Source organism: Petromyzon marinus, chromosome 17, assembly GCF_048934315.1.
Source record: "Petromyzon marinus isolate PM22_M1 ecotype Great Lakes invasive population chromosome 17, UKy_Petmar_22M1.pri1.0, whole genome shotgun sequence".
NCBI lineage: Eukaryota > Metazoa > Chordata > Hyperoartia > Petromyzontiformes > Petromyzontidae > Petromyzon > Petromyzon marinus.
This window is the reverse complement of record NC_133683.1, coordinates 14,333,736-14,395,267: the sequence shown is the minus strand read 5'-3', so window position 1 is coordinate 14,395,267 and position 61,532 is coordinate 14,333,736. Positions and strand designations below refer to the sequence as shown.

General features: G+C 49.5%; 2 protein-coding genes across 3 annotated transcripts; one reads left to right on the top strand and one right to left on the bottom strand.

Annotated features, from left to right (window-relative positions):
- Positions 1 to 24,443: 24,443 nt before the first annotated feature.
- Positions 24,444 to 43,164, bottom strand: AIDA (axin interactor, dorsalization associated). 2 transcript variants are annotated; one of them, XR_012941913.1, is made up of 11 exons: positions 41,684 to 43,164; positions 39,923 to 39,992; positions 38,181 to 38,234; positions 36,760 to 36,814; positions 36,256 to 36,319; positions 34,125 to 34,243; positions 33,514 to 33,636; positions 31,003 to 31,125; positions 29,847 to 29,964; positions 29,407 to 29,553; positions 24,444 to 27,018 (listed from the first exon to the last, which is right to left on the bottom strand). XR_012941913.1 is itself a non-coding variant. In XM_032956054.2 (10 exons), exons 1-10 carry the CDS (start codon positions 41,788 to 41,790, stop codon positions 29,457 to 29,459), a joined length of 930 nt encoding a protein of 309 aa, XP_032811945.1. In that variant the 5' UTR covers positions 41,791 to 43,164; the 3' UTR covers positions 24,444 to 29,456. The 2 variants fall into 2 exon arrangements, 1 of the variants encoding a protein (XP_032811945.1); XM_032956054.2 differs by having other exon boundaries at positions 24,444 to 29,553.
- A 1,970-nt stretch (positions 43,165 to 45,134) lies between these two features.
- FBXO33 (F-box protein 33) lies at positions 45,135 to 55,696 on the top strand. Its single transcript, XM_032956053.2, has 4 exons — positions 45,135 to 46,399; positions 47,725 to 48,127; positions 49,019 to 49,364; positions 51,742 to 55,696. Exons 1-4 carry the CDS (start codon positions 45,648 to 45,650, stop codon positions 52,065 to 52,067), a joined length of 1,827 nt encoding a protein of 608 aa, XP_032811944.1. The 5' UTR covers positions 45,135 to 45,647; the 3' UTR covers positions 52,068 to 55,696.
- Positions 55,697 to 61,532: the final 5,836 nt, after the last annotated feature.

Sequence of the window (61,532 nt, the reverse complement as noted above, 5' to 3'; positions counted from 1 at the left end):
TACAGCTCAAAGACAATGCACTATCAAAGTAATGAGGGCTCGGGGTGAGCATCTACATCATTAGACCTCCTTTGCCAGTACCAACATGTAATAATAGGGTTTTTCCCCTTTTTTCTGGCAACAAAACTGAAACCTTTTTATTATAACTGTCATCTCGTCGCAAGGGCACCCCAGTGGCAGCTGTCCCTGTGGGGACAAGGCGACTCAGCACCTAAACTGCAAACAGGCATGAAGCTAGATTTAAAGCTTTCGTGACTGCTAGGATCCATACTCTTTGGTTCTTTTGGGTAAAGTCACGTAGGTGAAAATAAAATAACAAAAAATCACGACGTTTCGGCCACAACACAAGCGGCCTTCATCAGGTGAAGGGACGAGACTGTCTGGAGGACAGCGCTGGAGTGGGAGAAGCCACGCTTAGATCACGACCTTTAAGCTCTGTGAGAAGAAAAACACCAAGCGCCTTGACAAAGGAATTAGCATATAATTTAGCATTGAAATGGCTCATTGAAATAGCTAAGTTAAAGTATACACATCCGCAGAGGTACCTCTTGACAAAGGAATTAGCATAGAATTTAGCATTGATATAGCTGAGTGATTAGCTTGTAACTGGTCACAGAAATAGCTATGTTAAAGTCAGAGCATATACATTCACCGAGGCACCTAGTACTCATCAAACAGGATAATTTAGTACTAGGTGCCTCGGTGAATGTATATGCTCTGACTTTAACATAGCTATTTCTGTGACCAGTTACAAGCTGATCACTCAGCTATTTCAATGCTAAATTCTATGCTAATTCCTTTGTCAAGGGGTACCTCTGCGGATGTGTATACTTTAACTTAGCTGTTTCAATGAGCCATTTCAATGCTAAATTATATGCTAATTCCTTTGTCAAGGCACTTGGCCTTTTTCTTCTCACAGAGCTTAAAGGTCGTGATCTAAGCGTGGCTTCTCCCACTCCAGCGCTGTCCTCCAGACAGTCTCGTCCCTTCACCTGATGAAGGCCGCTTGTGTTGTGGCCGAAACGTCGTGATTTTTTGTTATTTTATTTTCACCTACGTGACTTTACCCAATAGAACCAAAGAGTATAGGCATGAAGCTGCCAGTAGGGGGCGATTATTGTGCTGTATATTTCCAATTAATTATTTTTCGGTAATAGTGCAATTTGGCACAATTGGACCATGACGCCAGCTCACAATGGGCTGCTCGTTTCGAACGACGGCAGGGGGTCTTTAACGCGCACGGTGAAACAAACGGCAGGAGGCATGTGATGTGTACCACAACCGCAGCAATGACCAGGGGGCCCGCTGGATGCGCACCGCGAAGCTGTTCTCTGCAACTGGTGGCGATCGCGCTCCCTCCGGGGCCACGTCACGCTCGTGGCCCACTCTGACCCCCGCTGCCCCGCGTTCGACTTCACCGTAGCGGGACACGCGGCGAGAGGCAGCGCCCAAACACAACGCTCGGCACCCAGCAACCGTCAAGCGCTCACTTGCTCTGCCACGTACCGATCGTCATGATCCACGCGCGTTCGCGCGTGGCTTTCTTTCCGTAACGTCGACGGTTAAGCCGTTCTCGCGCGGCGAGGTAACAGCCGTGCGTGGATTGAACGTCATTCGGATGTCCTTGGCCGCCGTCTGCGCGCGATGTTGTTTATGGAGCCGTGTTGGGAGGGAGGGCGGGCGGACTGCGCACGCGGCCTGGCCCGCTCACTTGCAGGCAGCGCACGTCTGCGCGATTGTTCCGACTTCTAAGCACGTAGCGGGCACGCTGGTGGGACAGGAGGGAGGCTGCCTTGGAGGAGGATGATGATGATGATGATTTGAATTAGCAAGAGTAGGCTGCTCCGTTTTGGCAGCCTTAATTTCACAAATGTACGGACGAATTCAATCACTGTGCACTATTATGCTCACGATAATTGAAACAATCGTGCAATTAAATCAACAGCATGCGGGGCATTTGTTATTGTATTCAATCGCCAGACGTAGGGATGTGGACCGTACACCCTTCTACTCAGTTTCGCAAACACTCCCCTCTGAGTGCCAGGAACGCCTTCGTGAAATCCGCCACGTGTATCACGCCAATGGATGTCTCTCTCTGGCTCCAGATGAGAGAGACGGAGGACAGAGACAGACCGAGAGATGGGTACAGAGAGACATACTCTCATACTACAGAGAGACAGACTGATAGAGAGAGAGAGAGCCACGCGTCCCGTGTCCCCAGGCCTCTGCTGCGTGGACGCCCCGTGAGCTCGCACTGCTCATGCTGCTCGTGGAGGTTGTGACGACGTTCACGTGACGTGTTTGGGAGGTTGTGACGACGTTCACGTGACGTGTTTGGGAGGTTGTGACGACGTTCACGTGACGTGTTTTGGAAGTTGTGACGACGTTCACGTGACGTGTTTTGGAGGTTGTGACGACGTTCACGTGACGTGTTTTGGAGGTTGTGACGACGTTCACGTGACGTGTTTTGGAGGTTGTGACGACGTTCACGTGACGTGTTATGGAGGTTGTGACGACGTTCTCTTGACGTGTTATGGAGGTTGTGACGACGTTCACGTGACGTGTTTTGGAGGTTGTGACGACGTTCACGTGACGTGTTTTGGAGGTTGTGACGACGTTCACGTGACGTGTTTGGGAGGTTGTGACGACGTTCACGTGACGTGTTTTGGAGGTTGTGACGACGTTCACGTGACGTGTTTTGGAGGTTGTGACGACGTTCACGTGACGTGTTTTGGAGGTTGTGACGACGTTCACGTGACGTGTTTTGGAGGTTGTGACGACGTTCACGTGACGTGTTTTGGAGGTTGTGACGACGTTCACGTGACGTGTTTTGGAGGTTGTGACGACGTTCACGTGACGTGTTTGTGAACATAGCCGCAATGTCTTCGAAACCTCGTCAACGGGGGCACTGTTCAGTGCGTGCTAGAGAATAGTTTCTTATTTTTTCAGATTGTTGGATTGTGTTGTCAACATTTTAGCACGTTAATAATGTTACCACTGGGCATGACGTCATGTTTTCGGATCCTCTCAAATTTCACACCTGTCTTGATTTGAAGCTTTCGTGACTGCAGGAATCCACACTCTTTGGCTCTTTCGCTAAAGTCACGTGAGTAGAAAAAATAACAGACCGCGACGTTTCGATCGCCACGTAAGCAAAATCATCGTGTGGCGATCGAAAAGTCGTGATCTATTATTGTTCCTACCTACGCGACTTTACCGAAAGAAACAAAAAAGAGTATTTCACACCTGGGCCAGAGTTTTGGACTTTCGATCGAATTTGAAAATTGGAACCACGATCCTCGTGGTTGAGCTCGCCGTTGGGGTTCGCAGCAACACGAACACCATCAGAACGGAACAGTCACGAACGGAACTGACCAAACATCTCAACCTCGCAGGTCCCTCCTGATAACGCGTCTTGAGAGTCGGCAAGGCTTTCCTGGGTAACTAATTACCATCATTGTTATGGTTACAATAATATTCATTGTTATGATTATTGTAATGCATGATTAATTAAGACAATGATAATAATTCGTAAAATCATAATTACCATTTTTGCCATTTTGTATAATCAAGGTAATTATGACGTACTTATTACATCACCACCATCATCGTTATTATAACGAACATCACTATTCACAATACAAGCGGGAAGTTTAAGAAACGAGCGTAATTGAGCAGTGGAACAGACTCTTTGTGCCTGACAGGGCCCAGCCGTCGCCGTTCAGAGCCGTCCCCGTCTCAAGACGGCGGCGCTCATCGCGACGGTGGTACAGGGATTTTTATTTTATTCCACCCGTGCTACTTCGCCAGCGGGCAATTCCGACCCGGCATTCTGATTTCGTTGCCACGGAGCCGCCAGCCATCAATCTGCGCGGTGTTTTATTTGCAAGACTCGCGATGGGAGCCAAGGGCCATGGTGTCTCGGTGGCACGGCACAGCTCTCTGGACATATTTACTCTCGATTTTAAGTGTTCCATAAACACGCGAGCACGGTTTAATAAAATATGAGAGAGACGTGTTCCTGCATTGCAAATTTTTTAATTTACAAAATGCGGTGACATGGTTTCTGTGAACGCGAAGAACTGCAGCACGGTGGGTGGTGATGCGGATTCATGATTTTGTGAGAATTTTACAATAGTGATTAATACAAATACTATTAATCATGAATAATAATAATGTTAGCCGTGACCAGGAATGACACTCTGACGGTTTGGTGCATCGCGCAGCGTGTCAATCAGCGCACCACAACAATGGCAACATTCAACGTCATTAATGTTTTTCATGTTCACATTATTTCTGCTGACACGAAAATCTGCAGTGCTGCGGATGTGACGGCCGAAGGCCTCCGGCGCACAGAGGTCGCGTCCCTACGTGACGCGAGCAGATGGGAGCGCGGTGCTCATTAACCGCGGCGCCGTTATGCAACGAAAGCGCGCGTGCCGTGTTGTTTATCCTCCAGACGTGAGTAGACGTTAGGACAATTAGTGTAAAGTTGCCCGTTGAATTAATATGCTTTGATGAAGCGATGCTGGTTTTTTCCCCATCTGTAACCCTCGCGACGCCGCTCGCTGCCGATGGGAAGTTACATTTTTGTGGTGCCCGCCGGCGGTGCCCAGCCCGGCTCTCGATCCCCTCCCTGCGTTGGCAATAGCCGACTCGTTCTGTATGTATGTTGAACTTCTTTGGCACCGTACGTAGCCAACCGTGCTAATCGGAGGGGGTCACCTCCTCTTCCTCCTGCTCTTGTCCCGAGCCCATTCCCCAGTGCCGCCCTCCCTGTCGCTCTGCTAGCTCACGTGACCTCTGACTGTTTCGTCTCCTCCACACCGTATTGAACCACCACACCGCAGATCGCAACAACACAATCACTCACTCACTCACCTACTCATTCACTCACTCACCCACTCACTCACCCACTGACTCACCTACTCATTGTCTCACTCACGCACTCATTCACTTACTCACTAACCTACTTACTCACTCACCCACCCACTCACCCACTGACTCACCCACTCATTGCACTCACGCACTCATTCACTCACCCACTCATTCACCCACCCACTTACTCGCTCAGTCACCCACTCACTCACCCACTCACACGCACACTCACTCACTCATCCATTCACTTACTCACCCACTCACCCGCTCACTCACCATCTCACTCACTTACTCACCTACCCACCCACACAGCCACTCACTCACGCACCCATACACTTACTCACCCACCCACTCACGCAACGTCTCACCCACCAACGTACCCACCACACTGCAGATCACAACAACACAACAACAACCATCATTCGGCATCAAGTATCGATGTCGTGACCACGGTGCTTCTGAGCCTGTGCTCAGCAACCGGCATAAAAAATCCCGTAAATGGTGACCCGGAGATGCGGGGCGCAGGGACTGGTGTCGTCTTCGCGTCTCCCCATCTGAGTCCACTGGACCATCTCTGCCACACACGTTCTGAAGCACAATCAAATATAAATTTTCATCCCTATGAAGACGATGGTTGGGGAGCGAATGCTGGTGAATCTTTGGTGTATGCATTCTCTTTCAAGGTAACATCAATGCCGCGGTAGCTAAGTGGGCCGCTGACCCGCGCGGAGTGCCGAAGTGATTTGATATTTGATCTCCTGGGTCGGCCTCTCCGACAGAGTCAAGCGCCATCTAATTTGGTTTCCGTGCCCTTGGATTCATCGAGCAGCGTAATGGTCTCGCGTTACTCCCGATCCGGCATCATCAAATATTTATTTGGATTGGAGATGGTAACATCGGAGAGAAGGGGTTTCTTTTTTTTTCTTTTAAAGTTTAAGGAGCGTCACAGGAAAGTCCCGCAGTACGGCAGTTCTTCAGCGTGAATAGCAGCGTGTGTGACAACTAACGGTGGACATTCGTGTTTGCTCCCAACGTCTAAGCGAACTTAGTTTTGCAACTTGTGTTTTTGTAGCTGCTGTGGCAGCTTTGCCGGCCACGTTTTCTCTTTGACAAGCGCGGGTGTGGTTTTTCGTAGGCAAGTGACTGTTACATCGATAAGTATACGCCAACATAATGAGCCATGGTCAGTCCACTGTTGGATGAAGGCCTTCCCAAGTCGCTGCCACCTCCCACGGTTCAGCAACTGCAGATTTCATCATCGCTCTGGTTGCTTTAGCGGATGCTCCGGTTCGCGAGCAGAATCGCAATGATACCATAGCGCAGGGGGGGGGGGGGGGCTTCGGTGAGGTTAATGTGGCCTAAAGATTTCAAATTAGCAGCACCACACAAACGCGAATTAAAGGTTCAACGGCATTTGTCCTCCGCTGTCTGCTGAGCACCAACGTGCTCAGAAATGACGTTGGGGGGTGGGTGAGCAAAGGGGCGAGTCGCCCTGGGACCCACAGGGCCCCATAACGGGCCTGTAATATTTCGCGAACGAATAAGGGGGCCTCACGTGGCATTCTGCCCGGTGCCTCCTGAAGCATCTGAGCGTCCCTGAAGCGGGAGTATTTTCCACAGGCACTGCTCCTGGGCCGAGATGATCAAAACCATCGGCGTTACCCATCAGACCCTGCGCCGTCAGAGAGAGAAAGGTCAGCACCGCTGACGGGTGTGGAATAATTGTGTTTTGGTGGCTTTTGTCGAGGTTGGGATCAGACCCGCGGTGCGGTCCCCTTGACTACAAGGCTAAGAGTTGGCAGTAAAATCCTGGATTAAGTGAATATCTAAAGTCGTGCCATGAACCCTCTATAATACAACCCGTGTTGCGTGTGTGATGCACGTAGAACTGTACCGATGACCACGTAAACCGGAATGCGCTCTTATCTCGTCAACTCAGGGGCTGAGCTAAGCAGGTTTAAGCCTGTATAGGTTACAGATAATTGATCATTAACACGAAAAAACCGGTTCGCGTGTGACGGTTCGCCTGAGCGGAGGACAGCAGAGAAACATCGCCGGGTGAGTCACTGGGGCCAACGAGGCTGTGCCTCCTAGATGTGAGAGAGAGACCTAGAAATGATTCAGGTGACCTTCCAGCCTCTGCCACGACGACCCCTCCCTTCCGCCCGCCCACGCCGTCCTCTCATCGCAAAGTCCCGGCAGTGACCAGCCGAGCTCGCGCGTGACAGGCGCGAGCGTGCGATCCGTTCACACCCGCGACACCTACCTGACGATCATTTAAATCGCGTCTTCTATTTCACGGGAGCGCGCGTGTGTGTGTGTGTGTGATGAAGCCGTGTGAGCCTGGTGGCCTGCATTAAACTTTCAGGAAGCCTGGCTGCTATTGCTGCTGCTGCTGCTGCGTGTGTGTCTGTGCGCGCTCACAGATAAGGGCACAGGAGAGAGTTCCGCTCCAAGTGCATGCGCCGTGTGCCATGAAACGGGGGTTATGGAGGCAGCCGTCCTTGGAATGGCACCCAACTAAAAATCAAATCAACCGTGGCCTGGCCTCTCAGAGGCCTGAGGAGACGAAGAGGGCCACGGAGCTGCAGAGCGGTGATATTGTTCAGAGCAATGGATGGGCCATGGCGAAATAAATTAAACCCTCCTCCCCTCCCAGTCCAATGTCGCCAACTCCACGAATCCCAGCGCCTTGGTGCAGCTGTTTTAGAGGAGGGGGAGGGGAGTTACAAATCGGAACCAGCATAAATAGAGAAACCATGCAAAAAGTAATTGCATATGTGTAGTGGACACATAATTTCCTGCATGCGTCAGCGGACCCTCTCAGAAGGTTACGCAGATTCAGCTCGAGCCCTCTCGGCTTACAAATTGCATTGAAGCGCGTGGTAATGGAGCTGTTACCCCACGTGCAGATTCTTCACGATGATTTCGGCATGCACCTCGGGATAATCGCAGCCACTTAAGCCGCGTGACGCTCTCGGCTGTATCTCGTGTAAATTGCGGGAGTTATTTTTTGTTTTTAGCAAATGCGAAGATTTGCGTAAACCATCAGGAGGTCAACGCATACAAATGCAGCAATAAACAAACAAATCCGAGGCCAAGCGGATGGGGCCGTAGTCCAGTAGTCCGAGGTCCGATCATCGGCGACCAAACATCTGTGGGCGAGGAGGCACTGAGCGAGTGGCCGTGAGAACCGAAGCTCAGGGGACACAGAGGGGAACAAATAAGAGGTCGGAAAGGAACACTCCTGGACCTCCTAAGCCCCCAAAAAGGGTTAGAAGGAGGACGGAGGGGTGGGGGGTGGAATCCCACATGGATTTGACAATGGGAGCTGCCACTGTGTAAGGGTCAAGCTCACTGGTCTTAGAGTCCACAGTGCACCGGTTCGATCCCATTTTCTGGCGCGGCAGTTGAATCAACGCGGCAGGTTTATTAAATCTGCCGCGCCACGGCCCTCTGCCCAACCCGGCAGTGTGAATAGCGCAGTTTACTCCATCGGCAGATCGCGTGTCGTCAGGTACAGTGTGGGTTCTCCAACCTCCCACCAAGATGGTTTTGCAATCTTTAACACAATATCGTCTCGCCGGAGCTCCCGATACCAGGGGGTCGGCCACCTACGGCTCTGGAGCCGCGTGCGGCTCTTTGAGGACAGCTTCGTGACGTCGTTTATTAAGGACCGTATTCACCACGTGCATTGCGGCTCTTGAAATGTTGAAGGCGCTTTAGTGAATCATAACAAAAAAAATGCCTCGTCTTGTTATTTTGGTTGCTGAGCCCTGCCCGAAACCATCGGAAGGTTAAGGGAGCAGTGGCGATGAGTAAACAGCTGCAGGGCCGCACCTTTGTTTGTAACTTTATGCAGCCGAAAGTGGTAACGGATTTTTCGTGAAAAATAATTGGCAGACTGAGGAGCTGTGGGCGGTTCTGGTCTTCACGTTAGAGTCTCCGCCATCCAGAGGCAATGAGCAGAGAGAATCGCTCCTGTCAGGCTGCCACGCATCTAATCGCTGTAGACAACTCTTTTAAACGAATTCGAAGAGAAAACGTTAAAAGGGAGTGGGGGGATTAATTCCCCAAACAAGAGGGAGGGAGGGAGGGGGAAAGTGTCGTGGGCCTGCAGGGAAGAGGGGTGTGGGCTGGCTAGGGTATCATCAACACTCGCTCCGTATCGCATCTGTGGGACAGGACTCCGTCTTCAGAGACTTGCGGCTTCCAGGATTACAGCCCAGGCTCTGCAGTTTCGCATACGTTTACTCGCAAAGCAAAAACCGAAAGAGCGCAACATGCTGCTGTTTTTAATATTGTGCCCAGTCAGACCCAAACCTCCTTCAATCGAATACCTCTGTAGGTCTCAGCCAAATAAACTACATAAAAAAAATGTGTTTGCTTGAGTAAAAAAACTCGGCAATATATTACTTTTGTGTTTTACAGAAACTCGTACGCATGGAGTGGAACGTTGGAATTGTGTTGCGATGAAATTGTTATTCGAATTGTTTCGTGCCAGGGACTTTCTATTTCATCCGTATCGTGCGTGGTGGAGCAGAATCTGACCTCCCGTCACTAACCTGCGCTGATAAACATGATGAAGTATGGTCAAACAACCACCTATGACTGACGCGATATAGTCGATCGTTCGGCAGCGGATACGCAAAGGCTGTCAATTATTCAGTTGAGACGACTTAAATATCAAATGTTGTTTTCATGCAACAACAAACGAAAATCCCCCAAATAGCCTTAATCAGTTTTTTTGGGGGGACAAGTGTTGTTATCGAGTAGCGCCTATGAAGGCCGGAACAGCACACGAGGAGGTGGATGGCCAACACCACGGCCGTCCGCCTTTGTCTTCCCCAGTGGTGCTGTTTACACACCACACCTTCGTAGCGCAGCGTAGCGCTAACCGCTCCACTACCGCTCCCCACAATACAGCATGTGATGTTCAAATCCTAAAGTGAATTTGAATTTCAAATTCGGTGTGCAAATTTATGAGGAGTCGCATCGACGTGGCAATCCATGCGGCCACTCCGTCAGTAGCGCAGCAACCGCCGCACGTGTGCGTGACGTAGGGGGTGTCTGGTGGGGGGGGTGGACGCTAAGATTCCCGAGGGGTGACCTTTATGAACTCCCCCCTCCCTGCCGAGCCGTCGGTGCGCTTCGACCATCGACAACATTCCGATGCGTGGGAGGTCGCCTGTCGCTGCATCTATAGCGGGCCTGGCCCGGCACCAGGGGCTCCGTCGCAGTCTGCGCCTGCCAATATCCACGCGCGCGTTTCTGATACAGAGATCGTTCTCCATGGCTGCAACAGAGACCCCCCGCCCTCCACATCCACCCACCCCCGCCTCACTGCGTGCCGGTTTCTGTTTGTGTAGTAGCAACTGTTATTGAGTATCATGGCATGCTAAGTGTACATTGCGTCTATACTTGTTTGGGTTTTCTCGAGTCAATAGACATCTTCTTCTTCTTCACAAAAGCCTCGGGGGCGGGGGGTTGCCACTCAAGAAGGGAATCGAGTCCATGTACGTACTCGAGTTGCGGAAATGGCCGAAAATCTGATGACCAGTCCCTCGTACAGCGTGTGAAGAGGAGCCGGCCATCATTGCACCTGGTCACCCAACCGATGGCGTCGGGAGGGAGCTTGCGGATGCGCACGGAGTCCGTGCCACCCGTGTCAGCGTGCCACGGGCAGTGGTCGGTCGTGAGACGAACGGACTCAGCGCATTCACAGCAGCGCCACTGCTCCATTCCATTTACAATAGGGTGACTACCCTAGTCGACTATTCTATTCCTTTAATGGAAAATGCTAAACGCGCCACGAGGGAGTTTTGATAGTCCAACCGATCTGGCTACAAATTGCGTAGTCAATAGTGCATGATTGATGCTCATGAATTATTTGTTTCCATATTGATTTGCCAGGTATAAAGATGCATCGTGTGATCAACGAAGATTAGCGGCTGGGTTTTGTTTTCATCATATACTGGCGTAACCCCCCCCCCCCCTCCCCCCACAAAATACTCATCAGAGGAACGAACCTGCAATATCGCGGCACTGTATGAAGTATGGCAACGCTAATTGCACAAAATTATATCGTAACGAGAATAACAATGTGGACAGTATCGGGCAAGTGCATCGACCAATGTGGTGAAGCACGGTCAAATAACGACCCGAGCGGCGCGGTTACGGCTCTCTACCGGCAGTGGATCGGCGATGCGGCGCGAGGCGGAGGGGATTCTCTGCGAAATTCCGAGGCGACGCGTTCCACTTCGCTCATCTCCCGTTGCCGTGGGGCTCCGGCAGTGGCCGCTGGAAGCGGTGGCGGGGCGCGACGGGCACGACGGGCATGGAGGCCCCGCGGACCTCGCGCGCATCCTCCCCGCCGTGGTGGACGCCCGTTTCGTGGCGCCTCGCTGCCAGTGGCGGTCCCATTCGACCGGTAACCGGTTTTCATGCAGTTACCGGTTATGAAAAGCAATTATTTTAGGATGCGTTCAATGGGTTAACGGCGCATGGCCGGAGTGCTGGACCCCCCACCGAGGAGCGTCTCGCACGGGCAGCGTCAGCGAGCGGGCGTGGGGATTGGTGGCCCACCATGGCGCTATGAACCCCCGGCCACTTGAGATTCATTCCGGGCCCTAGTTCGACTCAGACTTAAATTAGTAGGGGGTCATCGAGCAGGAGGCTGTGTAATGTAAATCCGCGACTCTTTGAGAAGTGTTGGGGCAATGGTAGAGGGCCTGCTGTAGAAAGGGACTTTGCGGTGACTTGAACGCTTCTAGCAAAGAGTCGAAAGCTTGTTCCAGATTTAAGAGATTTGTTTCTATAAAATGGTCCTTTTTTTTCAAGGATTCACACTGTAAAGTTCGATCTCCAGCTACTCTTGTATGCATGTACTGTATATTGAACTTCTTTCGCACCGATGGCGGAGCCAGGATTTTCAGGTAGGGGGGCAACCCCTCCAGCAATGAAAAATGATTGAGGAGTTGTTAGTAAGTAAGGACTTGTCCCTTGCTTTTTATTCGACGCGTGTGCGGCGATGGCGCAGCCATCGATCGAGGGTCGATTTCGAACCGCGTTGTGTGATCGGCATCGCGCTCGCTGAAGGTGAATGCCTTCAGGGAAGTCGTGGACTGTATACGCAACTGCGCACAATTCTGTGAGTCACTTATACTCGCTTTGCCGTTACTTATTGCCAATTATGGACTCAGACTGTTGTCCTATCATCCCATAGAGTCCCTGGCACGTAATAATATGCTACACAGTGGCAGTGGGGGGTCGCAAAATGCCAATGTATTACTAATAAACCCCAATGATCCGATCGAAATTTGGGATTTCAATCGGATCATTGGGGGGGGGGGCACGTGCCATCCCACCCCCCCACTGGCTCCGCCAGTGTTTCGTACGTTGTCCACCGTGCTAATCGGAGGTGCAGGGGAAGGATAAAACAAAGTCTTGTTTGAGAGGTGGCGACGGGCTTGTAGAGGCCTTCATCCAGCAGTAGCTTGACCATGGCTATTGATGATCATGAAATAACTCCGATCGCGGCTGCTTCTCCAACACGAGACCTCACGACTTCCCACTGCGCATCTGTCCCTGGTCGCTTCGTGTGCAAATCAAGCCAGTACCCCGCCGCACGTACCCGATGATTGATAGTGACAGAAATGTGCACGCGGCGGGTCCGTCGAGAAGTGGCGGCTGGGGCGTTTCGTCGGCAGCAGCTCATTTCCCCGCCGTCCATGAATGGCTTTTCCTAAAACAGCAAATCAGCAAACAAATGTTGTCTTCTTGCCCAAATAATTGCCCCTTAATGGCGTTTACCGCCCACTGCCAGGCAGCGTCGAGTATAGCGCGCTCGGAGAGCGGAGAGCGCTGTTGTGGCTGTGCCTGGCTGAGGTCATTTAATCTCCCGTCGCTCGACCGCCCCATCAATCAGCGCCAGCGGCCATGTAAATGTCTCCCGAACTGTGGATTAACGACACCCCGTCGCAGAGCGGCAGCAGGGTCAATGGAACCGCGATGAGTCTGACTCACGCACCCTGCTCTCGTCTCAACAACAACAACAACAAAACAATCGGCAGCCTCGCGGCGTCTGCCTGCACGAGAAGCATCGTGCGAGCGAATGTTTGGGACACCTAGCTTGGCACGTCGAGAGGTGAGCCGATGTTGCTTGGACAGGAGCCATTGTAATAGAGGGTTTTGTTTTGGGTTAGGTCGCCCAAATATTAACGTGTCGTTAAACCCGCCACCATGCGACACAGCCGATTAGTAAGGTTTGTCACGATAAACAGAACATGCCAATTCGTTACTAGTACAGCACACCGGTGTGTTGAAGAGCCAAATCCACAAGATTTGCAATCTTGAGTACGACGTTTTGCCAGTAATTACAACTAGCTTCATCAGGCGGACAGTCAGATTTGTGGAGAAATCCTCCTGTTTCGTTCTTAAATAGAGGGATGGATGTGATGTCGCTCACCTGTGAGCCCTTCACGAAGGGGGCTGGATTCATTAATGCATATACATTACAATGGGTATCCATTGCCGGTTGGTAATCAACGTAAATTATGCGTGCACTTTGTTTTTGTACCTCCTGTCGTTTGCGTGCACTGAAATAGCAGTAGCTGCTATTGTCTGCGTACAGATCATTCCCATTGACATACATTTAAGCAAAGTGTTATTTGTTTATTCGCTTCCAAGCAGCACTGAGCCTGGAGCTGTCCGAACGGTTAAGCATTTTTTCTCTCAACTTCGATAGATTATATAATTAGTATTGGCCAGTAGTAACTACCTTTGCACTGAACTTCAATAAACCTATATTATATATATAAAACTATATATATAAACTACATTATGGATATTGGTCGCGAAAGCCTACGTGGTTAAGCAGCCAACGTCATATAGCCTTGGCCCGATTGCATCGTTCATTCGGGACGTCCAGACCCCACGGCGAAGGTCGCTGATGGGGCTCCGTGATTCTCAGAGTAAACGCTGTAAAGCGCCTCATTTCTCCACATTTTCCGGCGAAATGTTCAGCGCCCGTTTAAAATCAAATAAAAACCTGCACGCTCGCGCGTGAAGACAAAAGGCACTCGCCCGTTTGCCTCGCACGGTCCCCAGCGGCGCAGTACCACGGAGTGGCTAGCACCAGGGCCGGCTGCCTTTGTCTCCCTAGTGCCGATGTTCACACTGACCCCACCAGGTACTCATTAAAGATAGAGGCCACCTGAGGGAGGTCCAAGATGCTGGTAGCTTCAGACGTTAGCAGTGGCCTGGAATAACTGGGTTCGTAGAGCAGTGATGAGTGAATCACTCATTATGGATGATATTGGTCATCACTGCGCTACGAATAATAATAATGCCGCACATTATTATTATGAATCGAAAGTATTCAAAATGAAGAAGTAATAATTGTAAAACCAATATTTTATTGTCCTCTAATTTATCCTAAAAATGTATACATCTGCTGAATGATGCATCCCGACGAAATGGGAGGCATGTGACCAGACTTGACCACGCTGCTCAATGGCTGGTTGGTGAATCTCAACGTGTACAGATCTAAATACGGTGTTTCCTGCTTTGCCTCCCCACGGCTGCACAGTGTGTGCGTTGCGCCCATCTGTCTTGCCCGCTCGGAGCCGGTTTGGAGAGATTTTGAGACCTGCCCCAGCGAGTAGTGCGTTTGCGACCTTTTGCAGAGGTTCAGGAATCGATCCGGGCAGCCACCCTGGTTAATACTGCGGGCGTGTCGACCATCGTATACACGCCATACTTAACTATTGCCCCTATTGACGATAGGCTTAGAGCAACATCACCCCTTACTGGCAAACTATAGGCGCCCGTGGATGTTGGAATAAGGAGGCCCCACGTGGCATTCTAACCTGGGTCCCACATGACATTCCACCCTGGGCCCAACATGGTATTCTATCCTGGGCCCCACATGGCATCATACCCTGAGCCCCACATGGCATTCTACCCTGGGCCCCACATGGCATCCTATCCTGGGCCCCACATGGCATTCTACCCAGGGCCCCACATGGCATTTTATTCTGGGCCCCACATGGCATTCTACTCTGGGCCCCACATGCCATCCTACCCAGGGCCCCACATGGCATCCTACCCTGTGCCCCACATGCCATCCTACCCAGGGCCCCACATGGCATCCTACCCTGGGCCCTACGTGGCATTCTACCCAGGGCCCCACATGCCATCCTACCCAGGGCCCTACATGGCATTCTATCCTGGGCCCCACATGGCATTCTACCCTGGGCCCCACATGGCATCCTACCCTGGGCCCCACATGGCATTCTACTCTGGGCCCCACATGGCATTCTATCCTGGGCCCTACATGCCATCCTACCCAGGGCCCCACATGGCATCCTACCCTGGGCCCCACATGGCATCCTACCCTGGGCCCCACATGGCATTCTACCCTGGGCCCCACATGGCATCCTACCCTGGGCCCCACATGGCATTCTACTCTGGGCCCCACATGGCATTCTATCCTGGGCCCCACATGGCATCCTATCCTGGGCCCCACAATCCATTCTACCCTGGGCCCCACATGGCATTATATTCTGGTCCCCACATGGCATCCTACCATGGACCCCACATGGCATCCTATCCTGGGCCCCACATGGAATTCTACCCTGGGCCTCCTCTGGGCGGTTCTGCTTGCGCTGTGGGAAGGGCAAAGATAGCGAAAGCACTCGATTGTCGTCCTCGTCATTTTAAGCATCCGGGCGTCGTAATATTTTAATGCATTATCATCCGACAGCTGCTTATGCTGATGCTGTCTGGCTTCACCCGGTGTCTTCCCGCGTGCCACCAACCCCGCGTCGCCTCACGTCGCGGTGCGGCTGTGATGCAGCGCCTCCTTGCCTCACGTCGAGCGCAATGTTTCCATCAGAGCGAGAAGATAATTATTTGGGGCCGCTTTTGCTGCCTCCAACTCCTGGGAGGTGTTGGGTTCGGCTTTGAATCGGGAATTGAATCTCCAAAGGCTTTGAATATTTATTGCACTTCCAGCCATGGATTGAATCCCAGTTCTCGTTGCCTTTGTTCTGGACTTTTTTCTCACCTTTGTGATGAACGAAATCGGAATCTGTTAACTGAGAACATCGCTGAAGTAAGTGTCATTATTATAAATTGTGCAGCCCGGGTATCAACAACAAAGAACGTGTCCCGGAGCTCAACGAGTCCTCTCTGCTGGGGCTCCCCAACCAATGCTGCGAATTCCCCGTGCCTGCGGTGTGTGTGTAAATTACACACAAATATAAAACATACGCTCATTCCACATGTATCACGTGTGTAACAATAATATTGCCCTTTCAAGTTCAGTTAGACCAGGGGTCGGCAACCTGCGGCTCTTTAATGACTGTTTCGTGACCTTATTTATTAAGGACCACCGTCTCGTATTCATCACAGTGCATTGCGGCTCTTAAAATATTGAGTTTGTTTACCGAATTTAACACAAATGGCTCTTCTTGTTATTTTGTTTGTCGAGCCCTGGGTTCGACCGAAGCACTCCAACCTGGTCTCGTCCCGCCACGTTAATAGCCTTCACTGTAATCCCAGTTCCACTCAGAGAAAAAAAAACCAAACACGGTCGTCAATAACAATGCGGCTTTAAAAGGAAAAGTATAACATAGGCGACGTTTAGGCAACGTTTCGTGATAAATGTCTGTCTCTGATCCTGACTGGGCTGGGGAGATCACGGCCTGGCTCTGACACGGCTTACACACACAACATGCATGTGCCTACTGGTGGCGATGCGATAACCAGCAGTGGATAGATCTTGGCAGATGGTACTGATGATGATAAGAAAAATATTTTTGGCGATTAAAGTCTCACTCTGAGACCCATGGATTAATTTATAGAATGTGTACGTGCTTGGGTGGTTTGTTGACCTTTCTTGTGCTTTGCACTCCTTTTGTTTCGTTGTACTGTTTGTTGTTAAAACGTTCTTACCCGCCCCTGCTGGACATTTGTGAAAAAGAGCTTTATAGCTCATCGGATTCCCCCATTTTAATAAATATTCTGATTCTGATTAATTTCTCAATGGAAACTGATTTTCGGGTCACTACTGACAGACCAGAGTATGCGGCATGTAACTAGTAGCCACAGCGACGGCGAGGTGTCTACTGGATGTGATGTGCCGGGTACAAATATCTCTTTTTCCGTGATGCTGATCCAGACGGATCGTGCTGACATCTCCTCTTGTGTTTATACATACACAGGACACACTCAGTGCTCATCTCCCTCCTGGTGTCACGTCACTTGTGAGTGAAGCCTCGGGGCACGGATGGCAAATACACGGACTCCCCATCACCACACAGCTCACACCACACGGTTTACACAGCTCACACCACACAGCTACACAGCTCATACCACACAGCTCACACCACACAGCTCACACCACACAGCTCACACCACACAGCTACCCAGCTCACACCACACAGCTCACACCACACAGCTCACACCACACAGCTACACAGCTCACACCACAGAGCGCACACCACACAGCTCACACCACACAGCTCACACCGCACAGCTACACAGCTCACACCACACAGCTACACAGCTCACACCACACAGCTCACACCACACAGCTCACACCACACAGCTCACACCACATAGTTCACACCACACAGCTACACAGCTCACACCACACAGCTCACACCACACAGCTCACACCACACAGCTACACAGCTCACACCACACAGCTCACACCACACAGCTCACACCACACAACTACACAGCTCACACCACACAGCTCACACCACACAGCTCACACCACACAGCTACACAGCTCACACCACACAGCTCACACCACACAGCTCACACCACACAGCTCACACCACACAACTACACAGCTCACACCACACAGCTCACACCACACAGTTCACACCACACAGCTCACACCACACAGCTCACACCACACAGCTGGCACAGCTACACAGCACACCCCACACAGCTCACACCACACAGCTACACAGCTACACAGCTCACACCACACAGCTCACACCACACAGCTACACAGCTCACACCACACAGCTCACACCACACAGCTACACAGCTCACACCACACAGCTCACACCACACAGCTCACACCGCACAGCTACACAGCTACACAGCTTACACCACACAGCTCACACCACACAGCTCACACCACACAGCACACACCACACAGCTCACACCGCACAGCTCACACCGCACAGCTCACACCACACAGCTCACACCACACACCACACAGCTACACAGCTCACACCACACAGCTCACACCACACAGCTCACACCACACAGCTCACACCGCACAGCTCACACCACACACCACACAGCTACACAGCTCACACCACACAGCTCACACCACACAGCTCACACCGCACAGCTCACACCACACACCACACAGCTACACAGCTCACACCACACAGCTCACACCACACAGCTCACACCACACAGCTCACACCACACAGCTCACACCACACAGCTCACACCGCACAGCTCACACCACTCACCACACAGCTACACAGCTCACACCACACAGCTACACAGCTACACAGCTCACACAGCTCACACCACACAGCTCACACCACACAGCTCACACCACACAGCTCACACCACACAGCTCACACCACATAGTTCACACCACACAGCTCACACCACACAGCTCACACCACACAGCTACACAGCTCACACCACACAGCTACACAGCTACACAGCTCACACCACACAGCTCACATCACACAGCTCACACCACACAGCTCACACCGCACAGCTCACACCACACAGCTACACAGCTCACACCACACAGCTCACACCACACAGCTCACACCACACAGCTCACACCGCACAGCTCACACCACACAGCTACACAGCTCACACTGCACAGCTCACACCGCACAGCTCACACCACACAGCTCACACCGCACAGCTCACACCATACACCACACAGCTACACAGCTCACACCACACAGCTCACACCACACAGCTCACACCACACAGCTGACACCACACAGCTACACAGCTCACACCACACAGCTACACAGCTCACACCACACAGCTCACACCACACAGGTCACACCACACAGCTCACACCACACAGCTCACACCGCACAGCTACACAGCTCACACCACACAGCTCACACCACACAGCTCACACCACATAGTTCACACCACACAGCACACACCACACAGCTCACACCGCACAGCTCACACCGCACAGCTACACAGCTCACACCACACAGCTCACACCACACAGCTCACACCGCACAGGTCACACCACACAGCTCACACCACACAGCTCACACCAGACAGCACACACCACACAGCTACACAGCTCACACCACACAGCTCACACCACACAGCTCACACCACACAGCTCACACCACACAGCTCACACCACACAGCTACACAGCTCACACCACACAGCTCACACCACACAGCTCACACCACACAGCTACACAGCTCACACCACACAGCTCACACCACACAGCTCACACCACACAGCTCACACCACACAGCTCACACCACACAGCTCACACCACACAGCTCACACCACACAGCTCACACCACACAGCTCACACCAGACAGCACACCCCACACAGCTACACAGCTCACACCGCACAGCTCACCACACAGCTCACACCACACAGCTCACACCACACAGCTCACACCACACAGCTCACACCACACAGCTCACACCACACAGCTCACACCAGACAGCACACCCCACACAGCTACACAGCTCACACCGCACAGCTCACCACACAGCTCACACCACACAGCTCACACCACACAGCTCACACCACACAGCTCACACCACACAGCTCACACCACACAGCTCACACCAGACAGCACACCCCACACAGCTACACAGCTCACACCGCACAGCTCACCACACAGCTCACACCGCACAGCTGCAGAGATCCCGAACCTCCCCAGCGCAGCCTCCCTGTGGGGGCACCCATTGCGATATAATTATTATTAATATCTCCATCTATGTTTGTGTATTAATTCGTTCGTGTAGTCATTCGTTTGTGTATTCATTCGTTTGTGTATTCATTCGTTTGTGTATTCATTCGTTTGTTTACAGCGCGCGAGCGAATAAATGAATGAGCGGCGCGCGTTTTCTCGCTTGCTCGTCCATTGCGCTGTGCGGGGGGCTCATTTGCAATCTGTGCGGTGAATCGCCCATCCATCCTCTGGCGGTATCGCATCTCGGCGCTTGCAAGGCGAAGTCTGTTCCCGGCGTGAGATTCCCGTGGCTGCCGATGGCCGGTTTCCGCGAACGTCTCTTGAATTCTGTTTTGCGGTGTCGAGAGTGCGGGCGGACGCGATCAGCACGGCCACAACGTGGGGGGCCGGCCCCGTAAGCTCCACTCACGGGGCCGCGGATCCCAGAGGCAGGTCTTGTCAGCCTCACGCCGCCAAGGTGATGATAATTATCGGTGTGATAATGTTGCTGCTCTCATTTGCTGAGCACCGTTTACTAAACAAAGAGCAGTGGCCTCGATTTGGTGAACTTATTGACAACGAACATCACTTTGAATCCAACGTCAGAACATCGAATTGCTCTCAGAGGAAGTGATTTATTCACACGTCAATTTTACATTTCTCAAATCCGCCCAGCGGTATCAGCAGGCCAGCGCTGCAGGACCAGATATGCACCGATGTCAAAAAACCCAGCCTATCTCGTGCGCTAAATGAGCACTGATAAGGGAAAATGAAATCAATGTGAGGATGTCCGCTCTGTCCATAAATCAGTGCCGCGTTATCAGATGCAGCGATCTCACTCCGCTGAGGGTGATCAACGCGAACCTGTCATGCGCGAACATTCCGGGCGCACATTCCAAGCGCGCGGCTCAGCGGCAGGGCGAGAAGCACGCCAATCGGAAACGTGTGAGTGCGAATCCTGGTAGGGGTTTGACTATAAGCACATCATCCTCAGGTTGTCAGCAGTGCTTGTGCTATGGATAGATTATCCCCTGTCATAGGAATGTGGAATTCCTACCACTGACTCACCGATACAAACAGGAAACGCTTCCATGTTTATTTGCGCGGCAGGGAATGATTGAATGCAATCGTCAGCATGGTGTGGTTGAACTGCACGCACACACACACACACTTGCATTATTATTACTACAAAGTAACAAACGCTAAATTATTTTAATTCTGAAGCAATATTCCCAGTTGTGTCACTCGAGTTCTGCCATGAAATGGAGGATCTGTTCGCAACTCTGGAGCCAGCAGTGGAGAATCGCCACTGCGTTGCCTCCATCTGCATGCAGAACATCGGTGCGAGTGGAAAACGCGTGTGTGGACAGAATTGATAATCACCGGTCATGCCTCGCCGAGTGCTCAGATATCTCAGTGTTTGCCAGCTGGTCGTGTGCTTTTTGTGTCAGTAAATTTTTTAACACAAATCAATACCAACACGGTCGTCAATCTAAAATATGTACATTCATCTTTTTGTACAGCCATCTGTCAATCTCACTGCTGGAAGAAGGGGCTTCCTCACCACACCTTCCGTTGATGGAGGTTGATTGACCATACTTCACCATGCTGGTCAGGGCAGGTCGGTTAAGGGAGCCAGCACCGGTTCAGTTATCTATCGCCACGTGTTAGATGTGGCTCGGGTCTTCTGCGGGTTTCATAGCACAGTGGTTTAAGCGCTGTGTCACCGCTCGATTACAATACGGACTCCGAAACAGAACAACTCACTGCGCTGCAGCGTCTGCTCCGGTGATTAATCACAGCTGTACTCGCCGGTGTAACACCCGGTAATGTTAATTACTAAACGCCGCATAGCGCTGCCTAAGAGTGCGGCCATTGAATCGTCACCACTCTCGCACTCTTTCAACATGAACCACGCCGGATTGTGGCGCTGCACGGGCAGTGGCGCGCAACCGCAAATATCAGCAGCCCGGAGCATCCGGCAACATGGCTGGGGCCCTCCCTACAAGGGCAGCCCTATACGGTAGTCGCAATGCGTTTGGCCTCTTGCCGAAACATCGCCCGTTATAATTTTCCTTTTCCAGGTCAAAGCAAATCTCCTCCTGCTGCTCACGTGAGCGTTGAGGCAGGGCTCGTCTCCTGCTTACAGCCCTGAGTCGGGAGTGGGAATTCCACATGATGGCGGGAGCGAGTTTCTCCAGAAAACAACCACTGTTGATATTCTTTGGTTCTTTCGGTAAAGTAGCGTAGATAGATGACGACCGCTTGTGCTGCGATGGAAACGTCGTGGGTTTTTGGTTGTATTTTTTTATTATTTTATTTTTTTATTTTCTATCCACGTGGGTGACTTTACCGAAATAACCAAAGAATATGAATTCCTGCAGTCACGGAAGTGACTGTCAAAATGTAACCACTGTTGACTTGACCACGACCCAGTAGTGATTTTACCGACCCTGGAGGGATGATGGGCTGAGTCAACACCCAACCAGGATTTGAACTCGCAAACTTCCGATTGTGAGCCACTCGCACTAGCGCTGATCTGCCCGGTCAGAGGTCCTCTCCGTCTGATTGACGAACGTGTGGAGTTTTTGTGATTATTTAACTCCTCTGCAAGCCTCGTGGAGAACACGCAATGCGCCTGCTCCAACGAGACAGACAGTCGGTGACCGCGCATCACGATCACGCCGCGCTCTCGATATTCTTGGCTCATTTCTCCCCGCAGTTGAAAGTCTGTTTACATTTCTGTTGATTGCTGTGAAGCAATGACCTTGCCAGGAGCATTGCGACATTCGCACAGCGTTCGTCCCGACAACCACACTGCGCGAAACGTCACAAAGATCAAGCTCAGCGAGTCGTGGCGTTGGTTGCGAAGCTCCTCGTATACAGCGTCGGTCTACTGCTGGATGAGGGCCTCCTCACGCCGGGCAGGTTGTGGCTGCTCATTTGACCATACTTCACCACGCTGGTCAGGGACGGTTGTTGATGGCGGGGAGCAGTACCGGATTATCCTAGGGCCCTGCACTCTCAAGGGCCCCGCGCTAAATGCGGTTCAGTGATTCTGCACTTGCTCTATTACTATAGTACTACACTGCCTTCAACTTTTATGAACGACTGGGTGTTTAAGGTTAGTGATTTATCTTATCTGGCTGTATAGAAAATGAAAAAAATACAATTACTTTACAATGCAAGTTAAAAATGCGTGTTTTAATATTTGTGGTGTTTTAAAAAAAATTAGGACCCCTTTATAAGATATGCTACAGGCCCCGCACTAACTTAATCCGGCACTGGCGGGGAGCGTAGATGGATTCTAGTACTGCACAACAACGGACGTTGTTGTTGTTGTGCTATCCTCTGCTGACCACGTAGCACAGCAGCAGTCCACATCGACGGGCTGTTAGCCCGGGAGGACGTCCGCCGTGGAGACGGAGCGATGTCATCAGCCCAGGATTCACTCGACTGCAAGATCACGGCGGCTTCTAGCGGCTGTGGGTCGCCCACGGCCGATGACAATAGGCAATTAATTAATTAACTATACTATTTAATAACGCAACATTACAATGATCATAGCCGCAAAGAAATGAGAATTCTGGACCGGAGCTTGACAGTAATGGGAAAGTAAAATGGCAGAAATTATCGTGACATTTGTAAAAAAGAAAATGAGAGAAGTGTCTGAGAAATTGTGCCCAGAGATAGAGCGCTGGCATTCACTCCCCAGAGTAGCGGCGTCTGCAGGGCTCCCAACACGCACACGACCGCACCCGACCGCACCCCCACCCGTGCGCTCCAGCGGCCTTCGTCCCATCATTGACACTCCCCGCTTCTCGGAACCCGCCAGCAGCAGCAGCAGCAGCCACCAGCAGCAGCCACCAGCAGCAGCAGCAGCCACCAGCAGCAGCAGCAGCAGCCGCCAGCAGCAGTAGCTGCTTCGGGGGATGACACAAATATTTACTCCGCTCAGCCTGTCCCGCCAAGGAAGGCAGCAGCAGCAGCAGCATGCTCAGCCGCGTTTACCGGGACTTCGAGTGATTTGTTCGCAACGCCCGCATCATCCTCTACCAGTTTTCTTTGGGTCTTTCGGTAAAATCACGTAGATATACAATAAATAAAAAAAACTACGTTTCGACCGCAACGCAAGCGGTCGTCGATTGTGTTGCGATCGAAACGTCGTAGTTTTTTTGTTATTTTCTTTGAACCTATCTACGTGACTTTACCGAAAGACCCGAAGAATATGAATTCCTGCAGTCACGAAAGCTTTAAGGCAAGATCCTCCACCAGCTTTTACGCAAATTATTTTACAGTCGATGCTTTATTTGTTTCTGAAGAGCCACTTTGGGATGGCTGATATTAATTGCAACCTTGGAAGGCTGAGGTGGAAAATTAGTGTCATTGAATAGTCCATCTAATGAATTAATTTCCTATTGTCGTTATCAGCCGTGGTTGATCCACTGCTGGATTCAGGGCTCCCCACGCCGCCACCGCCACTTCTCACAGTCCCGCTGTAGAATAATTAGATTAGATTATAATCTAACCGGCACCTGCACACAAACGGATCGATCGTTGCATCACCTTGGTGGCCGTCCACTGCAGAAAACAAAAGGATTGAAGGAACGCGAATTTCCAAATGAATGTAAAAACACGTTTATTTCCGTCACAATCTTGCACATCACACAACCGATAGAGCACGATTATCGAGGCAGACCGACCCATCGTTTTCTTACAGCTCGCGGCACGCAGAGTGTTTTGGTAAAGGAGGCGGCGTTTAGGTCTCCAGCCAGCGCCGAGCTCACACTCTTGTCTCCCTGCGGTTGTGCATTTGCAATTAATGAGCGTGAACAAATTCACCGGCTCGAGGCTTCCCCGCGGTCGACCGTCCGAATCTGACAACACGGCCCCCAGCATCAGAGTACAAAGCCACGCATTCTTGTGCCGTGAAAACTCGTTGTCGTCACGTGAAGAGAGAGAGATAATGAGAGTATATTGACCATATCGGGCAGGCAATGTTATTTTAATCACAGCACGGATGTTGCGGATGCAGTCGACGGAATTAAAACCCAACAACACAACGGAATGCCGTTCAATAGCCGCGCCCTTCACTTACAAGTCAATGTTACTGATGATCCACTTTAGCATAGGCAGATAATAGCACTAATGGCTCTCTCACCTTTGGTGCAACGGATGTCCTCTGTTGTGACTTTCACTCCCCGCGATGTTTAGAAATTCCGTCTAAAATGCACAGCTCACGCGGTGTAACCTGTAAACGTACGTGGCGACTACTATCGAACACTTGACGTGTGATGTCCGTCTGGCCGCTTGAATCGCTGGTCCTTATGAACGGTTATCACCCGTGCTGCAGGAACACCGATCGAATTCCAGCCTTTCCTCATTCCTCGTGGGAACACCTCCCATGTTCAGGGCTACGTCTCTCAGACTGTTCTGTCTCATCAATACTGTTCCACCATCACAGTGCAGGCCACGATACCGCACTCACTCGCCAACCCACTCGCCAACCCACTCGCCAACCCACTCACTCACCTACCCACTCACCAACCCACTCACCTACCCACTCACCTACCCACTCACTTACCCACTTACCAACCCACTTACCAACCCACTCACCAACCCACTCACCTACCCACTCACTTACCCACTTACCAACCCACTTACCAACCCACTCACCAACCCACTCACCAACCCATTCACCAACCCACTCACCAACCCACTCACCTACAAACCCACTTACCAACCCACTAACCAACCCACTCACCAACTCACTCACTTACCCACTCACTTACCCACTTACCAACCCACTTACCAACCCACTCACCAATCGACTCACCATACCACTAACCAACCCACTCACTTACCGACTTACCAACCCACTAACCAACCCACTCGCCAAGCCACTCACTCATCCACTAACCAAGCCACTCACCCATCCACCCACTTAGCCCCTCACTACACTGCCGGTCACCTCACTTCTCCCTCTGCTTCTTCCCTCGCGCTGCTCCACTTTGGAATCCCCTCCCACCATCATCTCTGTTCACAAACTCCTATAATCGTAGCGTTGCTCAATTAAAAACGCGTTGTACACTCTCGTCTCCTGCAGCCGTCGGCGCGCTGTTTGTTGCTGCACGCTGGACACACGGCGCGCGTGCGTGAACAGCACGCGGTTCGCGAGCGGCGCTGCCGTGCTTTGAGCCAGGCTGCCCCCGTGTGGACGCGGACTGCATTTGTCCAACAGCCTGCAGCGCGCACGGTTCACGGATCCACGTGCCCGCACGGAGGCTTTCGCGATACGGAGGAGTGCAGCGACGCACCGGATTCATTAATTTTGATATGGATTATTCTTTGGTCTTTCGGTAGATATGTTCAAGCATTCGGCCTGTGTTGCGATCGAAACGTCGTAGTGTTTTTGTTATTTTCCTTGAACCTATCCACGTGACTTTACCGAAAGAACCGAAGAATATGAATTCCTGCGGTCACGAAAGCTTTAAGTCAAGATTTGATATCGATTCTTCCAGCTCCTAACGCGTGCAGTCGAAAAGGCGTGTGTCTACAGCCGTTGCATGTGTGACGGGGATTCACGCGGTGCCTCCAGGTCTGAGAGAGCAGCGGCTGCCAGCCGTCGTGGACCACGGTCCACCAATAACATCGCTGACTGAATGAACACTCGTGCGTGCGACGGACCCGCGGGCCACTTGCCACGGCCGTGCGGGCAACTGATCGTAGAATGGAATCGCGATCCTGAATCTTTACAAACCACCGATTTGCGTCGGAAGCGGAGAGCTACCATCGTACACAAACGCGGAACCTGGCCCCTGGGATGCGTTCGTTTTCTCTCCAGGTAACAAAAAAAATGTTACACATCCATACGCACCACCCATAAAAAGGAGTAAAATAACACAATAAAGTTATAATGGCACGCCCCGGAAAGGATGGTTTTACTTGCACAAGAACAGTTAAAACAGTTACGGTTAGTGGCAACACTATTTTAGTGGCAATAAAATGTGCAAATGTTTACTCGTCTCCGTTGGTGAAGTTAAGACGCCGAGAGCGTCCCTCCTTGCTAGTGGCGAGCCCACACACGGAGCCCAGAGCCCACGCACAGAGCACGGAGCACCTGGATGGAGGAACGGCGCCTACAGGAACCCCCGGGCCAGTCACCGAGGTTCCGACACAAGCGTGAACACCACGCTCCTGATAACAACAACAGCAGTAGTAGATCAGAGATAACGGGGACAGCCCTGCAGGAGCGCTCACGCCACTGCTGGCGGAGCGGCCTCCACTGGAGGCAGCTCTGGAGAGCCCCATCCAGGAGGGTGTTTGGCCTACTCTTCCACGCTGGCTGGACATCTTGCAAGTGGTGGTGATGATGATGGTATAATAGTAAACACAAAAAGGTGTTCGAGGCACCATCAGCACGACGAGAAGTCCCAACATGCTTTGCATGGCAAGATGCTGACCAAATATTCTGCACGCAAGTTGCGGCAGCCACGTGCTCAAAAGGGCTGAAAGTTTTGGGCTTTGTTTTCGGCGGAAGCATGACAACGAAGCAGCTCCATACCGTTTCCATCCTTGCGAGGACTCATCAGTACGGAATAGCCATCGTCACCTACTGCCGCCTTGAATGGCCGAGGGAGTCGTGCCACGCAGCTCTCACCCTACACGGCGCGGTACGGAAACCCCTGGGTTGTCTGCAGCGCAGAGAGAACAGCCACCAGCCAGAGGAGCGCACGACGTCGGCCTGAGACGGCGTGACAACTACGCAAGCAGGAACCGCAGGCAGTGAGCACTGTCCTGGCCGTCTCACTGGGTGTTCTGTAGTGCACATACATAGCCTGTGTGTACACACATGCCCCGCACGCACACGTACATAGCCTGTGTGTACACACATGCCCCGCACGCACACACACATAGCCCGTGTGCACACACACCCATACCAAAACCCGCCCATGACGGTGACGTCACCACGGCGCCTGTGCCAGGCCAGGTGCACTTTGAGGCCACGTGAAGTGTCGAAGGCTCGCTGACAGGTCTGGGGATAGGCCTCGGTGCCATGGGTTGGGCTGATTGAGATGACTGGCAGATGCTGTACCCCCTACTTGGTGTGTGCAAGCCAGGGTGTGTGGCGTACACACACCCTGGCTTGCACACACACCCTGGCTTGCACACACACCCTGGCGTGCACACACACCCTGGCTTGCACACACACCCTGCGTGCACGCACACTCCGCCACCGTGCAGGCGTGCGAGCGCTGCGTCCTTGCGCTGTACCTGGCGGAGGATTGCTACTGCCGTCTCGCGAGACGCCGAAAGGGAGAAAGCGAAATTATTAGGCGACTTAAATTAGCTTGACATTCAATATTATTTGTTAAACAATTTGTTTTGCAAATAATAAATAGCGAATTGGATAAATACCACGTTGCCTAACTTTCTCCCACCTCCACGTGAGAAGTTGGCAACTCGGACACACGGAGCGGGAATATAAACGGTAAATGGCACTCAATGACTACAAGCCACTATAGTTACAGTCGCTCACACACGGACACTCTAGTGCTACGCCAGAGTGCGTTTAGTGATTGGCTATTGTGCATTTGCATTGTTAATAACACACAATGTATAAAAGGTAAGAAACACACTCTTGCATCACAGTATCACATAGCTGCAATGCAACTGTACATAAATAGCGACGCAGTGCTGTGGTAAAAGGCTTTGCTCCGGAATTACTTAAGTTCTTGAATCAAGCGCCAGGGCCCAAATCTGCCCTGCCACCGGCACAATCCTAGCCGTGCCAGCGTGGGGCTACCACGGTATGGGTGGTTTTTCACTCGCTATTTGCCGAGCCGAGCCGGAACCAAACTGCGATTCGCCGGCCTCGCAGGACATTTGAATCCTGCTGGGGGGCCGAACAGGGCCAGGGGTTGGGGTTAATCGTTTCCCTCATCCTCGTCCATTGCGTGGTGCGACGACGCGAGCGGCAGCACACCGCGGGCTCTGCGGTGAACAACAACCTCACGCCTCCTGAGCCCCTGGCGCCCGGCCGGTTCGGCACGGCCCCAGCACCGCTCGGTTTTGCAGTGGAAACATAGGTACAGTAAAACCTTGGATTGCGAGTAACTTGGTCTGCGAGTGTTTTGCAAGACGAGCAAAAAATTTAAATAAATATTAATTTGATAAACGAGCGAGGGTCTTGCAATACGAGTAGTGCGTATACGCTTTGTACTGCCGAGCGTCACGTGATCACAACTGATATACGACTGCTTTGATATACGAGTGCTTTGGATTACAAAACACGTTTCCGGAACGAATTATGCTCGCAATCCAAGGTTTTACTGTATGCACTCAGTACTGGTGCTTGTTTTTAAGGCGCCATCTGGCACTGCCACTTTGTGCTGCTGCCGCCGCCGCCGCCAACAAAGGCAGACTTTTAATATTTTTTCAGTGCCAAGTAAAAAATCGGCGGCCGGCGTTCTCAGAAGGGGACGGGGTGTCAGGCTCGGGGGCCCCAGCACCTCGCCACCGCGCCGGCACGCACGCGGCACCGGGAAGCAAATCGCTCGCCGGGACAGGGAGGACCATGGGTACCGGCACTCCGCGTTCAGGGTTGCGGCAGCGAGGGGCACGGCCGTGGCGCGTCAGTCCTTGTGCAGCGTTTGGTGCAGGTGAAGGTAGAGAGGCTTCTTGGTCAGGAGGGTGAGCTTCCTCCTCTTGAAGTCCGTTGGTTTTTTGTACCTGGAGACAAACATCGCAAACAACATTAAAATGTGCGCACTCTACTGCTGCCCCCACACTCAGGAACTCCCTTCCCCCAGCCATCTGTGCTGTCGACTCCCTACCCATGTTCAAGTCCAGGTTCAATGCCTTCCTTTGTTCCTCTGCCTATCACTGATGAAATAAATACGCAGCCTGTTTCTGTGCAGAGTGGTTCATACACAACATAAAACATACCTTACACACAAACAACACACGAATACACAACACGACATAATGACACACAACACACTGATGCACAACATGGAACTCACAGCTCAATGACGACAGGGCCCGGCTTGATCTCGTCCATTTCCATGAAGGCGAAGCACTTGGTGCTGGTGAAGTGCTTCTTTGGTTTGTAGTGCTTGAACTCAAAGAAGATGGCAGCGCCTGTCACACAGAAGAATGTCGGTGGAGAGATTGAAAGAAACTGGTTAAAACGAAACTTTTATTTATTTTTTACAACCAGGCAATGCCCACTGAGGTGTGGGCTCTTATTCAGAGGTGACCTGGCCACACTTGATGATGATAGCTCATCGAAGTGGCTGATATCATCATCACACGTGGGCATTTTTAGCAGCAGCCAAATGATCTAAACGCGTATTTCTAAATGGGGAGGGCAAAACCGGGGGTTCCAGAGAAAAAGCCACGTGACCACCACGGGAAGAGAGAACACAAACTCGAAAAAAAAACAGGCTTCACCAGAGTCTGGGATCGAACCCACGACTTCCTGTTTGCCAGGCAAGGGAGATAACATCTCGCCACCGCCCAAGATTCAGCTCTTTGTTTACGTTTCATTTTATGTGGTCACGTTGGCACAGGTGACGACATTACGAGCATCTTCTTTGCTGATCACAACACCAACTTTGTTTTGTGTTGTTCAAGGACCTATAATCATCAGCCATTATCAATCCACTGCTGGATGAAGGCCTGCCCAAGCCGTCGCTATCTCGCTGTCATGTGACGTGACAATCCACCCAGCGCGTGCACACGAGGTGGCGACTCCATCGCTCCGTCTCCGTGGCGGACGTACTCTGGGCATTACACAAAGTCACATGGCTCCTACTGCCAGACTACTGCAGACTGTGTCTATGACCCCAGAAACGCCTTGGTGATGGCCTTGCACTATACGAATGGCGGGAATACCAAATATGCTAAATTATCCATTATTGCACCTTAACCTGCCGGGTGCCTCATTGGTAGAGCGAGCGGCTCGCAATCTGAAGGCTATGAGTTCAAATCCTGGCTGGGGCTTGACTCATCATCCCTCCGAGGTCGATAAAATTCGTACCACTTTGTCGGAAAGTCAACAGTGGTTGTTCAACGGAGAGACTCGACCCTCCCCCCCCCCCCCACCATAGGAATGTGGAATTTCCACCCCGCTGGCCGTTCGACGTTGAACCCCTTGCGAAGCGGTGCGAGCGTCACCCTTGGGCAGCTGCTCCACGTGCTTCTGGATCTCGACGTCCATGCCAAAGTGGACGAAGGTGTCCTCCTTCCTGGAGGCCACCGGCGTGTCCTGTACGGGGCTCAGCTCCACGGCGCTCGCGTCTGCGGGCGAGAGAGGCCGGGCGCGGTCGGCGAGCACGTCCCGGGCCCGCGGCGTGACCTTCTCAAGCAGTGGTTCTCAACCGGGGGTACGCGGCCCCCTGGGGGTGTGTGGCAATGTACCAGGGGCTATGTGCGGTGATTTATAAATGTGTAAAACTATATCATCCGCGAGTCGTTGGGGAATAGTCGCGTACAAATGTGCCAATATTAATTGACGACGATAGCATTCTAATCCGTATGGTAACCTAGAACTATATAAAAGACCTTTCTAAACTCATTGATCGTAAACAATTGGGGTTTCCAAGAGTAACCAGCGAGCGTAAACAAATGACGTCACGCACGTAAACAAATGACGTCACGCGCGCAGGGCGTCCGCTGACATTTTTTTTATTTCGCTTGCAGTTACTAGCAGCTAGTTAGAATACCTCACAAAATGGGCAATTGGTTAAAATGTAGACGTTCATTATTCATACATTGATTTCTCAGAACCGTGTTGGGTTAGGCAAGCGACTGCTCAGTTGAAATAACATTCAACCGTACAGTAGCTAAAATAAACTAAAGTAGTCATAAAAAAGAGGTTGAGAACCACTGTTCTAAAGGATAACATTGCGCTGAAAAGCGCAATAGGTCGACGAGCTAAAAGATATTTACCCCTTAAAAGGAGGGGGCGTCCATAACTCAGGAGGGAGCACGACGCGGCCAACGTTACACAAACGTTGTGAGACACTTAAAACGGAACGCGTAACGGGTACGACCCGGTTGTTTCTGCCTAGCGTTCTGCCGTAACCCTCACCCCACCATGTGTGCACGACAATCGTTTTGTCCGGCCTCCACCAACTATCGCAGGCAGTGTGTCTATCGTCTCGCGAAGCTTGATCATGAACAGGACACCACGGCAGATGAGTCAGTGTGTGCGTGGCACTGACCACCTCGCCCCCCTACGTGTGCCGTGCCGGCCTTCATAGGTGCTTGCTAACGGCACTTGCCACATGAGTTTGCTGAAGGCTATTATAGGGGGGGGGGAACTTTGTTGTTTTTTTGTGTGAGCCATCATCACAATGGTTGGAGCCGACGTGGACGGCCACGGGAACGTTTTATTCGTGACTCTGGGTGCTCGCCGAACTGGAGAACTTTAAAGGAAGAGAGAAAAAAAACGCCACCTGTGTTAAACGTTCTATTTCTTTCTTGATTTGAAGCTCTCGTGACTGCAGGAATCCATACTCTTTGGTTCTTTCGTCAAAAGTCACGTAGGTAGAAACACAATAAAATAAATCACGGCGTTTCGATCGCGACACAAGCGGTCGTCCTCAGGCGGGAAAAAAAAATATAATCCAGCAGTGGATTCTATTTCTTGACTTGACCGATCATTTATAAGGGGGGCTAAGCCCTCAACAGAGGTGGACTCTGCTCCCCTTCAGCTCCCCGACGCTACGGGGCTTGCACGCACAGGCAGCATGGGGTGTACGGTCGCGGATGAATCTGCGAGGTGTTCGCACGGAGAGCTTGTGGATATGAAAGACGTTCAGCCGTCGTGCAGCTCACACTTCTCACAGGCGCGCGTGACATCGTACTGGAAGAGTTTTAGAGAAATAAACAAACGCGCGGGCAACGCCGGGCGGAATAAGAAAACGTATTAAAGTACGCCGGCTTCCTTCAGACGAAGCTTCGCGTTTCCAAGCAAAATATACAAACGCAACAAGGAATGTAGAACGCCCCTTCACACATTCGTTGAAGAATGCGTGATGTCATAGCCAAACAGTTTATACTTGCTGCCGAGTGAAGCCTTCCTCTGCTAATGCCTTAAACAAGTATACATTCGGAGTGCGTGCAACGACACAATGATTCACCCATTAATATCAGTTCTTGAACTCAAGATGAAGATGCTTGCATATAATTGCATGGGTAATAATTCAAGTATATTCGGTGAATGTGTATTGCATCTAAACCCCGCCAAGGTGGCTCAGTGGTAGAGCGAGCGGCTCGCAATCGGAAAGTTGCGAGTTGAAAAAAATGTTTGGGGGTTGACTCAGCCCATCATCACTCTGAGGTCATTAAAATATTTACCACGTTGTGGAGCAATCAACAGTGGTTGTTCTGCAGGTAGATTCTCCCCTGCTTTATGAATGAAAAATTTCCATCACTGGCCCCGTCAACAGGCGATGAGCACCCCTTTTGATGCTCATTTGACGAGGAAATTACTTTGCATTTTGTAATACAGTTTACGCGTGGGGAGCGGTGGCGCAGTAGTTGGCGCACTGCGCTATCATCCCTGTAACCCGAGTTTAATTCCTCACCATGGCGAACATCAGTGGCGAGTGATATCCAAACTGTTTCTTTATTTTCCCCTTCACCAACCCATGAGGGAGCTACCGTGCTTGACGCCGGTACCTTTGACGCTCACGGTGATGTACGGGTCGATGCACTGGCCTGCGTCCTTCAGGCCGATCTTGTCGATGCGGATCGTCAGCAGGGTCATGCCGGGCTCAGAGGGCAGGCGGGGCAGCAGCGTGCCTGTGGAGCGGAGGGCATCAGTGTTAGGGGCACTCTCCAGAGCAATCCAAACATTTTTCCGTGCTCAATTTCTCAGGATGCTTTCAAAAGAGCAGCAGCCCCCGCATCCTGCCGCCCCGTCCCCCCCGGCATGTCCAGCATGACGCGGCTGACGGTGCCGATGACGTCACCAAGTCTGGCCCATCACATCCCATCCAGCAGCACAGGTCGAAAATAAGAGGTGATGGTTTTTATTATAACCGTTTTCGCGTTATCTAATTCGTCGAGTAATGGAACCGATAATCGGTAGAGTGGTGTCGTAAAGCGTGGGCCGCCAACGACATGCCAACGTTCGACTCGACCCTCGGTGAGGAAAAGGTTCTCCACTCCTGATCTACTATCAATGATGAGCAACAGAAGACGAGTGATGATGACAAAGACAATGATGATGATGATGCGGAAGCGCTCTTGTTATGCCTCAACAAGCCCATCGTCGCACGTGCCATTACCGGACGGACGGGCGTTGAAGACGTGGGAGGTGACGCCGCCAGCTGCCCCCACCGCGCCGTCCTCCTCCTCCTCCCCGCCCACATCGAGACTCTGTTCCTCACCAGGGGCCAGGAGCCTCCTGCAGGGTGGAGTGAGAGCCATTGCATTCACTACACCTGCTGGAGCCCACCCCATAGCTCAGTGGTGATGGGCGTGTGCACACGACCGATGGCGCAGATATGGGATGTGCAGGTGGTGCACTTGCACCGGGGCCCACGACAGGCCAGAAGAGGGCCCAGGTGCCAGAAGAGGGCCCAGGTACCAGAAGAGGGTCCAGGAAGCAGAAGAGGGCCCAGGTACAAGAAGAGGGCCCAGGTACCAGAAGAGGGCCCAGGTACTAGAAGAGGGTCCAGGTGCCAGAAGAGGGCCCAGGTACCAGAAGAGGGCCCAGGGTACCAGAAGAACGCTCAGGTACTAGAAGAGGGCCCCGTTACCAGAAGAAGGCCCCGGTTACCGGACTACTAATAGGGAAGGAAGGGGAATTATAAACTAGACAAGGGGCCCAATTTAATTCCTTGCAGCAGGGCCGATGCCAACCGTGCTAGGCCACTCCACATGGTGAACACATTCAAATCAGCGAGATGCTGCATTGCATGAGAAATTGATTTTCTTCACGAGCTTGCATCCGCACCTCCGATTATCACGATTGGCTACGTACGATGTGAAAGAAGTTCAACATACATACGCACATTCTAGATTTGAAGCTTTCGTAACTGCAAGGATTCATACTCTTTGTTTTTTTCGGTAAAGTCACGTAGGTAAAAAATAAATAAAATAAATGAAAACTAAATTATATCACGACGTTTCGGGCGCAACACAAGCGTCCTTCTTCAGGTGGGGACAACGCAGCGAAAGCGCAAACGCTTAAGCGTTTGTGAAGAAGGACGCTTGTGTTGCGCCCGAAACGTCGTGATTTAATTTAGTTTTCATTTATTTTATTTATTTTTTACCTATGTGACTTTACCGAAAAAACCAAAGAATATACATACGCACAGTTTATTTTTTTAAAAATCTGCGTCAAACACACCCATGAAACTATTTCAAACTCTTACGTAAATCTGAATTCTAAAAAATAGTGATTGTATTGGCAGTGTTGTACAAACACAAACAAAAATAAATGTCTCATCATCTCCGTCATAAACAGAGATGACTCGTTTGACTGTCCCTTTTCTACGAAGCGTGTTAATTTGCATCGTATCGCCACCGTTGTCTATTTCGTACCTCGGCACAGCGGCCCCCCACTGTCTATCTCCGCAATGCGCACACCGCCACCCCCACTGTTTGTTTAGACAGCATATGAATCAAAAAAACATTGTATATCGTGCATTAGGGTGCTCATTTGTGATGCACCGATTCGGTCAATGCGCTATGAGCCTATCGACCTAAGTTTAATTTCTGGCCAAGGCTGACGCCAGTAACAAATGATTTCTGAACCGGACCTGGGCCCTGTGCACTTTTAACGACCCGCACTGACCAGCGTGGTGAAGTATTATCATACTAAACCCCAACCACGGACATTGTGTAGAGGCCTTCATTCAGCAGTGCAAATAAATGATAATAGTAATAAAAGTGTTGTAGGCCGTATCGAGCAAATGCCCCCACTGCAGGGACAACTGCTGCCACACTGCCGGAAGGTTGCGTTTCACCACAACTTACTCTCGCTCACCAGCGTGGCTTCGCAGCCCACTGCAGGGCACCCGCATAAATTACGAGCCAGACACAGAGGGGAAAACATCACAGGAAAGGAGCAGGCTGAAAACAGGAAGTGCTACAAACAAAAACGGTGGCCAGACGGCCTCGCCCGGCCCGCGCAGGATTGGGTGTGGGCACCGTGCTCCCCGGGGTCCCCTCGCACACAAAAGGCAGCGACCATCCGGAGCACGCCGGCGACGGGGCACCGTCACAACACGGATGCGGCGCAGGGCATGCCAGCCAGTCGGCCGGCCGGCTCGTGACCCCCTCCGTTCAGTCGCTCGGTCGGCTAGCGAGCATGTCCCCGCAAATTATTTTTGTCGAGCCGTGAAATTGTGACGCATCCTCAGCAGGTGTGGGACGTCGAGGTGACGCGCCCAGAACGGCATGGCTCGTTACCTTTGGGGCAGGGGCTGAACATCAAATGGGAATTCTTTGTTGTACGTGAGAATGTTCTTTATTACTGTGAAAAGAGATTAAAGAAAGTAATGAATGTAACTTGAAAGGAGGGTCATTCATTTCACAGTGGCATGACTGTGTTGCTATGAACACAGTCATTTACAGTTATGACTTAGATACAGGGAAACAGTGACGAGTGCATTGCACTATGAACACGGAGATCTGAGTCTGCTTCCCAGCCAGGGATAACGCCAGTTGTTAGTGATATATGAACTGGTCCTGGTCTCCCCATTCACTACCGGCACTACCCAGTGTGGTGAAGAATGGCAAACAACCCCCATCTGACACAAGTTGGGGAGGCTCCAGCAGTGGGTAAAAGGGATGTAAATAGTTCCGTATATGACTATCAGCTATGACCAATCCATTGCTGGATAAATATCATTAATGTAGTATCCTGTGAGAATAAAATGCACCATGGCCAAAAGGGGAACAAACAGCACTCGCCTGGTTCCAGTTGCTTTAAATCTTCAAGTGGAAATTCTTCATTTGATTGTGTGGTCTAAAAGAGTAAAACAATATATATGAAGTTATTTGTATACCAAAGAAAAGTATCTTGAGATAATAAACAACATAATAATACATGTATTTTACATTAAATCATAGTCGTTTACACATCGTAAATATATTCTTTTTCACGGTTTACATTTTCAGCTCAAAGAATAAAATGCAGCGAGTCACTTTAAGTAGAAACAGAATGGTTTGTGTCGTCATAAACTTACTGCAGGATTATGGACTCGTATACAGTACAGGGTAGAGTACAGAAGTACAGGGTAGAGTACAGAAGTACAGGGTAGGGTACAGAAGTACAGGGTAGGGGAAAGAAGTACAGAGTAGAGTACAGAAGTACAGGGTAGGGTACAGACGTACAGGGTAGAGTACAGAAGTACAGAGTAGAACACAGAAGTACAGGGTAGAGTACAGAAGTACAGGGTAGGGTACAGAAGTACAGGGTAGGGTACAGAAGTACAGGGTAGGGGAAAGAAGTACAGGGTAGAGTACAGAAGTACAGGGTAGGGTACAGAAGTACAGGGTAGGGTACAGAAGTACAGGGTAGGGGAAAGAAGTACAGGGTAGAGTACAGAAGTACAGGGTAGAGTACAGAAGTACAGGGTAGAGTCCACAAGTACAGGGTAGGGTACAGAAGTACAGGGTAGGGTACAGAAGTACAGGGTAGGGTACAGAAGTACAGGGTAGGGTACAGAAGTACAGGGTAGGGTACAGAAGTACAGGGTAGAGTCCAGAAGTACAGGGTGGAGTACAGAAGTACAGGGTAGAGTACAGAAGTACAGGGTAGTGTACAGAAGTACAGGGTAGATCACAGAAGTACAGTGTAGAGTACAGAAGTACAGGGTAGGGTACAGAAGTACAGGGTAGGGTACAGAAGTACAGGGTAGGGTACAGAAGTACAGGGTAGGGTACAGAAGTACAGGGTAGAGTCCAGAAGTACATGGTAGGGTACAGAAGTACAGGGTAGGGTACAGAAGTACAGGGTAGAGTACAGAAGTACAGGGTAGAGTACAGAAGTACAGGGTAGGGTACAGAAGTACAGGGTAGAACACAGAAGTACAGGGTAGAGTACAGAAGTACAGGGTAGGGTACAGAAGTACAGGGTAGGGTACAGAAGTACAGGGTAGATCACAGAAGTACAGTGTAGAGTACAGAAGTACAGTGTAGAGTACAGAAGTACAGGGTAGGGTACAGAAGTACAGGGTAGGGTACAGAAGTACAGGGTAGAGTACAGAAGTACAGGGTAGAGTACAGAAGTACAGGGTAGGGTACAGAAGTACAGGGTAGAGTACAGAAGTACAGGGTAGAGTACAGAAGTACAGGGTAGAGTACAGAAGTACAGGGTAAGAGTACAGTACCTGCAGAGACTGACTCCTCACCTCCAGGCAGGCGGCAATCTTCCCGAGGATTTTCTGAAGAAAATGTAAAAACGCGATTCAAGATGAAAAAGAATCATAATAATTGTCAAATACTGTACTTACCTAGGAAAGTCTCGTCGAGTCTCAAGGCTCTTTTGCAAGAGGGTCTTGTTTTAACCTTTAGAGGCAATTTAATAGTATTAATGAGTGTTCATTAAGTGGGATGAAACCAGAGCACCCGGAGAAAACACATAAGAGTAGATAACACCCAACATACAATGCAAGCCTTGTGATGCAAGTCTCCCATGTAAGTCGTGTATCGTAAAAAAAACTTCATACAAAGACTACAACAGACTAGATGCCCTGTTCAACAATATATTACCATTGGCACAGAGAATATAAACAGTTAACAGTGTTATAGAAACCTCAAGCCAATTGTTCCCCTTCGTTTCTCATGGAAAGCAGTACACTTTAAGCACGAACAACGTCACCCCATGTGTTTTATGCCATCAGTCACTGGCCCCCAAGTGCCCCTTGCAGAGCGGCCAACTCCGCTTTGTGCACACCCATGTTTATTAATGGGTGGTGCCTCTGTCAAGCAACGAGCATGATTAGCTTGTTTTGGAGGCCTGCTGAGCTCTGTCGGTGGTCTGTCCAGGAAATAATTCAGTTTTAAGCCCCCTTCGTTGGTGTTACGCTTTTCCGCAGGGACCTCGGCCCTTTGGTGTTGCGAACCCAGCTGTTTGGCCTGTCGCATACGAGTGTCGTGTACACGTACGCATCAGCCTTCGGTCAATCCACTGCTGGATGAGGGCCTCCCTATGCCGTCGTGGGGGATATTTGATCAACTTGCACTGACGCTGGTCAGTGCAGGTTGGTGAAAGCGGGATACATAAACGTGGGGGCATAAGAGTACACTGCCCTCAAGGTCTGTGGGACTCGAGTGATTAATAAATAAATCTACCCCTTGCATCGGGGGCAGGGCCGTCCTATAAGGGGGAGAAGGGGCCCGGTGCATATCCCACCGTGTGGGCCCCCCGACGACTTCAAACAAAAGCTGAAGTATTACTTCTGGCACCGTGACGTCGAAACGCGGGGTCCCCCAAATTACGGGGCCCGGGGCGGTCGCCCAGATTCGCAGTACCCTAGGGACGGCTCCGATCAGGGGCATCTTACAGCAATCGGAAACTGTTCTGAAACCAATGAAAGGGCGGAACCCGACACAGGCATCTGTGTATAGTTATTGTATCCACAGAAAGCTTGCAACTACAACCAGTGACCAAATTACCCAGAATGCACCCGATCTTAAGCTCAGCAGGCTTGAGGTTGGACAGCTCTTGACTGAGTGACCGCCGTGCATGAACAGGTTGTGATAGGCGGTTGCAGAGTTGCACTGCGTGCTGGTCAGCAGAGGGCAGTACAGCTAAATCAATTTGTTATATGGTTCTTCTAAGTTCTCACGTCTATATTCCCTGCCTTCACCACCACCCAATGATCTGTCTGGTAAAGTATGATCGATCACACGCACACACATTACGTGTTCATGCAGTAGGCCTTCAAACTTGTGGAGACAGCTTGATTTATACAAAATGAAGCGCACAATATAAATGAGACAATATGCAAGACGGACAATACACCTCACAAAGAACAAGACTGAACACGTGTGACCAATCAATACAAATGAGACAGAACGTAGGAATCCAGATGCTGAAAACCCATCCTGCAGTTGGGAATCCTCATACCTTCTGGTCTTCAGTGAATCCCGAGCAGTTTGGCGGTGACTGTGCCTCTTTGAGAAGCTGCCTGGCAAGGCTGCAAGCACGAGACAGTCAACACGGGAAGCAATGGCATCAGTCCCTACAGTCGCTGCACCACAAACCTCCTATCGAGTAGAGTATCAACAACACAATGTACAACACATCACCACTGATGATGATGATGATAATGACGACGATGATGAGAATGGAATTCGAATTTTAATTAAACAGGTGGGAGTTCTTTGAAATGAGTTATGTTCAGTCAAAATGTAGTTATCCAGGAAGTTGTATTTGTATATGTAAATCACGGTTTATCACTCAACTTTAAAAGTGGCCTGTGATGCAGGAATATTCTTCAAGTGTGAATGATTACTGATTGTTGAGTTATTTTGTGATGGTGACTCCTGGTGGACAGGATTATTCTGTATTCTGTATTTGTGATGGTGACTCCTGGTGGACCGGATGATTATGTACTTTGTGATGGTGATTCCTAGTGGACAGGATGATTCTGTATTTTGTGATGGTGACTCCTGGTGGACAGGATAATTCTGTATTTTTCTATGAAGAGCCTCAACGAGTCTCAGGACACGAATCTTTTGTATTGTGGTACAGTATTTGGTCAGTTCCTTTATTAAGAAACAAACACTTCTGTTCACGATGTATTCCAGTGGATGGTGAATATGATAGGCACAATGATGCTGTTGATGATTGCTATTGCTGATGATAATGATGAGGTCGATGACTGCTTTCGATTTCTGATTACTGATTGTTGATGATGTTGAAGACTTCTGTTGATGATTTGGTTCATGATTATTGCCTATTATTAGTAACTATCATGATTGCTGTTAATATTGATTCACATTGCTGTTGATTTCAAAGTGTGATTATGACATTGATTTCTGTGGATGACTTGATTTGATTGTGACCATGATGATTAACTGTTGACTATATGTATTCTCATGAGTCTCTTTGTAACTGACTGATTACATCTGATCATGGATGCAAATGATTTCTGTAAATTACTTTTAACTGTTGTTGACATTGCTACAGACAATCCCTAGTAACCACACTTAAAGTTAATTACTTATGCTACGTATGTGTTTAGTTTTTATGTTGAATGTGTGGAGTTAATGTTGTTCTTGGTGTTATTATTACTTGTGTTATTCGTTCTTGTGCACCGCTACCAACGCAGTGTCACCTTATAATTTAATAGGTAACTATTCAAATAGAAATGTACAAGTGTTCATCAGGAATCATTTGAATGTTTTATTCTTATCGGGCACAATGATGTAAAGTGCAGACTCCAAATCTTCTCCACTCTATCTCCTTGACCTCTCTATGCGTGTCCTATGAAGAAGGGCCATTCCTTAAAACGTCGCCTGTTATATAATTTTCCTTTCATGACAAATATCTTAAGTTTTGTGGCTATTTATGCTCCTTGTACTGAACTCAAAAGACCCCTGCACACGACATGTTCCATCAGAGGCGATTATACAAGTAAAACATTTTCACAAATATGTGTGCAGTACTGGAGATGATGATAATGATGTTGACTTCGTATCATTGCCATCATTGTAATCATGACAAATGAATGAACTCGCCACCCTACAACTCACACACACACCAATCCCCCCATCTCACACTGACACGCGGCTACATCCATCTACACCTCATCCCAGTGTGTGTGTGTATAGACATCAGGCACCAGCGAGATCCACGCAACCAGGACAGCATCACCGCACTCACATCATGTACTCGTCCACCGCCTCCACCAGCTGGCCCCACGAGTCGAAATCCGTTGCTTTCCCAAAGCTGTCATGCCACTTCATCACCAGCTTTCCGATGTCGCCCATCCTGACTTGACACCACGGGCTGCAGAGATGCGCACAGAAGAACCGGGCGACAGGAGGACCTCAGTCGAGCGAAGGGGTCTGGGGAGGGAGCAAGGAGGATGGAGGAGAACGAGGAGGATGAGGAGGATGGAGGAGCTCGGCCGAGTGGAGTCCCACGCCTGCTCGGCCGAAGAGAGCAGAGCGGAGTGGAGCAGAGCGAGTTGCATCGGGCGGAGTTACTCCGAGCACTGCTTGTGTCTTAAGGAGGATTTGAATCCTCGCACACACGTGGATAGGAATCATAGCGTTTGATAAATGTTATGTACATTTTAAAATGTATATTACAGACCTTTGTTAATCCACTGCTGAATTAAAGACTCCCCCACGCCACGTCGCTCATGGAGTTGACCATACTTCACCACTCTGGATCGTGAAGTGGGGGTGCAAGGATCGGTTCTGATGTCACTCCCAACTGATGTTAGCCGTGATCGGGAATCGAACTCTGATGGTATTGTTCATAGCACAACGCGCTACCTCTCCATTATCATAATAATACTAAAGTATGAATGATTAAATTAGCGTTGCTCATTCTGTTGCCGGTTCAGACACTGGGATATTCCACTTTCGCATGACGAGACCATGTACTGAGCTATTTCCTTAGTGTGGCCCATGTTGATTGTTCACAATGTGGTGACTGTTTTATCGACCCTGAAGAGATGATATGCTGAGCCGACCCACGTCCGATAATAATTAAACTTGAAAGTTGCAACCTACGATTACTTTCTTCCGCCGCTGTTGGCTTTTGTGTGTTATCGCTTCTAAATTTGCTATTTTGGAAACCCATTGATCTTTCCATCTCTTAATTAACCCTGAGCCCAGTGCCTGGGTTTAAACCCCACTGAGATGTGAATGTGCTCATGGTAATTATTCCTACGCACACAGCCAAGCTAAGCCGCCTCTGTCAATAGTGATTCTGGGAATTCGTTTGCATTAATGAGAAAGATCGCCGGGGCTAATGACAGTGGCCACTGCTTTGTGGTAAAATTAGTATAAGTGCAGGTTTGGAGGGGAGTCCGTGGAGGCTGAGATGGAATCATGGTTAAATTAGCCGATGCTGATGAGATCCTAAAGGTCGAAACCGGTCCAGAGTTTGCTTGTGTGAACACATTCTGGATAGCATTGGTCTGGAAAATCCTTTGGTTTAATGGATTCCAACATATTTTGTGCACATATTTTAACGGATGTCTTTATTTGAGAGGGGTTGAGTTTAAAGACTGGGACCACGATGAAAGACTTGAGTTTACATTGTGGCTCTTGGCACCACCCAAGCTATACCACGACCACGGACACGAGGGTTCAATGCATGGCAAATGTTTGTTTAACGGTCAATTAACAGCTCACCGTGTAGCAGTGGCATTTCTTAGCAGTATTAAGAGCATGGGAATGAAAGATTTCCGGTGTAAATTACTGTGCACTTCTTTGATTATCTACGTAGCGTCGTTGCTGGCATCACGATGCCAAAGATGTATGGGATTTACAACCACAGCTTTGAAATTATACGTCTGGATCATGATACCGTATAATACTGCAGTACCTGCGTGCTCAATTATCACGCCGTAAATAGTGCTGTGGTTCACTCTTGCATATGCTGTGCAGTCATTAAGAAAAGTGAGCTGAATTCCCACGGCATCAGCATTTTTTGAAGCAGATGAGTCGCACAGTAGTCTTGGACTCAAGGCAACGCTTCCTATGCAACGCCTATAGCTACAGCAGGTCGGTGTACAACTTAACAATACATTGATCCTGGCTAGTGTTTAAATGCAGTGTTTCGGCGATAATTTATTGGACAAATTACACAATTTACAGTTATCTAAGGAATGACATAAATTGTCGTATTCAATACAACATAAGCATACCCAATATCAGCTTAATGAGTTTTTTCATTGAAAAGAAAAAAAACTGGCCATGTATTTTAAGTGGGTTTAAAAAGGTTAAAAAAGAGGTAACATGAACAAAGCACATCCCAGCCTCGACTACAAAGCTCTCATGACATGTTCACGGTGAGAATTCTATCTCATGGGCAAACAAGCACGTGGACTTCTGGTCTCCCTGCAGGGCCACGTGGGGGCCCGTGCACGCGCCGAGTCCTCCTTAACGCGAGCTGCCCTCGGCTCGCCTCCTCATTGGCTGCCCGCGCGGCGCGTGCGCTCGATCCTTGTAGCCGATTGGACGAGCGCAGGGCAGCGCTTCGTCGCGGAAGCCACCGGGGTGGGGGGTGGGGCGAGGCTCGTGGCTGCAGTACTCATTATAGACTGTATGTCCATAATACTGCACGTGTGCACTAAATTATTACCAATCACTGCCGATTTGTTCCCCACGGTTCCATGTATGTATGGCTGGAAGGTTTTGTGCATTTTTCTGGGAATTCGAGAATGTTTTTTTTATTTTCATAAGCGACGATTTTCAATCCACTGCTGGATGGAAGCCTCCCCCCATGCCCTGTCGGTCACGGGGTTTGTGTACCCACTTCCCCGCACAATGGTCGGTGCGGGTTGGTGAGCAAGCCCTGGACCGGTTCAGATGTCACACTTAGCCACTGATGTTGACCACGGCCAGGAATCATACTCACGGGTCGAGTCCACGCCATAGCGAGCCGAGCTATGCCCCACCAATCCTAGATATTTCGGTCGACGATCCTCGAGTTGGCAGCATCTCTTGGCTCAAATGTGGCAATGGGGCAACGCTCATCCCCATTGTGGCTGATGGGAATTCCGCATTCTCATGGCGTGGTCCAGTACGGACCAGACACATTAATCGGCTAAATTTTAAGTACCGTATTCAATGCAGGGGCCTGACTGGGCGCACACACCAACACTAATGGTTCAACACTGCGCTTATTGATGGTGGAGCGTAAGTGATTAGCCCACTGCGCTGATAAAAGGTCCATCAAGAGTTCGAGTCCCGCTCCTGGACAACAAAAGCGGCGAGCGATATCCCAACCGGTACTGTGCACCGCTTCAACCAACCCGCAGTGACCATGGTGGTGAAGTATGGTCAAACAATCATCATGACCAATATTGGTTCGGGAGGCCTTCATCCAGCAGTGGATTGACGGGTTGTCAATACATGTGACTCCTGCATTAACATGCCACTGTTGTGGTTGCGATGATCACCGTTGCTGCGGAGGTGATTGTTGTTGAGGTGGTTATTGTCGTTTCATCGCAATTCGTGCTGCGCCACACGCGGGGCCCGCATTCGCGTTCCGGGGCGCCGCGTCCTCGCGTGACCCTGACGGGCGATACCACCTCGCCCCACACGGTAGGGGGGGATGGGGGGGGTACAGCCCGTTGCTATACAATGACAATCCCGCTACGAACGATTTAGCGGTGAAGTCAATCGCACCTCCAGCAGGGGGCCCTGGGCCCGATCGGTTGTTTAATTCAGACTTTTAGTGAAATTTCTACTTTTTGTTGTTGTTAAAGGAGACATTGTTAGATTATTTAACAAGCAAAACAAATAGCAGTGTGGCCTTGAAAGGAAAATATCTATCTATCTTGGGCAACGGCCCTTTATAATAACACATCCATTGACCGAATAATGACCATTGTCCAAAATGTCGCCTATAATACAGTGTTCCTTTTAAACGCCAAACGAATTCTGAAACACGGACCGTCTTGAATGTACGCCTATTTGCGCTTTCGTGCCACTGCCAGCGGCAACCCCAGCAGGAGATTGACCGAGTAATTCGCCAATCTCTCCAGTTTCCCCATCACCACACCCCCCGCGCGTCGCGGCGCGATGGTTTGTCCCAGTCGGTCGGGGTCAAAGGGCGCTCCGTGGTGGCCGTGCCGCTTGTTTACGGGGGCGCGGGGCCGCCCATGGCGATGGCGCTGGCTCCGTGCGGCCATCGGGTGGACGCCTCCGCGCTCCCCTGCGAGATTATCGTCCACGTCCTCTCCTTCCTGCCGCCGCGGGACCGCCTCGCCGCCTCCTCCGTGTGCTCCCGCTGGCGGGCCTGCCTCTTCCAGCCGTCGCTGTGGCCCGCGCTGAGGCTGCGGGTCGGGGCAGTTGCTGCTGGTGGCGGCGGTGTGAGTGGAGGTGGTGGTGCTACAAGTGTTGTTAGTGCTGGTGGTGGTGTTAGTGGAGGTGCTATCGGCGGCGGTGGTGGTGGTGATGATGCGCTTAGCGGCGCCACCTTCTTGTCGGGGCGCTGCGGGTCGTTCGTCCGCGCATTCTCGCTGTCCTTTGAGCACTTGGCCCGCGGTGGCTTAGAGAGCTCATCCTGGGACTGGGATGGTGGAGGTGGCGGCGTCGGCGGCGATGGTGACGGTGGAAGTATCGGAGGCAATGCTGGGGCCAACACCATCAGCAACAACACAAACAACAACAACAGCAGCAGCAGCACCGCCGTCGGTGGTGGTGCTGGTGGGTGCTGTTCCGTGACCGCGCTTCTGCAATCGCACGTGGATGGGGCTGCCGAGGTGCTGCGCTCTTTGAGAAGCAACCGTAACCTCGAGCGTTTGGCCCTGCTCGGCGACAGCGTGATCGACGTGGCCGGCTCCCTGCAGCCCATAGCCGGCGGCACGGGACCCTCGGCCGCCATCGACCCGGACGGGGAACGCACCGAGGAGTGAGTGATGTGGTTTGAGTGTGGGGGCCCTTCTGCGACCGTGACCCCCCCCCCCCCAAACACCGTCTCTACCACTATCACCAGCAGCAACACTACAACCCTACAATCGATAACCCTTTTTGCTCCTATCACAACTGCCTTCGCTACCACTGCAGTCGCCACCACTTGCACGAACGCCACTTTCACAACCACCCCTGCCAATCGCTACTAACAGCAAATGCACAACCCAAACTTTAATAAACCACCATCACTGCAACCACAATTATTCGTATTCTAACAATACCACTACCACCGCTAATCACAACCACCAGCACCACAGCTACACGACATTATTACCACAATCGCCACAAGTACAATAAACTCCACCGCTACCTCCCGTATCATTACCGTCGCCACCATCTGTTAAAATGATTTGTTTACTTTGAAAATCGCCACTGGGTGTCATTACTCATTTTTAGGTGGGTTCCTCTTGCTTATTCTCGTGCTGTATTTTCTGTGGGGAAACTCATCATGCGTGTTGTGGTCAATCGGCATTGCCCACACATCGCTGGATATACGCCCCGGAATAACTTTCTCTTGCTCATTTTGAGCTGGCTGTCAATCCATCGGAAATCATCTATCTACTCCTGGATGAAGGTCTCAAGCCTTTGCCACTCTGTACTGCGATGTTATCCATCTAGCTCCTGCCCACAAGCTAGTTTAATATTCACAGTGGACGGGCTCTCGGCCGTATTTACCATTTAATTGCCACGCCGATATTAGTCTTGACCACTAGCCATCTCTTCTAGTGATGTCCTGCCCAATCCCATTTCTGCATCGATTACTAGTGCTAAAATTGAGGTGTAATAGTGAATATAAAACGATTTCCCATGATTTCACCATGCCAAATTATTCTAATCAAATATAACCTTGGCACTGGCCCTGAGCTGCGCATTTACCAAGTGCAAAGTTTTTGTTGAGTGGACATGGAGTAATTTTGTTTTGAAGATGATGTATTTCCCCGTCCATGGCCAAATCTCCCGGAATTCGCTCGATTTTGGAAACGAAGCTGCGTTGATCTTAAGTAGTGCTTTGTGGGTATCCAACATGAACCACCTGGGTGTCATGGGGCAACAGGACTGCGTGGTTGGCAAAAAACAAATGTTGATACCCAGTGGAGCACAATACTGTACATTGTTACACTTTACTCTTCTGCTCCTCGCCTTCAACCCACAATGACCAGCGTCGTGCAGCATGGTAAAATATCTGTTATAACTTGCATGGCCCTCATCCAACAGTGGTCTTGACAAAGGGCCACATTTGAGCATGTTTTTATTCACCCACAGACTGCAGTCCCTGGTGCGTGAGATCCTGCGAAACTGCAAGCGCTTGCGCTCGTTGTCGCTGGCCTTCATGCTGGAGGTGGCCACGCCGGAGTTGCTGCCCTCGCTGCCAGAAACGAGCCTCGCGTCCCTGCGTCACCTCGCACTGCTCCGTCTCCACGGCGGCCGCCTCACGCCGGGCCCCGACGCGGACACGTCTGCCGTCCCGCTCCTCCGACCGCTGGAAGCCGGCCGCATGCGCAACCTGCGCTGCCTGGCGCTCGACCTGGCCGACTTCACGGCGGAGCTCGCGCAGGCCCTGGCGCGAAGGGCGGAGAGCCCCGGCGCCGTTCCTCTGGTCAGGATCTCGCTCCTCTTGCATCATCAGCATCCACGAGCTGGGAAGTCGCTCGAGAGCATGCCCCAGGTGGGTTTGTGGAAAATAATAAAGTGATTTGCTGAATAGAGTTTTGTGGTTGTGCTGTACAGCAATCCCATGTATTTGCTGTTCATGCTGTGTAATTTTTGGCCCGGTGTTTTGATGTTTCATTAGTTTAATGCACACAGTTTTTTTACAGAAAGTTTAAGAATTCGTTTGTACAAGTGACAAATGACATTTCTCCACGTAGAGCTTAACTTGGTACAACCCAGAACAATCCACAAACATCGGGTAACTATGCAAAGCCATTTGTCTTTCATAGTCTTAAAATAAAATCCAAGCAGCGAAAGTCTTGCAAGAATGTAAACTGTAGCTTCCAAGAGGAAACGTTGAATTATTGCCATACCCTGATGAGTCTCAAGTGGCACTGATTTCTTTTGGTGACTCTAAATCAGTTGTAGAAATTCAATATTTGTATTCTGATGATGGGCAGCATAAACTGTTCTAAGGGTGGCTTAAAACGTATGTTCTTTTAGCCAGGCAATTGTGGCGCAGTTCTGTAATTCAGGACTGCAGGCAGCAAAGGTTGGTGGATCACACGCATTATGTGAAACTCCCTCCCATGGACATTGAGGTGCCAAACCCTGGCTTGCCAGCAATAGAGCAAAATGTGGACATCTTTCCCATTTGCATGGGATGGACTGCTGCCCCCTCACAAGCGTAGGTTTATATGCCCTGATTGTGATGGCTTTTTTCTATGTGCAGTCATTGGTTACCCAGCTGAGACCATCAACCCGTGCTCTACTCGAGAACCCAAATATTCCACACGTATCCGTCTATATTCGAACCCAGGATATCGGCTGTGACAGCTCAGCGCCGTGACCCCCGAACCACCCTGTCCTCTCGATGCCAAATTGTCTTTTTAACGTCTCCCTCTAGGACAGCGACTGGTCTCTGCTGACAGCCGGAAACACGGCTCTGCGCGTCTACCTCCTGGCGGTGGGCGTAGGCAGCGACCTGCTGCTGCGAGTGCTTCGCCCCGCGCTGCCCCTCGAGCGCCTGCACCTGGACGGTTGCCCCGGCCTCTCGGCTGCCGTGCTCGACCTCGTGTCCCGCCAGTACGGCCGCACGTTGGCGCAGGCCGTCCTGGTGCGAGAGGCGTGCGAGCCGGCGTCCGCCTCTTCCATCACGCAGCTCTTTCCGGACCTGAGCGAGGGCCAGCACGAGGACCCGCTTGTGCTCCTCGCCTGGAAGTGCAACCGCCTGTCAAGGCTCACTATTCACGGTGAGTGGGCAACGCGGTCTCGTTGATGAGCGTCCTCGCAGTTCAATGGGGGCGGCAGGGTGGTGGCGCAGTCTTTAACGCTCGAGCCTCGCAGCAAGAAAGGCCTGGGTTCGGTTCCCGACTCGGGCGCCTTTCTTTGTGACGTATGTTCTCCCCCCTATTCCTCCGTATTTAATAAAAAAAAAATTCCCATTGCTAAAAATAACAATGTAACTGGTATTGGCCAAATATCCAAATTCTGAAAAGCTACATGCAAACTACTCAATTTTCATTACAGTTAGCAACATGTCCTCCACAAAAACTTAGCAGGATCCTCCTGAAAAAGTCTTGAGACTCAATGAGGCTTTCCTAGATAAACAAGCATAGTCGTAATAATGATAATAATTTGACTTATGGAGCGTTTAACTGCGACTACATTTTAAGATTCCGTACATCTCAAGAAGAAGTTGAGGTATTTATTTTAGAGAGGAATAGGGAGTGATATAGGTCTCTACGTGAGTCTATGTATTAGTATACATGTCTCTGAGTAGTGGGTGTCAATGTAGATCTCTGCAAGTCTATAAATACAATTACCATAAATGCGACTGCATCTAAAGACAATATACATCTCAGGAAGCAGTAATCATCTAATTTTATAGAGGGTTAGTCAGCCATAGGCAGAGGGAAAAAGGCAAGTGTGAGTGATTTGCAACTAAGCAAAGGTTTACTGGAGGCTTTGAGAGAGCCTTTGGTTGCTGAAGCATAGAGTGTGTGGAGGTGAGATGGGAGATTAGAGATCTGCTTGGAAGATGTTGAAAACAGTTATTGTGGTCTTGAAATGGATTTGGTAGTGCTTATGTAGTGCTTGGTACTGGTTTGGGGGCAAGTGGAGGGATATGAATATTGGGATAATATGTTCCCAATTAAGGATGATGGTGAGAAATCTGAAAGTGACATTTCGGATAATGTGGAGTTTGGGGATAAGGGATGTGGGTGAGGCCATATTGGAGGGCCTTGCAATCTTTGAGTGGGGATGCGATGCCGGTGAGAGTGAGGGTTTCGGCAGCGGCCGGGGCGAGGAGATGTCGGATTTCGGAGATGCTGCGCTGATGGAGACATGAGGTCCTGGAGAGTTAGGGGATGTGAAAATAAACTCGTATTGTACTGAATTGTGGAAACCATGGAGGAAGCGGTGTATGGGGAGATTATAGGGAATACATTTATCATATGCAATAGTTTATTTTTTTATTGACAAACTTTAAAGCACTGCATTGACAGTGCTGCACAAGCATACAATCCAATCTGTAAATTAGGCAAAAACTCATCATAACAGAAACGTAGTGTAGGCCGAAACACCATAAGTGTAAAAAAAAATACAAATGTGTACAAAAGCACTCAACCTTTGTGCATTATACAAAAAACATCAGCATTTGCTGCAGAATTTAATTGTAGTGCTCTTGTCTTCGGTCACCATCAAAATAAATGTGACCGACTGACAGGCAGCATAGAGACCGAGATAGACAATTTAGACTGGTTTCATCTTTATTAGCACTCATCAGCACGGTATTGTAACCATTGCTCACTGCTGCATCGTCTGCCTCCTGAGAAACACATATATGGAGTCCCCACTTCCACATTATGGTTTTCCAGCTTGGGCTATTTTTGTGTTCTTCTAGGTTTTTAAATCATTTCTGGATTAGATTTTTGTTGGCATAAGCCAAGCTAATGGGCTTCACAGTGTGAAAGTGAGGATTCTAAATCTTGGGTTTACAGAGGCAGAGACTTAGCTGGAGTGACCACTGGTGACTGTACTGTAATGATGAGTCCTAATAAGACTGAAACTGCTCCACAGTTGTCTCTGTCTCACTGCTGTCTGTCAGTTGGTCTCATTCACTCAAATGTATTTGTATTTGACCGAAGGCAAGAAGGACCACAATGCAGTTCTTCAGGAACTGCTGGTGGTTTTTTGCATGATGCACAAAGGCTAAGTGCTTTTTGCACATGTTTTTGTGTGTAGTTTGAAATGATCACGCATTAGCTTATTTAATTTTTACTTCCTGTCTTCAAGCTAATTATAAACTGATTATAGGATAATTAGAAATGCACAAGAGGATCAATTAATTTTGATTTAAAGCTTTCGTGACTGCAGTAATTCATATTCTTAGCCCTTTCGGTAAAGTCACGTGACTTTACCAAAAGAGCTAAGAATAAGGATCAATTAATGTTTTGCTGCAGAGCAATATTCCTCCAAGTTTCAACATCATAAACAATGCAAATATCGGTGGACTATTTCCCTCCCCAACGCATATCTTATTGCCCGCCTACTCACGTGGTGGATTCCCTGCATTTTCTGTGGCCGTAACTGACGCCCTTGGCACACCTTGCGTTGCAATTGCAGGCTACGTGATGTGGGCCGACAACTTGGTGGCAATTGCGCGACTGCGCGGCGCTTGCCTGCGCGTGCTCGAAGTGACGGAGGAGAGCCTGGACTTTGACCCCGAGGCGTTCCTGCACGTGCAGATGGTGATCGGGGACCCCCCGGTGCTCACCACCACCACCCCCGCCACCGCGGGCTGCAGTCTCGACGTGATGGGGGCGCTGGTGGACGAGGTCTCCATGGCTCTTGGCAGGCCCTGGTCCCCCACGCCGCCGGAGCAGCGTCTCGACGTCTTCAACCAACCCACCTGGACCTTCTGCAGGGAGGTGGAGAGCTTTGGAAAGTAGGGAGGGGGCCTAGCCTCTGCAGAGCCACCGGGTCGGTAAGTGCAGGTGGCTCGTTTAGCGCCCTGTCCACCCTGCGTTAGAGCTCACAGACCACGATGACCATTGTGTTTATGTGAGAACATTTCAGTTGCCTGCAGTTCAAGCAGACGCAGTGTTTACCATTTTTTTTGTTCAGCTGTGGCTTTCCTGTGATGGATATATGAAGGGTTACGAAGTACGTATTACATATTTTGAAATGTAGAAGAATAACTTGTAATCCAATGGCAAATTATGCCGTTTTTGTAACTGTAAGGTGGAACGTGTAATCGTGGTTCAGACATGCTGTTTACCTCCGTGGCCTAAAATATACACCATTTTAGCCATGTCAAGCATGATCACTTAAATTCAGATAACGTGTAGAGTTTTAAACGGTCTGTGAGCTTTACCGTCGGTGGACAAAGTGTTAAACATATAAAGTTTTTCGATTTGTGCTAAGTATGCAGAGCTTTAGCCTGGACTAGCCCAGTCCAGCAGGTTACATAAGGAGTTAGAAATGTTCATAATTGCAGCTGATTTGCTCAGAATTTACTTTATCGGTCAGTTTCAAAGTTGTTGAATCATATTGCCTTTTACACAATACGTTTAGTGAAGGTGCGAGATCAATAGTTTTTTTTCCTATCAGATTTAAATGTTTAGCTTTTGCTAAAGTATATTAGCATGCCGTGCTTAATGGTTATATACACACATTTTTGCCCTTGGCATTAGCTTTTTTTGGGTTTTGCTCAAGCGCTAATTGATTACTCAACAGTCGTGGCAGTTCTGGGGTAAAAAAAATTGACTGATAAAATAAAACTGTGCGGAGGTGAGTGTAACTTTGTAGATGCATAAATTGGGCAACTGCAGAGTGCGGAATGAATGTTCGTTGTGTTAATAGTTGCAGTCCAATTAAATCCTGCTGCACGCGTTGTGTTTAGAAGCACATTTTGAGAGCAGCGGAAGGCGAACATCGGCAGTTATGCAAAGTAGGGCTAGAGCATCGGTGGCAACCCCTTAATTGGGCTTGTGTTGGGCTTCTAGTTGATGGAGGTGAAGATTTATCATTTAGTGCAAATGCTGCTTTTATGACTAGCGTAGGGCAATGTACGCCAAACAAGTAATTAATGCATATTAATGTAGTGTTAGAGTTATATACATCCCATTGGTTTTCACTTCTAAAAGGGTTTGGTTATTAGGCTAGAGGAGAATGTTGTGTTATTTTGGAAGCATTTAAAGTAAAGTTTTTTTTTCCTCTCAATATTTCGTTTAGTTCTGCTGCTAGGGACCTCATGGGCATCCTCTTAAGAGTTGAAGACCAGATGGGAATGTAAATGCGTTAAGACCTTGCATCAGGTCCAGTGGGGCAGTTTGCAAAAAAAAAACAACCTCCCACACACACTGGCAAAGAGAAAAGGTCATTAACAACTGTACAGTACTGTTAAACCAGCCTTATTTGAAGCGAGTTCTACCTTACGGATGAAAGGCACAGCTGTGCTGTGGCTATCTGCCGATGCTGCTAAACGACATCTTGTCAACGCGCAGTAACTTACAGGACAGCAAGCGACACGCTGGCACGCACGCGCTGGCAAGGATGTGCAGGTCATAGTTTGGGGAGCACCGCGGAGCCTCAAAACAGACTGCCACCTTGGTCTTGGCTTGCCTTGGGCTGCTGCGCGATGGGCGCTTGTTGGATTTTCACAAATAGCGCCGTGGTGCAGTTTATCTGTTTGCCCTCGGTTGTGTAAGCCTGGGCAGGACGTTTCATGTTTGGGAAGGAGAAGGTAATAATGCACTTAAATTTTATCCAAATGAATGATTTTTTTGTATGATAGAAAATTCATCAGTTTGTCAACGTCATGTGTTTCCAGTGTGCGTAGACAGTTTCAATCCATTAAATGGGAGCTCGAGTGAAATTTCTCACAACACTGATGAATTGTCGTCATTCAGGATAATTTTTTTTAACAATATTAGAACAGAGAAAAATATATTATAATACACTTCTGTTTGAATGTAATTCTCCTTCCTCATGACTCGACTGAAGTTGGCGGTCTTTCTGTAGCACTTTGCAGGCATGAGCAAGTCGGCACGTACCTCCCGCTTGCTTTGTGCACCATCCAAGACCTGTGAGCATCCTGCTAAACTAGTGACTGGCGCTGCCACACGCAAACATTCCAGACTTGTTGCTTTTAACACGAGGAAGCTGTCGTTACGGGTGTGCACGGCTGTGTCTCTGTGAGACCACCACTGAATACGTTTTTACCGAGTTTCGAGCGTAACGCGAACAGTGTTTTACTTCAAACACCCGGGTAAGGTTTGCTCTTTGTTTTATGTACTTGGTATTCCAACGATGTCATGCGAAGCCAGTGCCAGACACCAGACTTATATTTATTTATGATCATTTACTTGTATTTATTTTTCCTTTAAAAGTGCGCAGGGGTCCGTGGGCTGCTTTTTTTTTAAAAAGAAGAAGAAAAAAAACTCCTAAGCATGTTACAGCAGTGTTGTCAATCACGCTATTTGTGCGCGATGGTGGCAGCGGCCACGGCTCTGTGTTCTGCCCCGGGAGCGCTCGTGTGCCGAGCCCGGCTGGGAGGTGGGAGGCAAAGGCCCAATGTTTTACAAATACCACACCTACTGTACACCATTCCTGCATTTGTTACTGCACACCTTTGCAATATAATGCACCTTAATGTGGGTAGAGAGTGACCTGTGACCTTGTTTGCTCAGTGATTGTTGCTGGAAAGCTCTTTATTTTCTCAAGCTTGATTTAAAATTGAAATGTGGGAAAGAAAAAAAAATACCGCCCCATGTGTTCGTGTTTATCCATCGCCGAGACGCTATCTTCACGTGCAAGCGGTTTCTCTTCCATTGCAGAAAATGATTGTATGATGTGTGACCTTAACAAGTAGCGCATAAGTAATGTGGGTTTGACTACGGTTGCGATGGGGAAACCCCGACAAAAGTGTGTGATTTTAATGCGGATATAACGTGCGCGATGATACGACCGGCATTTTGCGCCGTAGCGTTTTGTTTCTACGTAAACAATCTTCACGGAAAATAACCAATGCTGGTGCCGCATCCGTCGAGGTGTGCACGCCGAGCTGTTAGGCAGATAATCATAGGACTCGAATGGCTCCAAATACATTGATGGAGCAGGGCAGACGCGATGTCACTGGTGGATAAATGCAGGTAATACTGGCCTATGCTTTACGGCCCATGAATGTAAAAAAAAATGATTGCAGCACTCATGAATATATGCGTAGTCCCGACATCGGACAATTTTGTATATAGTGAAGTTCAAGGGGGTAAATTGCAATGCAACGAGAATAGGTCAAGCGATGGTTTAGTCAAACTTTTAAGCCCAATGTGACCGGGTTTTTTTCTGAAGTCTGCGGGCAGTAGGTTAGTCTGGATCACCGTGAATCACTGCTCCACTCAACCTTTCACCCAAGAGACAAAGAGGTCCGGTCGACTTGTGTAGTGTTGGTCTGTGTTGTTTTCTCTGTTTTGTTCCCAGCGTTTGTGTACAAATTGTTGCTTCATGTTGGTGAAGCTGTTAGGATTCATGCTTTGCTCTTGTTTTGTCATTAATAAAGCATCTCATAAGCAGCGTAGATATTCTTTGTGTCTTTGGGAGATTTGAGTACTGTGTTTGGACACCTGGTTTTCTGCTCCCTTGGCGTCCTAACATTCCTTGAAGAGCACCACCAGACACATTTAATCTTTTGCACTTAAACACAGGTTTTGGAACAAGATTCCTTGGGGTATGTCTTGCTCTCTTCTCTCACCGCATGCTCACACCCGCCAATTTGTACTGTATGTGCCTTTCTCCTACTTTATATGCCCTGATTAAAAAAAAAGTGTATAACATGACAGAAAGCAAAAGGTTTATAAATCAGCTGGCGCAGTAGTCGTGATGGGGAATCTAACATACAAAACTCAAACGTAACTGTGGAGCTATATAACTCTTTCATAAACGACCTGGCCACATGATAACGAAGTGGCTCGTAGAAATTGGTAGCAGCCAAATTAAACGTGGGATGTTGCAAAATGTGGAGGGAAAACCCGGATGACCGGGGAGAGCACGCAGACTCCAAATATACAGGGGTCGGGGATCGAACCTGCATACCAGGCGAGGTCGTTCACATCTCACCACCGAGGCACTTATGATTTGTTAACCAAAATATATTAAACTTGTAACCACTGATTGCACCTGCCCTTACAATAGAGTTGGCTTCGTGGCTCTGGTTGATGCCATACATGGCAAGGCACCCGGCCAAAACCGCTGAAAGACAGTTTTCGATCTGAATGTCAGCTTCCTGTAATTAAACCCGGTTATTACATCACATGCGAGTCGTCTCTTTCACCATAATGCAAAAAAAGTGAAATTAAGTTCTCACGACATAATACTATTTTACAGCTCTACGATGAAGTCACGGTGGCGCAGTGGTTTGCACGCTGCTTTGTGACCTCCGGTGTCCCGAGTTGGAATCCTGGCGTTGACTCGGCTGAGTGATATATCCGAAGCATTCTCCACTGGCTATCGTAGTAGCGCCTTCTCAAACAATCTACACGCCGTGACAGTCATGGGGGAGGGCTTCGCTTAGTGGATTGGCGAAGAGTTTTGTACGTAGAACATGTACAGCTCTTGAGGACCACACGCATGGTGTTGCCGTGTGCTGAATAACTCTACTCGCAGGCCTGTAGCTCAATTTTCTGTGATGTTATTTTCCAGAGGTTTTTGAATAGCACCAATAAGCACATCCGCAATGTAACTGGGAAACCTTCAAATTATCTACGTCCCGTACGGACAACTGCACTCGGTTGCCCGTCTTGTCCGTGTACAATAGTCCATGGGCCCAGACCAAAAAAAAATCACTTATTGGTACCACCTGAGGTGGCAAAGTCTAGTAATGATTTTGTAATCCTCCATGTGTGTGGGACATTCTGATATGATAACCTTTGCGGAGTGGCAGCTTAGTTGTAGTTACCATTAATTTTATACCCATACCCTATGGCAGGCGTCCGGAGCGATGAAATGGGCATTATTACTGAAAAACTACCTAGACCAAAAACAGTTAGGTCTCAAACTGGTCTTTATTGGTTTAAATACACAATGAAAACACAGGATAATAAGGAATACCATAGTGCGATAAGGACCTACTTGAATATTATTAACATTGACATTCGCATATAATTAGTCAATGATACACGTAATCCCATATATATCGTTAGTGATGGGTATATGTGAAGGTTATATTATTGTTATCAAGCTCTGTGTTTACTTAGATGGTGTTAACAAGGGTAAGCAAGTCCAGAATCACCACACTGTGCATCAATGTATACTACTACTACCACAGTAATACCATCAGAATCACCACACTGTGTCACTCATCAAACTGCTCGTCTATCTCGTCATCTGACTCACCGAGTTCATAGTCAGGTTCTGGATCATCCAGCAATTTTTGTTTACTGCAGGTCTGTAACCTGCACGTGTCTGTGCATGTCAGTCCATTTGACAGGCACGTGCAGCTTGGCATCTTGCATGAACGTACACACTTGCATGCAAGCAGTTCCAAGACCACATCGGACAAAGGGATTGGTGGAGCCCAGTTGAACTGAGAAGCCTCCTTCCTTGAATTCCGTGTAGACATCTGGGTGTGATGGGTAGCTGAGACATCTGGGCGTAGTAGTAGGGGAGGTAGCGTGCATAATTCATCCTATCATAAGCGAAACACCATGGGATCATTGCTCGAATGCTTGCCAAGTTTAGCATCCAATCTCCCTCTCTGGGCGCTCGGATGAGCCCCAAAAAAAAATTCAACTATGTGCAAATAGGACGTCCAGAAGGTCGAGAGGCTGCCGTTTCCATCTGAGGAACAGGCGGTAGACTTTAAACAGTTCCATGACGCGTGTACATGAGCTGTTCTCGAGGACCTCCTTCAAAGTGGCTTGTGAGACTTCTTTCCCAAGGTTGTCAATGGTCCTCAGTGTCTCATCCAGGTGAACCATGTTGTTCATGTGAGGTTATTTCTTAAAACGAGGAGACAAATTGCGATGAAAGATGCTAAAAAAAACGATCATTTAAGGCTTTGGCGAAGTTTGTATAAAATCGTAATCGTTTTTACGATTTTAATCATGAATTATTACCAATAACAAAGTTATTGGTAATAATTCATGATTGACAAAGTTATTGGTAACAAAGTTATTGGTAATAATTGTGTGCATGCTATGAAAGTTTACAATTTATAGAAGCAATATTTAAAAACATATCAAAATTGGCAAACTGAACAAAAATAATTATTTTTGCTTGTAGTACCTGACCTTAACTAATAAATCTTAACAGGTACATTAACAGTTAGCACTTTAGATATCTTTACTTAACAGAAATAATACAAAACCTTGCTTCACCTGCCAGTAAATGATCATGAGCACACAAGCTGCTAGAAACAGAAGGAAAACAGATAGCACCAATCTATCCCAGACTTCACGAAGTCACTGAAATTGAAGAACAAGCGCGAATAAATGCAGGAATATATTAAATACATGCCTTGGGAACAAACATTCATTTTGTTAATTATTTATTATCTTAATGAACAGCAGAGGTGTTGGAATATTTTATTTGTAGCGTCCGGGCAAATAGGCGTGATTGTGATAGGTGCAAAAACAGGTTTCCTGCGAGAAAAATGAAACAGCTGCTCATTTGGAAAGGTTATCACGTATTATTTTACTTCTGTTGGTGTAACAAATAACACATTCCTGCGGAGGGAGCTGGTAGAAACGTTGGGTTGCTCGGTCAATGGCCAGGGTCAACGGCGACGTGGTGTATTCCGCAAATATGCCCGACTGTGAGGGCAGGCACAAGCTGGCGTGAGTAGGTTAAACGTTGAGTTTTATAAGGGCACCACGGGGTGACCAGCCCCTCCCCACCTAGCCCCACCCCTCCTACCCCCCACCCAGCCCCACCCTCCCCACCCAGCCCCTCCCCACCCTCCCCTCCCCACTCTCCCCAGCCCCTCCCCACCCTCCCCACCCAGCCCCTCCCCACCCTCCCCTCTCCACCCAGCCCCACCCCTCCCATTTTATCCGGGTGTCCAGATACACGTGGACAGACATCCACAGACATACACAATTAATCCCTTGCCTCCTGTGAATTAATCCCGGTTGGGCTTCCAGTCCACTACGTTTCCTACCAGTAATGCCCACTAGGAGCGCATTTGTTATATATCCGGGTGTCCGGATACACGTGGACAGACATCCACAGGAGTACACAATTAATCCCCTGCCTCCTGTGATAATCCCGGTTGGGCTTCCAGTCCACTACGTTTCCTACCAGTAATGCCGACTAGGAGCGCATTTGTTATATATCCAGGTGTCCGGATACACGTGGACAGACATCCACAGACATACACAACTAATCCCCTGCCTCCTGTGAATTATTCCCGGTTGGGCTTCCAGTCCACTACGTTTCCTACCAGTAAAATGGCACCATTACATACAACTCGGTGCTTCAATTTGTCCTACAGGTGGCGACAAAACGCTGCGTGGGTCCTGTGAGTTCGTGACTTGGCCAATTTGCTGTGGCACTTAACCTTTGATGGAAGTGGCGAGGCAACATTTCGCCGTGCGTTTTTCGAAAGGGCAGCTTCGACAGGTCAGCTTCGACAGTTCAGCTTCGACAGGTCAGCTTCGCCGACTGAGACTCGCCGTAATCGGAATTAGAGCGCCGGGTGGCCCATTGTTCACTGTCCTGCCTCACGACAACAAAAACCTGGGTTCTATTCCTGACTCGGACGCCTTTCTCTCTGGAGTTTGTATGTGTATTATTTGGGTCTTTTGGTAAAAAAATGATAATTAAATAATACAAATTAAAATAAAGTGAATATTATTTTTTATTCAAAATGAAAATAAAGTTAATATTATTTTAATTAACTTTATTTTCATTTTTATTATGAATTCCTGCAGTCACGAAAGCTTTAAGTCAATAGTGTGTATGTGCTTTGACTCCTCCGCATGGGTTTCATCCAGGTTGTCCGGTGTCCTACCATAGCTAAAAACACACATTGCCATCTCCATTTGCTAAACAACATCGCCCTGACTGAAAACTTGGCAGGGCCCTCCTGAAAAAAAATAGTCTTGAGAGTCCGTGAGACCTTCCTGGGTAAACAAGTATCGTAATAATTACGTATAGTACACACGTTGATCCGTTTATCAATACCCACTGATTTCTAATGGCCCTGTTTTCAATTTAATGTTGAAGCAAAGCACACCGGCTATGTTGGGCAAAGTGTATCAGGAGAGAAACGATTTGCCAAGTGTATTGGCTGATCTTGGTGGGGTGTCTGTTTCGTTATGTAATGTGATGCCATAACGTCCCGCTGGGTGGCGCTGTGGTTGCGTCAACTCGACAATCCGGCGTGAGCTCCAGTGGAACGAGGATCGGCTGCCCACCAAAAAATTAAGTAATCAATTTTCGATGGATAGACAAAAACAAAATCTGGAGTGTAAACTGCTGGCTCACTTCCATCAATGTTAACCACTCATGCAATGGGTTAAAAATCCCAATTCATTACAACAACCATAATGTTCAATATTTTCTCAATCCTAACTAACAATACATTGCTGGATTGAGGGTAAACCGTCGCCATTTCAGTCTCGCGATGCAACAACCCACACACACAACCTGCTTTCATCGCTCCATCTCCCTAGTGGATCTCCTTTCAGACGCGCTCCTTTGACTGCCACTTTCATCAGTCTCGACCACCCGCCATCAGGGCAGTCCTTGCGGGGGGCGGGGGAGTGTGGGGCCCGGGGTGGTCACCCCAATTCGCCGTTCCCGAGGGATGGCTCTGCCGGCCGTCATCGCTTCTCGTGACGCGTCCTGCCAAATATCTATTGGCCCTCTTGCCTCGACAGTCAAGACGACGTCTGCGACCTGCGTGTCTTACGTTACAATCACAATACACAATGCATTATCCAACACACGTGTTCTCCTCCTACTGTGCCTCGGTGTAATTCACAGCACGCACCTCCAAACTTCTCCGTGCACTTTTAAACTTTTGATAATTACTATGATTATTTGCATTGATAGTGTTCCTTGCTTAAATGCCGCAGCATCTCAAAGCTCTTTATAATCACATATACCATCCCAATCATTCGAAGGAGACTCCCAGCGGCAGCTGTCCCTGTGTGCCCCAAGGTGGGTCACCACCGGCCAACAAGTGGGTGTACAAGTCTGCAAGTCGTAGCCGATGCAATACAAATTAAGTGGGTAATCAATTTAAACTTGGATGGTGCTTTTGGAGAAAACAAATGCGCCCTCTATGTGTGCTATGAATATACAGTACACTGCACTTCTGAATTTCCCACCAATCTTTTGCATAGGCCTGGAGGCGGGCAAGCAATTGACAAACCAGACAAACCTGCAGTCCTTCATTCTGCACATTCCAC

What these genes read in the sequence shown, in the direction of transcription:
- AIDA (XM_032956054.2), bottom strand. Translation starts at nt 41,790, where the DNA reads ATGGGCGACATCGGAAAGCTGGTGATGAAGTGGCATGACAGCTTTGGG. An exon ending in GATTCACTGAAGACCAGAAG is followed by an intron (nt 38,235 to 39,922) that starts GTATGAGGATTC and finishes CATTTTCTTCAG; the next exon opens with AAAATCCTCGGGAAGATTGC. An exon ending in TTTAAAGCAACTGGAACCAG is followed by an intron (nt 36,320 to 36,759) that starts GCGAGTGCTGTT and finishes CTCTTTTCACAG; the next exon opens with TAATAAAGAACATTCTCACG.
- FBXO33 (XM_032956053.2), top strand. Translation starts at nt 45,648, where the DNA reads ATGGCGATGGCGCTGGCTCCGTGCGGCCATCGGGTGGACGCCTCCGCG. An exon ending in GACGGGGAACGCACCGAGGA is followed by an intron (nt 46,400 to 47,724) that starts GTGAGTGATGTG and finishes ATTCACCCACAG; the next exon opens with ACTGCAGTCCCTGGTGCGTG. An exon ending in CGCTCGAGAGCATGCCCCAG is followed by an intron (nt 48,128 to 49,018) that starts GTGGGTTTGTGG and finishes GTCTCCCTCTAG; the next exon opens with GACAGCGACTGGTCTCTGCT.